The following is a 72,089-nucleotide window of genomic DNA, read 5'->3' as shown; positions in this document are numbered from 1 at the left end:
TATGTCATCTGATGTAGATTTTATCGCACTGATGTAAGTTAGGATGTTCGTTTTTTTAAAATAAGTTTGGTTTTAGATAGTTATGTGATGCTATAAAAATGAGTGTGACGTCATGATTGGCAACTGAGGCTCCAACAGACTTTTTCGGGATCTTCAGGAAGAGATTGGAGTTGTATTTACCTTATTTTTTTTTAACGCAAGCCTCTTTTATGAAAAAGCAGCAGACAAAAATTTGGACCAGTCAGGCTTATTTAAAAAAAAGGGTCAGGGGCATGTGTTTTTGATTGACTCTGGGGGAGTGTGCTCCACTTCGCTCTGTACATGCTCAGACTCTGGTCCGGAGTTTGCTACTGCGCAGACTCTGGTCCCGAATCAGCGCAATATGGCCACGCGCTATTGGGAGAATGGCGGCTTCACTTTTCTTCAATGGAATGAATGAAGGTGCGTCGTCCAAGGAGAGCAACGCGAAATACCGCTACACGGATGCAAACAAACATTGAACATGGGTAAGTATTTACAACAGGAAACAAAACCAAAAGAATACAAAGGACAACTTCAAAATGTGTGTGTGTGTGTGGTTATGTGCAGCGTGGATCATTGTTGAAGATGAAGTGGATATGTCTGCGTGTATGTGAAACCAGTATTAGACATGTGCAGGTATGGGGTCGGTAATGCGATATATCGCGATAATTGAACATGCACGAAATATTGTTATCTTGGGCACTTCAAAATATCGAGAAATAGTTATTTATTATAAATTATGCAGAATTTTGAATGCATTTTAAAAAAAAACGTTTCCCATCAACTGGTCACAATATGCACAACAACCACTATATGCTGAGGTCACAGATGCATGTGCAATCTGATGTAAACTAGCACAGATAAGAAGCTCCATGGCGGAGCGGAATGTGAGATGTGCTTGAATGAAAGCACAATTCACTCTGATAGCAGAAGGCCCTACTACAAAATGCCCTAGCTATTGTTTGAAAGTGTTTTGATTCTTTATTGTTTGTTCACACTTTACAATTAGGGCTTCATTAGTTAATTCATTAGTTAACCAATAAACTGCCAATGGGAGTGGAAAACAAAAAAAAAAAAAAAAAAACTTCTTAATATTCATTAATCTTGGGATAATTCCAATATTTTTAATAACCACACGTTAAAATCAAAAGTTGCAACTGTTATTTAATGAGTTAACATGATTGTTGTTTTTTTTTTTTTTTTTTTTTTTAACAAAGATTAATAAACTTCTGTAGCAAATATAGCTATTGTGAATGTTAATGCATATTAATTATCGTTAACTAATGATATCTTATTGTAAAGTAATACCTATTGGTACTTTATAATTCTTTTGCACTTTAATCTGTGTGTAAACTTTTTAACTATACATTTTTGTGTGTGTGTGGTGTGTGTGTATTGCTTTATTGTTTTTAAATGTTCAGGTATTTATATATATAAAGCATTAGCAAATTAATCGCAACATGAAAAATTTGATACTGGCATATCCCCTAACCAGTATGCTAATGGCCTGTCTGTGTGCACCCACATCACCTCAGCAGGGAATTATTACAGAGGAGGAGTGAGGTAAGATGGTGGTTGTGTATGTGCTGCGCTAACCGACAGGGACAGTTCATTTTGTCAGAGGTGGGCATTATTTTTTAAGAATTCAGTGGTCTGTCATCAGTTATTCCCTACACATTCAGTTGAGACTGCAAAATTCACAACTCTGCTGGTAAAATATAGATTTACTTTTGCCTTGGCACTGTAGCTTCCATAAATTGCCAGAGTTTAAAATGTCAGTAAAAAAATGGCTTAAAATCCTGAGATACTATCAAAATCCCATCATTGCTTTATGTCTGTCCCAGGATTTAAAAGTGTTTTGGAAAATTATAATATAATAGTTATAATCTTATTGCACTTTAATTTATTAGTTTTTTTTTTTAAATAAAATAATAAACTAAATAATAATGTGTGATAATATTAATAAAAATAAAAGGTAGGCCTGGTATTAAATACAAATACAATTATTTTATAAACAAACTTTAAAAAATAAAATGCTGATATTTACTACTACTTTCTTTGTTTGCCTCTTTTAAGAAAATACCCTAGCTTTATGTATTCCCAATTGTAAGCGCTTTAGATTATTAAAATTGGATAAATAAAATCAAACTCATCTAAAAAATAAAAAAATTAAAAAATTTCATCATTTTCAAAACTTCTGGCAGGTTGACGGCAAGTAAGTATACGCGCTTCCGGATTTAGCGCTGCTGCTGATTGATAAGCGTCATTGAATTAATGTTACAGTTTTTCATTGAGGCTTTGAAAAAATGGCATGGGATAAGCCTAGATTTATGACGTTCAGTTTGAATAAGAAATCTTAATATTAGTACAGTTTGTTGATTTAAATAGTACTTTTGTGTATAACAGCTTTCAAACACGTCGGTACGAACTAAAATGCGCTGTCAGGAAACTATTTATATATAGCACAATATTTTTTTAATTTGATCGCGCATGCTGACCTGCGGGGGACCACTTATTTTTTGTTTGCACCCATGATTATATATTTTGCCCTTTTGAGCTAACTGCTTTCATTGCGACGGAGTAGCTCAAGTAACAATGGGATCGCGGATGCCCTGCATACCAGTGCCGAAATTATTCAAAATGGTGGGCGCTGGATTTGTTTTTCACTGCCGCGGGGCCGCGGAGAGGAACAGAAAATAAAAATACAGATTTGAAGGATAGGAAGAGATGGAGGGATATATGTGAGCCGGGAGTGAATCCTTTATTTTGCAGGTGACACGTTCTTTGATGCAGCTCCTATGAGTGCAAAAATCAACATCCCTCCATGAAACTCGGGGAAAAGTAGGGCGAAAAAAATATGCAAATATGTCAGACACCATCCAGAAAAAACTTTTAACGCTGCGCCCTCGGGGGGGGAAGTGTGGGGGACGCACCAAAATCACAACACCCGAGGACCCTGAAAAAAAGACAAGTTCCCTGGAGGGGGAGTCAGAGGTTCAAAAAACAGAACCCAAGCGAGGGAAGATCAAATCCTATTCTACAGTCGGGAGCTATCTGATACAGTAATTAGCCAGGATTTTTCTAGGCCAATCTAACAGAGTCTTGGGGCTTGGAGATATTTCTCAACATATTAGAAGCAAATGCTGTTTATCCCATGGGATATGGTTTAGGCTGTTATTCTCTCTTTTCAATGAAAATGATTTCTCAGTTTGTCACAACTCATAGAGAACAGCAAAATGTGGACATTCCTCTCGACATGATTCAGGTTTCCAATTCTGTTACTTCAACTATGTAAGTTTGGTAACATAATATTGTAAATTTATTACATATAAAATACCACTTATTCAAACAACCTTTTCGTATCACTATGGCATACTTATTTCAGTGAATTAATGGGCTAATTATAATCATGATCTTACGTAAGTTTTATAAAATGTTGTAGAGGTCTTCTTTAGGACCCTATTTATAAGAAACAAAAAATGCATACAAGTAAAGTAGGTCTATACATGTGTTTAAGGATATAAAAATCTAGGACATATTGCTATAAAATTAAAAACATAAATTAATAATGTGATGATGGACCGTTTAATTATTTAAAAATAATGCACACCCGAGGTGACCTCTTCTGTCGTGGAAACAGTTACCTCCCCTTGGTTATCCACCCCATTTTATGTCTGGCTGACCTCCTTGACGTCTGTTGCGTGTGCATTATTTTTTAATAATTCAATGTGCCTTGGTCTCCCTGTGATCAATTATTCCTTACAAGTTTGCAAAGCTGAGACTGCAAATTTACAACTCTGCTGGTATGAAAATATAGTATTTTGCCTTGGAGGAATTGGGATTGTATTTCCCATAAATTGCTCAGAAAAATAAAAAGCTTTGAAATCCTGAGATACTATCAAATCCCATATTGCTTTTGGTCTGTCCCAGGATTTGAAATTATCTTGTGTAGGCACTGGGAAGGAAAAAATACTAAGACCCAACACTCCTGAGCTTCTACTTTCTGAATGGGGTAAAGTCAATGCAGAATAGGCAACAACCAGAGACAAAGGTCTGACATCCCTCTCTTTTTACACTCCTGCAATTTTTTTAATATGATGTAATATTAAATTGCAATTATGACATATGATAAAGAAAAGTGGTAGTGTCTCTGAGAGAGTAATCCCCACAAATGAACAAACAAATTTTGCCAAGAGTTTTTCTTAGTTTTTTAGAGGCTCTAATAAAATTCAGATTTAGAAGATGATCTTTAAAATATGCATTTCATGACCTCTTAGATCAAAGGGTTTCTTTGAGAGATGGTCCTTCATTGACCCTCTTGCTGGAGTTTAAAACCTTGGCCCAGTATCCCTATCCCTTCATTTGCATGCCAAATACTTAAACAAAACTTGAAGTAAAATGGGGGGTGACAGGGCAGTGGCGCGATCATATTCAAGTTGGTAGATTAAATGCAGAAAGGAAGCACCGATAGAGTACTTATGTACGCTGCTGACCTAGATTTTTAAAAAATTGATCTAGAACATTGAGAATGATGTGCAGCTTTGAAGCCTTGCATTTTTGCTGACTGGAGTTTGAAAGGTCCAGGGGGCCAAATAAGAAATAGCTGATCCATGACCTAAATTAAATTTACTGCAGGATGGCAAGCGTGGGTCCTGAATCAGTCCAAAATCTTTTGGATGGAGATGAACCCTTCAGGGGTTGGGCTGATTGGGGGGAGTCTTGAGTTTCTAGGGTGATCCTGACCTTGGTTTCAGATTGCAAGATGAGTTTTTTAATGTCTCCAAAAAGATGTGCTCACCATAGCTACAATTTATTCAATCAAAAATACAGTAAAATAGGAATATTGTAAAATATTTTATTGTATTTTTTTTTTTTTTAAAATAACTGTTTATTTTTTTTTTCATTTAATATATTTCAAGATATTAAATAGCTATTACTTCTATGATGACTAAGCTGACATTTTTTTTCTTAACAGCTGTTACTCCAGCCCCCCGTGTCACCCGTGTCCAGATCTTTCATAAATCACTTCTTATATGCTGATTTGGGGCTTAAATAGAATTTTCTTATTATTATCAGAGATGAAATGGCTTAATATGTGCTATTTTATATTTTTGTGGAAACTAGAAACTGTCATAATGTCTTCAGGATTCTTTGATAATTAAAAGTTCAAAAGAACACTGTCACTTTTCATCACTTTAATGCAGTCTTAATGAATAAAAGTATTAATTTATTAAAAATAAAAAAAAAAAAGAAATCTTACTGGAACCCAAAATTTTAACATATGCTACTTGCAGGTAAGAGGAGGTCTGTTATAATATCAGAGAGAAAGCATTCTTATACTATATTAATGGAAGTTGTTCTATACATGTGTTTTTTAAGGATAAAAATGTCTCAAAATAAAACACTAAATAGGCACAAAAAACTCCATCTTTGCTCACAGGTGCCATGTTTCCAGCCAATCATCCTGAACCTAAATGTCACGTGACAAATCACTCTGGAGCCGCACTAAAATTACATCAAGTCCATTCCGTGCCTTATTGGGGGAGGGGGGGGTGTTGTACTTTCCCCGGCAACCAATGAAATATAATGAACTATGTGCTATTTACACTTTTTTGTAAGGCATAACTTATCAAGCTGTAAAAATATCAGAGCCTAAATAAAATATTTTATGGCCTCAAAGCTAACACAAAAAAAACCTTCATTTCAAATTATTTAACATTTGTTCAGTTTAAAGCAGATATAAACAAGGTTACATGACATCCAATTGTTTCACAATCCCAACTGCTATGTACTTAAATCTATATTATTGTATAGTTCTAATCTGCTAAATGGTACTGTAAGGCATAAAGATTTAAGATATTAAAATATCATAAACACTGACATCAGGATTTTCTGTAAAGCTGCACTGAAAACAATGTGTACTGTGAAAAAGTGACACAAATAAAACTGACTTGTCATCACTGCACATCCAGACATTATAAAATCAATGCTATATATTTCTGACACTGATTTAAAGTTAATACTAAAAATTTAAAGTCTGGTATAAAACCAGTAATTGGAACGGACAAATAGATAAACTAGATATTTTCTGTAGACATCAAGTTCCTCATAGCTGGTTTATACAGAAAGACAGGACAGGAAATGAAGAATGCAGCAGTAATAAATGCCTCTTACCTTTAAAATCTCTCCTCGCTTGAAACTTAATTCATCATCTGCAGTAGCTTTGAAATCGTATTTAGCTATTGCCTCCAGGCATGGGCTTGTGGGGGATGTGAGGATTAAGCAATATAAAGCCCCAGGAACGGGGAAGTGCTTTCTATAGGCAGAATATAACAGCCCTGAGATGATCTGATTCAGTCTCCTAATATCTGTCCTTGTCACTGCTGAACGTGGAGAGAGTGACAGATCTTCCTTATCTGGGTGCTGACAACCTGCAGACATACATAAAGATTTGAAGCAAATGTAGTTTATCTATACGACGAAGCAGGCCCAGGGCTATATGATTTTTTCTTCTCCCTTTTAATCAGATCTGGTATGAAGCAGCTTTCCAATGTATGCAAATATAAAAGGGAAAAAAACAGAATAACTGGGTCGAGCTGACGTTTTCTTGCATCCCCCCCCCCCGACTATGAGCCAATAAGAGGAATCAGATGTAATGTGGGGTGTCTTGGGGTGATACTGGATGCTGGTGAAAGCTTGAGTCCATCTCCAGACCTGACACACTGGTTGAAATACTGAAGTCAAAACAAATGGCTTATACATGTTAACTAATTACAATTACAAACAAATTATTCGTTCCTGAGTGAGATGCGTCATTGCAGACATTTCATGTCAAGATCAGGTTGCTTTTCTACGCTAGTGGATGAGGTTTTGATTCATACCAGTGATTCGAATCAGTTGAATCGACTCACTAAGAAGATTCATTTAGATTCGCTCACTGATTCATCCAGAGGCCTTTTCAGTGCGAGTTTCCGATTCGTTAAAAACTCATCTACAAATCTACTAAGAAGCTCTAGTGAGAGAGTTTTACTCCTTAACTGAGAACAAAACAGATCATTCAACATTACTAACGACCGACATGCTCCTTCTCATTTAGTCGGCCAGATCCTTATTATCGAAAAAATGTCCAATTACTTCAAATCCAGATCGTTCGCGAATTGTAATCTACAAATCGATCGTTCAGTAATCCACGAGTCTCGTTCAGTAAAGGGAACGTATTCGTTCAAACGATCTAACCAGTGAAAACTGCCTCCCTCCATAACCCACACTCGAATGTTATTTGCTGCTGCTTATAATCCATCTGATGACAGAAAATAACACCAATGGAATTACGCGCTTATTTCGACGAACAAAATACGAATCAGTGCATGGGACTGAACGAGAACGATTATGGAAAGCCATTTTAACATTTAATCTACAAACCGTACTAGTATCTATTTTCATTCTACTAGTACTTATTTTTTTAATCTTTTTTATCTTTTCCATTAAGTGCTAGTACTTATACATTAGCTACTAGTTCTTATTAACTGTATTATTGTGTTTTTTCTTTATGTTATTGTTTATTTTTTAAAGTTACTTAGTTACTTAGTTCTTATTTGTTAGATACTAGTATTATTCCAATAGTGACTAGTATTTAATTATATCTTCTTGTTAAGAAAAAATAGAACTAGTACTTATTTTTTTATTTACTAGCAACATTTAGACCAAAGATATCATGAATTTTATAGATGCTAGTACCTTTTAAATTTGCATTTCTGCACAGTATGGTAATCATATGTTGAATATTAATGAGCCAGCAACATATAGGAGAGAGATTAGACAGGAAATGAAAACAAGGAGACGGATGTACTTTTTTTGAGGAAACCACGTAGAAGAAAAAAAAAACAAACAAAATTTGTACACATAATTTGCACATAGATAGTTTTTTTTTTTTTTTTTTTTTTTTTGTTAGTTTTTTTTTTTTTGTAGCCTAATGTGTTTGTTGGTCATTGTACGAGTGACCTCTGGTGGCAGGATGGAGATAAGACACCAATTTTATTATATATTATTTTCCTCATTTTCATCCAGTAGAAACAATATATATCATATCAGGGCTGTACGTTTTTTGCATATAGCACTGGTAATACAGACATACAAGGTTTTTACATTCATTTTCTGTACAGGGCACACAAAATCCAAACCTTTTGGTTTTCAGACAAACCTTTTGTTGAAAAAAAAGGCCAAAAATTATTAATAAAAAAAATAAAAAATAAAAGGTTTGCTGTACTTGTAGGGCTGCACGATTTTGCGTGGCATGTAAACACAATAATCCGCTTTCTGCTTATTGAAGTGCACATGTGTGATACGTGAAAGGAACGCATCATTAGTGCAGATTTAAGCGCATCTAGACCGAGCAAAAGTTTTGCAGTAAAGAAAGAAGGAAATATATCACAAAAGCAGACTCTTTCATGAATCAGAAAATGATAAAAGTGTTCTCATCTCATGCAGCAGAAGTAGAAGTGGTTCAGTCAAAACGCTGATATATAACTGCTTTTCAGACAGGACCACTTTGGCAAGTTACTTGAGCTTATTGAACACAATTTATCTTTGGTGGTATGGTTGTTTTTGGGGTTCTTGCTCCCAAAATTAACTCGAACATTCAAGAGCTTAAACATAATAAGGATAATCGCCTTAAGAACGTGCAATGGTAAAACACGCTCACTGATGATGACTGAAGACATTCAGCTTTTGCGGTATTGTAGATGTAGCCTAGTAGCGAATAACATGCAGATAACAAGACAATAAATAATGATCGCGACATATATGGGTTTTATCTTTGTTCTTCAAGCCATCTTGGGTATTTTTATAAGAATAAAAGTATGTTTAAAATGCAATGCTAATCGACATATCCTTTATCAATGTATAGAATAACATAAAGTGGCATGATTTCTGCCTCATTCTGTTTAATGAAACCATGTCAGATCACAAAAATAAGTTATTTCAAAGACTGACTGATGTTGTGTAGTGAATTTGGACTAAAACATATCATTATACTTTTGCTGGTTAAACAGGTTTGTAATATTTCCTTGTGTTTTCATGATAACCAATTAGTAAGATAGGCTAACCTACAAAGCCAGTTAACCCTACTTAACAATCAAATTAATTCAGCATATTAATGTGTTTGTATTACCATGTGGACGCTGATTGGACGGTGGAGAGGCACTCAATGTTTATGTAATGTAGGGGTGCTCTGATTAATCGGCTACTGATCACTATCGGCCGATAATCACATTGGGATGTTTTATCGACAGTCTCAAGAAAGGCAGATCTAAAAAAAAAAAAATCTCAAGCTGATGATGCGCCGCTCGTGAGAAGTTCGGCATGACATGCAGTGGCATCATCTCAGTCTCTGTCCGGCGTGGGTAAAATAATTATAATGCTGAAGGTGAGGTACAATTCATATTTCTTCATTAAATAACATATAAAGTAGTTTGAAAACCTTCTGTAAGATATAATTTCACAAACAACGTGAGTGAATCTCTGCTCGCTCTCTCTTTCTCTCTCAAAATGCGCAAATGGCATTAAAATCACATTGCGTCTGCACTATTAGCCAGCTGAACACTGTACAGTCGACACAGGAATTGTCACTTGCACAATCGAGGCAGTGTCGCATTGTCACTAAAGTTTATAAATTGCATTTATTTTAAATTCTTGCCAGTGTTTAACCATTGAGCACTCGCGCTCTACTGGATAACGTGTGCTCATGCACACTCGCTGCGCACACACATGGTTTACACATTGTTTTGCAGTGCCTATGTGGTGCATATTTTTTCCGTGCTCATCTTAACAGATTAAAATGTTCACACTGCACATAGTTGCGGTCCAGCAGTGCGTTCCAGGAGTAGTGCGTCTGGAGTGGTGCAGAGATTGTTTCTGCACCGAGTCTACTTTTGCTGCAATGCAAGCGCTGAATTAAAGTAACAGTGCATTGTTTGTGGTAAATATGAACATGGATTGACACGAAAATGCATATAATTAAACTCTACTGTGTTTCACAGTCAACACATAGGCTATGGCTTTTTGGCTTAGGTTTATGGAGGTAGGAGGTAGGAAAACATAGTTCTTTATGAACCGCAGGATTGCTTGTAATAAAGAAAAGTTAGTAGAGCTGACTGTTTCTGTCAGTGAAAAGTAGTTTAAATGTTTTGCCACTTGTTTGAGCAACTTAATATATAAATCTAGAAGTAAATGCAAAAGTAAAAAACATTGAATTATGTGTTTCTTATATTTATTGTGTTTTAACATATCTATGAAAGATTGTATTACTGTACTGTGTAAAAAAGAATCACAATGCTGAAAAAGCATTTTCAGTAACAATGTTTGGATTTGAAATTAAAATAATGGATTAATGTTGTTTGTAGTAAACAGCCACGGATCAGTTGCAGACTCCTGTGTGAAAGCACAGTCTGTGCTGCTTCTGCACCGCTTACGTACCACACATGGACTGCATACACACTGTAAACGGAATATGTGTGAACCTGGGGTAAAAGGCTGCCTCACATACAGCTCACGAAATCAGGCGTGTTCTGTGTGTAAGCTATTGTGCAACAATTGCACGATTGTCAAAACAAAAATGTTGTGCATGATCTAACATTTAGGTGAGATATATATTTTTGAAAAATGTCTAAAAAATGCCCCCCTCCACCCCTCAAATAAAAAAAAAACCTCTCCTAAGAGGGGAATTCATTTTACAAAATGAAATTCAGGCCTGAATAAATGTTAATAATTATTAAAATTATACATTATTAATAATATAGCTAATAATAATTATACATGATTAAAAATAAGGCTTTAAAAAGATCAGTATCAGTAATCATATTGGCAGATACTGCTTTTCTGTGATCTTTTGTAATTACTACTAGTAACAATTCTTATCTTACTAGTCAGATCTGCTTTTTTACTCATCTTATGTTATGACTAGTCCAAATGGCTACATTAGAGTTCAATTAAAAATGTATTAGTAAAATAAAAAAGTCTTACTAGTAAAATTTTGAATAAGTACTGGTATCTAATAATTATGTTCTAGTATGTATTGAATAAGTACTTGTATCTTTTTAATAGGTACTAGTTTCTAATGAATGAGTACTAGTTTCTAATAAATAAGCACTAGTATTTAATGAATAAGTATTAGTATCTAATGAATAAATACTAGCATCTAAAGAATAAGTACTAGTGTCTATTTAATAGGAACTAGTATCCAATGAATGAGTACTAGTATCTAAAAAATACGTACTAGTAACTAGTGGTTACATACTATCCAAAACCGAATAGTGGATATCTCAATAATGGATACCCATAGAAGTCAATGGCAAAAACATTTCATTTGTTACTAATAACAATATAATAATTACTAGTCATGATTGAAATAAGTACTAGTATCTAATAAATAAATACTAATATCTAATGAATAAGTACTACTATCTAATGAATAAATACTAGTATCTAATAAATAAGAATTATCTAATAAATAAGTACTAGTATTTAATCAATACATACTAGTATCTACTGATTAAGTATGTAAGGAATAATTGACGATGAGCCATTGAATTAATTAGAAAAAATAATGCACACCTGAGGTGGGTGATGCATGTGGTGGTGTTACACCTCGGGTGTGCATTATTTTTCTAACAAATTCAACGGCCCGGGGTCATATTTATTCCGCTTATACAACGGTTACCACACCTCAAGACATCTATCAGATGATATATTTAAAGGGATTCGTCCGGTTTTTGTACTTAAATCACTATTGTGAGTAGGATTAGTTCTTCCGCATCTCATCCAACACCTCTTTTGCTAGTTCCAAAATTTTAAAGCTGGTAATGGAGGCTTGAGCTGTTGGTAGCATTCTAATGCAGTTATTAATGAAGTTATTAGATAGAGAGCAAGAGAGACAGAGACACAGAGAAAGAGAAAGAAAGAGAGAGAGATAGCTTGTATGAATTAGGCTACCTCTGTGTGTCCCTCAACAGTGTCCTGCAGCAGCATCTCTAAACGCGCTATAAACACATCGCCATGTGTTTTCCAGAGAAAATAATTGCACACCTCAGAATGTTCGTCAGCCAGTCAGATTCAAGCATTCAATGGCCCCATAGTTTAATGGTACCTAATGAATAAGTATTAGTATCTAATGAATAAGCACTAGTAGGGCTACCTAATAAATAAGCACTAGTATCTAATGAAAACATACTAGTACCTAATGATTAAGTACTATCTAATAGGCCTAAGTACTACAAACAACACTAGTCCCTAAAGAATAAGCACTAGAAGTTCATGGATAAGTACTTAATGGAAAAGATACTAGTATCTAAAAAATAAGTACTAGTAACATTAAATTAGATACTAATGTGGTTTATAGATTAAATGTTAAAACAGCTTGCCATAGAACGATTCACCTAAAAGATTTGTTCGCTCCACTATTCGACTCAGCTAGTGATGCGACATTATAGCACTTTATCTTTATAATCATGCAGTCAGTACACTGTAAACATGCAACGAAGACTGACCTCCGGACGGCTCGCCCTGAACTAAATTTGCAGTGGGCCCTGGGCGTCAGTTACGTCATTTGTAGACAGCTTCGTTGATTGTGATAGGATCAATATAGTTTGTCACTTCGCGTCGTTCGTCTACAGTTGTTGTAGTAAAATCGGTTCCGTATGTAAATACTTGGGCTTAGAGGAACGGATTCGTTTAATGATCATATGCTGTGATGGTGAAGATGCGATCCTTTGTTTTGATACCAAACTTTTCAGCATTGTGAAACATATACAAAAACACCATTAGAATTCCCTTCGTATTTTTATTTTCCCTACATCTAATCTTTATTTCTTTATATCTTAATCTTTAAGATGTAAAGACATTCTTATATATTAATCAGTAATCTTTACATCTAATTTTTTTTTTACCAATCTGACTGAAACATTATTACAATCCAACTATCTGCTGATTAGATAAGGGAAAACACTTACCTAGCGCACAGAGGTGCAGTCTCCCTCTCCGATCCCTCTTACGCAGTGAAATAAAGAACTACATAGAAATACTATGATTTTAACAACAGTAAAATCATGTTCATAGGGCTTACGGTAGCAGTTAATTTTTCCGACTCCGGGAAAAGCAAACGGGCTGTTAATTTCCGCTTCCTTCTTGTTATAGTCCGCAAAGATGGAAAGGTCTACTTCCCACCCTGTATTAATAGTGAAACTACACAAATCAACGGTGCACCGTAGATCAGAGATTTGATTTAAACGCGCGTATCCTCTTATCTAAACCTTTTAATCTCGCGTTAAAGATTGCAGTACAGATTGGTACTGCAACAAAACAAGAGAATGGTTGTTCCAGTTCTCTATGAGTATAATGCAGCATGACACACAGATGAACGGAGCGACATCTAGTGGATAAATAGTGACATTGCCGGACCTCATAATTCAGATAAATTTCTGGCTGCATAAGCCAATTTACAGTAAATTTGAGTAAAAATAAATAAATACACAGCAACACTTGTTGGGTTGGTGCAGTGGTTAGGAAACACAAACAGACCCACACAAGCCTCGCATCAATATTTGAACAACTACAAACCTTTAAAAAAGAAGAAGAAATAGTGATGCCCTGATGGATCGAGATGCAGTTGCCATTTCATAACTGGAGGTGTCAGCTGGTGTCCAAGGACAGTGAGTGTTGACTAACTAACCCATCTCTGCAGAGACACTGAGACTTGTGGATGCTGCTGCTCTTCAACTCGTGCGTCTTCAAACAAGTTTTCCGCGTAAGAAATCTGATATTTGTAAATCCCATGTTTGCTTCGTTTTTATTAGTTTTTTATTCATCGCATGCATCGATAAGGTATGTAATGAGTACGGTGGAAGTTGTGTATAGAGTTATAATACTATAAGTATCAAATGTGAGGCGGTGACAAAGGTGTGACTTTTCCTGTGAGACTTAGCTATCTGCAGAGGTAGATGTAAATACGGCATTTCCTTCACAATTTTTCACATATTTCTGAAGCTTCTGAAAACTCATCCCTGCTTCTCTTTAACTCGTCGGCACATATACCAGGTAGGCATATTTCAGGGAAACCGTTTTATGGAAGTGAAGATGGAAATCCAGTTATGTAGCAAATCATCTGATATTATAAGCTACTTAACGAAACGTTTTACGGAAAAGTAACGTGTTATTATTATTATTATTATTATTATTATTATTATTATTATTATTATATAACAAATTATGTTATATGGTATGAATGCAGTCTTTCTTTCTTGCTTGCTTTCTTTCTTATGTGCATTAATAATATAAAGTATGTATTTTAGGCACTGTACATTCTTAAAAATAAAGGTACTTAAAAGGTTCTTCACAGTGATGCCATAAAAGAATATTTTTGGTTCCACAAAGAACCATTCAGTCAAAGGAACTTTAAAGAACCATCTCTTTCTTACCTTTTTATAATCTGAAGAAACTACTTTTGCCAGAAAGAACCTATTGTGAAACAGAAAGGTTCTTTAGATTTTAAAGGTTCTTTATGGAACCATTTAGACAAAAAGGTTATTCTATGGCATCGTGAAGCACCTTTAATTTTAAGAGTGTAGCTACCATTTCTTTCACTATAACTAGCATAAGAATTAACAAAAAGCTGTTTAATAAATGCTGTACAGCATATGTAAACTTTTTTGCTCTTTAAAGTTTGTTCGTTATATATATATTATGTATTATAAACACACACACACACACCACATATGGATCTCATTCTTATGTGTGATTTCATTGTGTGTTTAGTGACCATGGGGGACCAGAATGGAAATGCCATCTTGCCCAGTATTTTTGGGACCATATGTTTTTTGGGCATCATTGGAAATTCTATTGTCATCTACACCATCATTAAAAAGACCAAATGCCAGGCTAAACAAACAGTACCAGACATTTTCATATTTAGTCTCTCGATTGTGGATTTGCTTTTCCTCCTCGGCATGCCCTTTCTTATTCATCAGCTCTTGGGTAACGGATCTTGGTGTTTCGGAGCTGCTATGTGCAAAGTCATCTCTGCCCTAGATTCGAACAGCCAGACAGTGAGCACCTACATCCTCACAGTTATGACCTTGGACCGGTACGTGGCTACTGTCCACCCGTTCCGCTTTAACCACGTCCGGACAACCTGTGTTGCCAGTGGTGTGGTGGGGATGGTGTGGGTGCTTTCTCTCATCTCCATTACTCCTGTCTTAATGTACACTGGTTTGATGCCTCTCCACAACGGCCAGGTGGGATGTGCTCTCCTGCTTCCGAATCCATCCATCAACGTCTGCTGGTTCACTATCTATCAGTTTGTGCTGGCGTTCGCCCTTCCGCTCATGATTATCTGTGTGGTGTTCTTTAAAATCTTGAAGCACATGTCTACCTCAGTGGCACCTCTTCCCCCGAGGAACCAACAAGTGCGCACTAAAAGTGTAACTCGGATGGCTGTGGCCATCTGTTCGGCTTTTTTCATCTGTTGGGCTCCGTACTACATCCTTCAGCTTGTCCATCTGGGAATACAGAAACCCAGTGCCTCGTTTTATTATGTCTATCATGTTGCTATTAGCATGGGTTACGCTAACAGCTGCATTAACCCTTTTCTTTATATAATTCTGAGTAAGACCTTTAAACGGCAGTTAATAGTGGCTATCCAGCCTGCGCACAACCACTTCCGGGTCAACCCGAGCAGCACGGAGGCCACTGTGTCCCTCCGTCTGACCGCAGACTGCCAAAGACATATTCCTGCAAACACCTCAGAGTAATACACTAATGTTTTTTTTTTCTGCTTCTTCTTTTTTCATTAACACAACCTAATTTTAAGAATACTGTGGTTATTACAGATGATTGAAGGCTGAAGTTTAAGTATTTGAGTGAGTAATTCTTGGTCCAGTTGCAATATATTTAGGCTTATGACAAGCAAGGAAATACCAAGAACAATAGAATGACTGACAGTCAGATGGAACAATGAGGGTGAAGTGAAGAATCTTTGAGCTGATGTGCTCTTATATGCTGACAGATGACAGTCACCATCACTGGCAGCATGCAGCATGTCATTAAAACAACAGTCTGCTTCATTACTGTATATAACGTTGATTAAAGAAAATAAAGGAAAGATTAAAAAAGAAAGGAAAAAACAAAATTATGAAACAAGAGATCAATATTTTGTCATCTTTGTGTGCAATGCGTGTATGTGTATTTGCATTTGCATTATGCATTTGCATAGTTTTTATACATCATCCCATAAGGATGTTTACTGAAAAAAAATTTGAATGTAAATATGTGCGAAATTTTGTATCATGCTGTGTGATCCACTGAAATATTACTGTCAGTTATATAAGTTGTTTGTGTGTGTGTTTTTTTTTTTTTTTTGTAGTGAAACCGTAACACGTAAGTGTTGAGTATGTGCTTGAAAATTTATTGCAGTGAATGTTGTTTTGGCAGACACCCTTGGTATATAAGAGTCAAAAGCCAGTGTTTTCAAATCACAAACACACACACACACACACACACACACACAAAACTTAACATATGTTGTTAAGCATTGATAATTGATAAGATTTTTATTTATTTATTTATTTATTAATTTTTTTTGGGGGGGGGGCAATCAATATACTGCAAAACATTCAATTTAATTGTTTAATCCCAGATAAATAATTACACTACCCGTAAACCCTGAAGAGAAATCCACCAATCAGTGAAGTCGTTCTTACCATGGAAATTGAAGTTCCAGGCAAAAGAGCTCATCAGTGACGACCCTGTGGTTTATGTGAGCATAAAGCAAAATGCATTTGCAAATGATGAAATCAAATCAGTCTCTCTACACTCTTAAACAACTTTTATAATATAATTACGGATATTTAAATATTTCTTGTAGGGATGTCAAAAGTACTGGTACTTTGGTACATACTAAAATAAGTTTTTATTTTTGGATGGGTCAAAATTTTCAGTCTGTTCATACATGTAGCCTGTAGAGTTGACATTCTCTGTTATGCCATTAATAATTTTTTTCTGTTGTTTGTACTTTGATCTTTTATATTGTAGACTGTGCTCATCTTGAATCACTTGAGAATGTGTACTTAAAAAGTAATGCTAGTTTAATCAGAAAGTCTTAATGAATTCATGAATCATGAAATTTCACTCATATTGGTATTGACTACATATATTTTGCTGTTGTGACAACAAGAGATATATTGTTATTATGTCCTTCAGAATCATAATAGTACACGTACCACATTCCCTTATAAAAGACAAATATTCAAAAAAGAAGTGTATGTCTTTTTGAAGCTACAAATGGAATCTTGTAATGTTGTGATTCATCTTGAGGTTGTTGTAGGTTCTTGAAAATCCCATTGAGAAAATAATTGGGAAAAATGCTTTGACACAATGCTGCTTGAGAGGTGCATTGAAAGTTGTGTCTTGGTGTTTTGTGTAAATAGAAAAATCCTTGAGTCATAAAAAGAAGCTCAAAGACGCAAATGCTGCCTCAGAGCTGTCTTAATGTGTAAGATATGAATACATTTACATTTAGTCATTTATCAGACACTTTTATCTAAAGCAACTTACAAAGCAGAAGCAATCAGACCACAACAAAGTGCTGTGACAAGTCTCAGTTAGTCTAGCACAGTGCACATAGCAAGTTTTATATATATATATATATATATATATATATATAATATATATATATAAACCAAAATTAATAGAATAGAATAGAATAGAATAGAATAGTGCTAGTATTAAATGGTCAAGTGATGGTGAAAAAGATGTGTTTTTAGATGTTTTTTGAAAAAAAAAGTGAAAGTGACGTGACATTCAGCCAAGTGCAGTGACCCATACTCAGAATTGGTGCTCTGCTTTTAACCCATCCGAAGTGCACGTACACAGAGCAGTGAACACACACACACACTGTGAACACACACCCGGAGCAGTGGGCAGCCATTTTTTATGCTGCGGCGCCCGGGGAGCAGTTCGGGGTTCGATGCCTTGCTCAAGGGCACCTAAGTCATGGTATTGAAGGTGGAGAGAGAACTGTACATGCACTCCCCCCACCCACAATTCCTGCCAGCCCGAGACTCGAACTCACAACCCTTCGATTGGGAGTCCGATTCTCTAACCATTAGGCCACGACTTCCCTTGGCTAAAGACTCAGCTGCTCGGACTGAGATGGCAAGGTCGTTCCACCAGCTGGGGACAGTCCAGGAAAAGTTCAGTGAGTGATTTTGTGCCTCTTTGGGATGGCACCACGAGACATCGTTCACTTACAGAACGCAAGCTTCTAGAGGGCGCATAGGTCTGAACTAGTGAGTTTAGGTAAATTGGTGCAGCTCCAGTGGTTGCCTTGTAGGCAAGCATCAGTACCTTGAATTTGATCCGAGTGGCTATTGGTAGCCAGTGCAAGCTGATGAAAAGAGGTGTTGGGTGAGCTTTCTTGGGCTCATTGAAGACCACTCTGGCTGCTGCATTCTGGATCAGTTGCAGAGGCTTGATAGTACATGCAGGAAGGCCCTCCAAGAGAGCATTACAATAGTCCAGTCTGGAGAGAACAAGAGCATGGACAAGGAGTTGAGCAGTCTGCTCTGTTAGGAAGGGTCTAATCTTCCTAATGTTGATAGGGATGTGCCTGAATCTGGTATTCGGAAAGGTAAGGATGTGTACTATGGCACACCTAAAAGGAATGAACACGAGATATATGAGAAAAATATATTATTATAAATATTTATAAATATTTCAATGGTTTCTCTCACAATTATATCGTTGGGTAATTATCACATTACTGCATAAATTGCGGGCATCAGGGAGCCGTTACTAATATGCAGGACATTGAATCACTTGCGATACAATGTGCGATTGCTTTTTACTTTCACTTTCGAGATTGCGATCACATGTAGCCTACTACTACGGGCGGCACTTCTTGCCACACATTTCACAAGATTAGATGTTTGTCCGTGGTGCTCAGGATCTGCAAATCATTCACCATTGTCCTATCAGTCATTCTTACCTCTCTCTGTTTATGTGGTAAGTGAAATTTTATGCACTGTAATGTAAAAGGCAACTGCTAGCAAGGAGCTAACCATGTCCTTTAAGTGGATTCGCTATTCTTGCACATCCCCAAGTTGGGCCGTTGTAGCAATATGGTCTGTGAAGCTTCACAACTCCAAGGTTCCTGGCTGTCCTGGAAGGAGTTAAGGTTGATGAACCTAGCTGTATTGTAGCCCTGTATTTTAGAACCTATTGTAGCCCTGTATTGTAGAACCTAGCCCTGGTTGTGATGAAGTGCTGGGTTGGCTGAGACCACAGACAGTTCTGTCTTAGCAAGGTTGAGTTGAAGGTGATGATCCTTCATCCAGCCAGAAATGTCTGTCAGACAGGCTACAATGCGAACAGCTACTGTTGGATCATCTGGGGCCTAATTTATAACCATTGTGTACACACAAAACCAGTCCCGAAAGAGGCGTATGTCACTTCCTATGCAAAAGCTGGGATTTATAAAAACAAACTTGACTAGAAAATATGTGCACTTCCCCAGCAAACTCTGACCCATGTGTACAAACTTCTTTTCCTGGAGTGAGAAAATTAATGAAGTAAAAACAACGATTTTTAGCTCTGTTTTCATTTCGATTTACTTATTTACATTAAATATTCCACTCTTATTAATGGAGATAAGGACTGAAATTACATAAAGTACTTTACGCAGAAGTTAAACCAAAATTACATGAATTTAGACATATTTGTAGTGCATGCACTTGATCACTTTTCCTTTTTAATGACAGTGATGAGTGCTATAGGTGCACAATAATTCATCTTTAAACTAAACTGCAGATCTCGTAATGAATTTATTATTTTTTTTAATGAGAACAATGATCAATGATGTGCACTTACTTCAATATTATGGCGGACACTGCTAGATTCGGTGGTGGAACCATGGGCGGACTATAACCCCTGTAAAATGACTACTCAGCTCCCCTAAAATTTTGCGATTAGTTCCATAAACTGTACACAAATTCGTTATCGTCTCAGTCCCCTTTAAATTTCATATGAAATCGGCGGCAGACTTCGATCATCTCCTCCCTGTCGTTCAGGGAATTCTTTTTCGATCCTCAGACCGCATCTGCATCTGTGCAGTTCTTTGTCATAAATACACTTTACAAAATATCATGGGGGAGCAATCGGTTCCCCATCCACTGTAACCTAAGGTTTTCGCTGGGTTCACCCCTCATGTCAAGTCAAGTCAAGTCACCTTTATTTATATAGTGCTTAATACAAAACAGATTGTGTCAAAGCAACTGAACAACAATAATTAGGAAAACAGTGTGTCAATGATGCAAAATGACGGTTAAAGGCAGTTAAACATTGAATTAAGTGATGTTTAAATCAGTTTAAATAGTATCTGTGCAATCATTTGCAATCAAGTCAACAATATCGCTGTAAATGAAGTGTCCCCAACTAAGCAAGCCAGAGGCGACAGCGGCAAGAAACCAAAACTCCATCGGTGACAGAATGGAGAAAATACCTTGGGAGAAACCAGGCTCAGTTCTCCTCTCTCTCCTCTTCAATCTTCCCTTGACTGGGATTTATGAAGGTATTTTTTGCGCAGGTTCTGGCGTATGCATGGTTTTATAGCCTGGTTTCTCCCAAGGTTTTTTCTCCATTCTGTCACCGATGGAGTTTTGGTTCTTTGCCGCTGTTGCTTCTGGTTTGCTTAGTTGGGGACACTTCATTTGCAGTGATATCGTTTACTTGATTGCAAAGATACTATTTAAACTGAACTGAGCTGGATGATGACATCACTTAATTCAATGATGAACTGCCTTTAACTGAAAAATGAGTGTTTACTATTGTCATTTTGCATTATTGACACCTTATTATTTACATAATTAATGTTGTTCAGTTGCTTTGACACAATCTGTATTTCTAGCTTTTGAGCATACATACACTTTTAGGATGAAATCTACAGAGAGTTTAATAAATGAGATCCCTGGTTGGAATGAGAACTAGAGTTGAGTGTCATCAGCATAGCAATGATAGGAAAAGCCATGCTTCTGAATGACAGATCCTAAAGATGGCATGTGTATGGAGAAGAGAAGTGGTCCAAGCACTGAGCCTTGAGGAACCCCAGTAACAAGAAGTTGTGACTCACCTTTTCAAGACACCCTGAAGGACCTACCCTACTAGAGAGGTTAGACTTGAACCACTGGAGTGCGGTTCCTGAGATGCCCATCTTCATGTGGGTGGACAGGAGGATCTGGTGGTAAACTGTGTCAAAAGCAGCAGACAGATCCAGCAAGATGAGTACTGAAGATTTGGAAGCTGCTCTTGCCAGTCTCAAGGCTACAGTAACTGAGAGCAGTACAGTCTCAGTTGAGTGGCCACTTTTGAAGCCAGATTGGTTGCTGTCCATGAGGTTGTTCTGTGCAAGAAACATAGAGAGTTGGTTGAACACAACTCACTCAAGTGTCTTTGCAATGAACGGAAGAAGAGATACCAGTTTGTAGTTTTCTAAAATTGCTGGATTTAGAGAGTGGTTTTTAAGCAGTGGGGTTACTCGATCCTGCTTGAATGCTGTGGAAAATGTACCAGAGTGAAAAGAGAGATTGTTAATGTGAGTGAGCGCAGAATAACTCAAGAAGAAATTGCCTGAAGGAGGTGAGTGGGGATGGGATCAAGCGGACAGGTAGTAGGATGATTGGAAAGAATAAGTTTAGAAACTTCTGCCTCCCAGAGTGGAGAGAAGGAGGAGAGAGAATGAGTATTTGTGGTTATGAAGTTTTTGTCAGTTTGTGGTATGGAGAATTGGTCGCTGATTATTCTTGTTTTATTTATAAAGAATATTGCAAAGTCATCAGCAGTATGAGTTGATGAATACATAACATTTTGTTATAGCAACAGACAGTCTCATGGTAACAGAGGCAGCTATTTCACTCTTCATTGCCCCTTTATATGCCAGATGTCATTAAAATAATCTTAACCCCCAAAGTCCATAGAGGAACAGATAATATTCATCTGACAAGGTATAACCATGTACAACATGTTGTAAATACACACACACACACATATATATTTATATCCTTTGCAATTCCAGCCTTTTACTTCAAGATGCTGCTAAAAGGCTGTAGACACTTCAGCAATTCTAAAATGTCAATTGCTCATTAAAATCATTCCTGTGAAAGTCATTAATATGGCTTCTGAGTGGCCTTTTATCTTGAAAGCAAATGCATTCTTCTATAATCACACTTCACTGCATAAATCCTATAGTGCACACACAGGTGCACTCCACAATCAGTTGATAATCCATAACAGGAAACAAAAACAAAAAGTCAGTGAATATGTCAAATGTACTCTGTATATTCATTATTTTTATTATTAAAATTTATTTGAAAAGGGACCATGTACAATTTTAACATAAATGTTTCCATTTTACTGCATTGTACCGAATTTAGGCAATGGCTAGTTTTCATCCGTGGTCCCTTAGCAGGTAATCATAATCACAGATAAACATAAGAACAAAACAACAAACACATACAATACAGTAATACTTATACACATCCCATCAGAGCCAAAAAAGAACAGTAAAAATAACGTTCAGTTTAGCCATAACTGCATCAGTGTTTACAGATTTGAGTTAATTTTAAATGAGATTTTAGTTTTAATTTAAACGTCAATAGATGTGCACATCCTTATGTCTTCTGGTAGAGTGTTCCAGTGAATAATAGCTTTCACTGAGAAAGATGATAACCCAAAGGCAGAATGTCAAAAAGGAACAACACAATCACTAGTAGATGATGCTCTTGTAGACCTCACAGAGACTGTTGAGCGAAAATGCACAAAAACATGAAGTGTGGAAGGGGCCAAACCATTTAAAATTTTATATACTATACACAAATTTCAGAGAAGTCTAAAATTATCAAAGCTCAAAAAAATGTATTTCTCCAAAACCCTACAGTGGTGATAATGGTTAGGCTTTTTGTTTAGAGTTTTTAAGGTCTGTTTATAAAGAGATTTTAAAGGTTTAATAACAGTTTCTCCTGACAGATGAGAAAAGATTGTAGCATGCATAAAAGTCTTGGCTACACCAGTGGGTAGTTATATTTTATAGTCCTCATCGATTTCTTTACGTGTTTTTTTTTTAAACTAAGATTTGGATCCAGCGTTAAACCAAGATAATTAAACTCAGTAACAATTTCTATCTTTTAACCATTTATAAAAATATCTGCACTGGAAGAAAACATGTTCATTTTAGAAAAATACATCCCTTTTGTTTGTTCAAGGACACGATTGCTCTACCCATGTGTAATACTTTCCATAGCAACATTAACAATTAACTTTTCGGCTGCTAACTCTGCTGTTCTCGCATGTGTAAAAATAACAGTATCTTCAGCATACATTTGCACTTGTATCCCTTTGCAATACTGTAGAAGATTGTTAATGTATAAACTAAATAATAAAGGGCCTAGTATTGATCCTTGGGGTACACCCGTTGTACAGTTTAAGTTATTGGAGTGAACCCCTTTAATTTTTACACATTGCTGTCTATTTGATAAATATGAGGAGATCCATGCTAAAGCTCCAGTTGAAAATTGGAACTTAGATAATTTAGAGAGAAGAACGTTGTGATTAACCGTGTCGAAGGCTTTACACAAATCTAAAAATATGGCACCAACTGTTCCACCTTTGTCAAGTTTAGATTTTATTTGTTTTGTTAAATGTAAAGTAGCTGTTTCAGTAGAATGATTTACTCTGAAACCAAATTGCATAGTGTAATCCAACCTTAGCTGTATTAAGATAAGATGCCAGTTGTTCAAGAACTACCTTTTCTGCAACCTTTGAGATTACTGGTAATATGCTGATTGGTCTATAGTTGCTTACCTCAAAATGATCCCCAGATTTAAAAATAGGATTCATTCTATTCATGTTGCAAATGGTTTTTAAAAACATTCATAGCATTCACAATAAAGGTTTAAATTTAAGGACTTTGTGTCATGCGGTGTAACCATGAAGTAAAAGGTAATAGCACATTTTCCTCACATCTTGAATACATGATTGTGAACTGAATTGTTTATTTCTGTCACAGCTTTATCACCTGGGAGGTGTAGGTGCCACTCCAAACACCAAAGTACACAAGAAAAGAGTTTTTTAAATATTAATAGTATAAACACTGAAGCCACTTGGTTATGATGCTAAAATTTAGGCCTATATATTTCTCTATAATAAATAAAAATAAAACATATACCAACCTACTTTTCAAGGTTTTAATTTCCAAAATGTTATTCTTTCATCAGACTTTTTTTTTCTTCTTCATTGTGATTTCAGACAATTGTATTGACATTTCTGACCTATTTTGATAAGTATTAAAATAAATTATAATTCAGATATTAAAATCATATTCATCATAGTCTATTCAAGTCACACTGATATTTTTTAATTCATTAATAAATGCTGACAAAAGTGTTATGTCATTAACTGACAGGCTAAATTAAATAACAAAATCACAATCTGAATTTCTTGAGTTTTATACAGTATGTTGAGCCCATAGTTAGTTAACTAGGTAAAGACAGAAATAACACAGAAGGAGAAAACTGTTTATCCAGAACTTTTATATAACCATCAGTCTGTTAATGATTTGTTTACCTGTAACAGAAAAAAAATATTTAAAGAAGTCTAAGACCCCTCCACCTAGACTCGTCACCTTAATGATGTTTCTGACTATACTAAAGGAGACAGATACTCAAAATAACAACCTTTAAGCTCCCTATTGCTTTGGTTACATTGAGATGTGGTTAACAATAACATATGGCCTTTTCACTTCCATAGTATAAACTCTTGACCTTTTGGCAACCTTGTATTAAGCAGAACAATGGCACACTGATGTCATCTGTGTGGCACTTTATGAGATGCCATTTAAAGCTGAAAACATGAGATCTGACTCATCTGAGTATAAACAACATTTATCCTACAGAGTAAACTTTTTTTCTAGTATTTTTCTTTCAAAAGTTGTTAAAGTAAAATAATAAATCAAACATTCTATGTAAAGTTATGCATTTTGCGAACTGAATAATTGAATAATTATAAAATAACAATCTTAGTCAATAATGGATGCATCTGAATAACACCAGGCATAAATATATTTAAATGGATGTCATATTGATTCAGATTGAGTTTTATAAATGCATTCAATGCATGCAAAATTAGCCAGATTATTTTGATAATAATGAAGATACTAAATGTTCATTAAATAAAATAATTAGCTTTACACTTCAAAACACAAATATCCTACATAATATCACAATAAAGCAAGCAAACAAACAAGAAAGGAAGAATTTTAAATGTATAGAATGCAAAGCAAGCCACAAAGTTTTAACTGCTAATCCATGTTTGCATTATGAATTTACCTTTACTCCGGGGTGTTTTTGACCTATTGGTACACTCCATTCTGTAATTTGCCATTCACTCAGGATTCCATTTTCCATAATCCTTTGCCTGGACTCATCAACACTCATTACCAGTTCATAGCTGCCTCATATTAGTAGGACTATAAGAATAGCGCACACACACTCTGTCTTCGCTTTTCCGAGTTTCCTAGATTTTTGTTTTGTTTTGATCCTTGGACTGTTACCTTGTTTTGATTTATTTCTGCCTTCCCTGACCTTTGCCTGTCTTGTGGATTACTCTTTTGCCTGTGCCTCGAATGTTATTGCTTGTTGGTGTTTGACCCTGCCTGTTCTGACTATGCTCTATGAAATAAAGCCTTGCTTTTGGATCCCCAACTCCGTCGTCACGACTCCCTTCGTTACACCATGAACTTGATTTCTTTCAGAAAAGTTTATAAGTTTGACCCTCAAATCTCTGTTTCACCTTCTTTCATAGTAGTTTATCAGAACTTGTAGGAACTGATGGTTAAAGAAACAATTTCAGTCAATATTAAATAAAATGTTTAAATTAGCAATCTTTTGTATGTCTCATATTAACCTATAATTTGTCCTTTAAATGTAGCAATGGGTCAACATTAAATGTAGCAATGCTGCAAACAGAGACGGATGAAACATCAAAGATACATTTTTGATGAGAGTTTCATCTAATCACTCTCATGTTGTTTCTAACCTATAAAAGTTTTTTTTTCCCCATTAAATACAAAATGAAATGTCAAGGAGAATGACAGCCTCAAAGTGCAGTCACATTTACTGTTGCTATGGAAAATTTGTTGCGAATTGTTCCCCACATAGATTTCATTCATTGTACTGACCAACAGAAACCTTCTTGTTTTGAAAGTGGCTTCAGTGTTTCGCTGCTCCATGGATTGCTACACTATCGACACTATAGACAACTGTCTATTGACCATTTCTGCCCACACAATTGAGTTTCATTATGTGGAAAAGAGCTGCAATGAATGTGAATGGTGACTTAGATATCAGTCTCTAACATTCTGCCTACCCTGCTCTTTCGTCTTGCACAGAAGAAACTAAGATATAGATTTATAGATCATATAAGTTTGAAACATGAGGATGATGACAGAACTTTAATTTTGGGTAGAACTGTTGTCTTGTTTTAAAAACACCTGCAGAATGTTATACAGCAAAGGTGAGAGGAATTTGGCAGTTATCTAAGTTTGTATGTGTGGCTTTTTTTTCAGTGGGCCCAAACATAATTACAGATCTCTAGCGGGCAGACAAATCAAGCATAATTTTCTTGTCTTTGCACTCCTTGTAATATTACAACAATTATGGCAGAATTATATCATTCTGAAGTGCATAGTAAGTTTCTCAGATGCAATTTGCATTAAAAATGATGTAAATCAAGATTTTGTGAATAAATACAGAAAATATTCAGATACTGAAACACTGACACCAATGTCTTCAAACTGAGGATGAAGACTATAGTGTACTGCATGCTGATGGGGAATGGCTCAAGCTGCTCCTTGCTTGCTCTGTGAAGACTCCCTCAGGAACTGGAGCTATTGTAGCCAAAGCAAAAAGAGTTTTTTCACAAGGTGCTGCAAAGAGCAGTAACAGGTTTAGTGTCATTCAGTATGCAAACAGACACACACTTTTAGATGTGAATCAAGATAAATGCTGAAACTAGTATTTTTAAAAGAGTCTAAGAAACGTGGGGTGAATACCAATGTATTTTTAATTTCAGAAATTATACAAAAATATATCTGTTTATTGTTATTGTATAGACACAGGTCCACACAAACCTGTAAATAATCATATTGACAGCAGAACATGTACCCTCGTGAAATAATTCAATGATAATTTGAATTGTACATATAATCTATCCCTACATATACTGTTCCCAGATATATTATCCATTGATTTTTTGTATAACACACACACACACACACACACACACACACACACACACACACACACACACACACACACACACACACGCACGCACACACAGACATTACAAAATGTTTATAAAAAGTTGCATATAAAACATCTCAAAAGAAAAAAAAAAAAAGATTTCAGGGTAGGATTCCTTCATTCATTGTCTTGTCAGTACAATAATTATTTCAAGCATAGTGAAAAGCAGGATTATTTTGGAAGCATGGGAGTGGAAAAAAACAAAATGCCCTTGGGGAGCAGACCTTTGTGTCTACACAAATCATGTTACATGCTGTGTAATTGCTGCTTTTTGCATAACCCCTTTGACATACTCAAGAAAATAACAGGGATGATTAGATGTTGACAGAAGAAAACAAAAATTTACACACATTTCAACGAAGCTGAAAAGACTGAAAACTGAAACTGAAAACTTTATAACTGTGATTAGTCTCTTATCTGGTACGATGGTCTAACAAATTCTACAGCAGAGTAATGAACAAAATAAATGCAATATAAAAGTATACACTTTTGTTTTTCTTATGACAGTGATGTCCTTTGTTCTGAACATATAGGCAGAAAGTGTTTGAGCGCTGAAACAAGCAAACCTTCATTTCATATCTTTGCTTATTCAGATCAACAAAAACTAATACAAACTATGTGATATAGAAACAGCATATCTGTAAATTTATCAATTATTAAACCTTATTCTACAGTGCAATTCAAACTTTACTGCATACAGTACCCAGGTTCACTGGAAAAACGTGCCTGTGGCAACATTTCAGCCAGATTATATTATGTTGCTTCTTGCACTCAAGCATGCATGAAGCACTGCTAACATTTAATCCTCCTCCAAACAGGTAGATGTGAATCTTGCAGTGTTTCATTACACTGGTTGTTGTACAAATTGTCACAGTTTATAAATGAAACATTTGTGGCGCTAAATGTGAATGCTCTATCACATCTGACATCCAATACCACTCACAATAAAATGTTAAAATCATGAGATAAAGACATATTTGCCATTTCATTTAAGTCTTTGAGCTCTTTTGCTGTGACTTGTGTTTCAGCAGCACTCCTGCGGAAGTGCTCTGCATCACATTTGCAGTACTGTACCAGGTAAGTTTACTATATCAGATGGAGCATAACATATGGAGCTGGTCACATGATGCAAACACGACGTACATTATTACAAATTTAGATCAAATTAGTTTACAAATCTCGGTTCTGAGGTCATAACATAATATTGTGCAAGGTACTGCACAAAAAAATAAGTCTTTATTAAAAAATAATCTGCTATAATTTGCTCATAATTTGTGTAAAAAATAATAAAAGTTGTTAGTGTTTTACCTCCACTAGTGTTAATTTCAGCTGGAAACTGTTGTAAATATTATGTATAGGTACATTTTTGGAGTTTTGCAAAAATGCAGGTAGAGGCACGTTTTTTTTTTAATGAGCCTAGATTGCAAAGAGATAATCAACAGGACACTTTCTTTTTGGTCTATGACTTGTTAGATTAATTTAACACACAAATGTGGGATTTTGATTTAGTTTGATATTTGAGTTTTGATTCAATCCCAATCACACTGAGAGAAAAGAAGCTATTTTGATCCTTGATAATGCAAAAATGTTATTTTTTGCAAAAGAATGAGCTTTGCTGTGCATGTAGTATAGCAGTAGAGTTGAATGAGTTGCTTTCAGACTATTTAAATGCTTCTAGAGAGGGATACATAAGAATGACTGTTTGCCTTGTCTTATTCATCAGATTAATGGACATATGGACCCAATTAGTCCAAATAGGAAGGTGACAATATGACATATTCTGACTGTTGTTCCGAGCAATTAGAGCCAAACACAATCTGTGTCATGGATGTCTACTCTTTAAGGTCACTTTACTGGTTACATTGAGGCTTTTCTTTATTCTGCAGTCATTGGTATTTCTAGATCTCCACGTTATGTGAACGCATCAATCATTCTCAGATGAGCATGATTAAAGGATTTTTAATTTTAAATTTTTATTTTTTATGAACGTTTCAAATCTGTATGTTTTTCTCATTTTTTTAACATGTTAGCAGAATATTCACACTGCTCTTTTTCATACAATGAAAGTTAATGATGACTGGGGGTGTCAAACTACAAATATATCAAACAGCACATTAAAAGTATTTCATATTACAAGTCTGACAAATTTCAAGTGTTCTGAAGCCATATGGTAAATTTACGTGAGAAAAACAAAACATTTTAAAAATAATTTAAGACTATCATTATTAACTAATACTTGTGTGTGTGTGTGTGTGTGTGTGTGTGTGTGTGTGTGTGTGTGTGTGTGTGTAAACCTAACTTCAGTCCAGTATTGAAACATTAACACTATAAATGTACTTCTTAAATTTACTTTATAAGAATCCAGATTTCACAGCAAAAAGACAGATGGACAAAGAAAAGAAGGTGGACATTTTTTACAATTATACTAAAAGACCTTGTACTTGCTAAAAAGCACATACTATCAATCGGAGTGCAGAAGATTGTGTTGAACATGTAGAACAGGTTTGTTAGAGATGTTTTGATTATGTTGATAATTTAGAGGCCCTAGTTAAATGTATCAAATAGGCTTTAAAGGCTTAATGATATAATCATTTTGGAGCTTGATAGTTACTGGTTACCATTAACTTTCTTTGAATGGAAAAGAGCAGCATGAACATCCTGCTTAACATCTCTGTTTGTGGTCTATTAATGAAAAAAGTCAAACATGTTTGGAACAACATGAGGGTACAATAACAATGTACATTTTTTAGTGTAATATCCTTTAAGTTTAACAGGTTCTTGTTACTGCATTCAAACTAGGTTTAGGTGATGGATTAAACCACTGGCGAAAAGGTGAGGTTGTTGTGATTGTGCTTTTCAGAATGACAGTGTTTTACTAAGGTGTTCTGTCTAATACATTGTGTTGTCAACATGCCATCCTTGTACATATGTGATAGAGCATTAGAAATATATCTCATCCCTTTAGATTCTGTTTATTTCATACTTTTTAAAAATAATTTTATAATACAAATTTGTAAATGTCAATGCATAATGCACAACAAGCAAAAATTAATAAGCTTTATGTTTTGGTCTGAGAGCACGATTAAGTCAGACAGTGGTGCAATAAATTCACTGAAAGTGCAAGAACTGACATCTTTGATAAATGTCATGAAAACCCATGAGAGGTTAGCAGCCAGTCAGTACAATCTACAGAATCATAAAAGATGAAACTGAAAAGTTATATATATATATATATATATATATATATATATATATATATATATATATATATATATAGAGAGAGAGAGAGAGAGAGAGAGAGAGAGAGAGAGAGAGAGAGTGATTCCCTTCATGTAATACAGGTGATAAATCTATTTAGTGGCACATAAAAATCTGAGGCAAATCATTTTTCAATTCAAAATCATGGTGCAGAAGCCAGTGTGTAATGTACTTCCAGTGCCAAAACACAGTCTGACAAAAAAATCTAAAAAATAGCTCTGGTTCAGAGGCACTTCATATAAGCAGAGAAAAGTGAACAAAAATATCATCCACTTATTCCAAATGTATGTGCAACTTCATAGTGTGCTGCCATCATTTCAAACATTTCTTTCTTAACATAGTTCTTACGTGGGCTTTCAGATATTTGCTACGCTGTTGTGATATTTGGGTGTAGTGAAGTGAGTCTCAGAAGCTTGATTCAGGGACTGCCTTCTTTCTGCCCAGTGAGTTTGTGCTGTAGCGTGTACGTTGCAGGGTGTTCTGAGAGCCCCTGTCCAAAGGAACGTTCTGTGTCTGAGCTGCCGACGTCCCGTTCCTGTGCAGAGATGCCGTCCTTCTTAAGCTTAGATCGGCCTTGCTTTGAATATTGGAAGAACTTTGTGAGCGTTTAATGTCTGATGACCCACGACTCACCTTGCCATTTGCAAATTCATCTCCGAGTCTGCTACGAACTTGGTTAGTGCTATTAGCTTTACCTTCCGAAGTTCTTTTGTGTGTCCCATTGGAGAGAGAAACTCCAGATGGGTTCTTTACCTCTGCGTCACCTCTTTTCACAGATTCAACTTCTCGAGACCTCCGAAGCGAGTCTTTCTTCATGAAACCACCTTTCAGAAAAGCAAAGACACTGTCATGATGTTTTGTCTCCTGTCCCTTTCTCTGTCTCTCCTCCGGATGGTGTCGCTCCTCGCCTGGATCATCCCACCCACTTGGACCACTGGAACTGGATTGGATCCCAGTGCTGGAGCTGTTTCTGGACTGTGATTTGTCCTGTTTTTTTTGATTTTCTGCTGCTCCGTCTGGTCAAAGTTCCATCTTCTCTTGGTCTACTGCTGCTGCTGGGTTGTTGGCCCATTGCTTTCTCTGAGCTACTTCTTTCTTGACCTTTTGGTATTTTGAGAAACTCTGGAGGTCCAAGGCTGCTGTGGCTTGAAGATTTGGCTGTGGATTTTTTCGTATCTTCTTCTTTACTGCTTTCTTTATCGGAAGGTCGAGTCATTAGGGCAACAATGGGGTCTTTGGTGCATCTTGGCCTTCTTCCGGACTCTAAATACTCCACCAGCTCTGCAGGAGCCTGGCCAGGAGCTTGGGCAGGTTTGTGGCGGTCTTTATTTCCAAATGACCATCGCAGTGGGAGCATTTTGGTCTTGGTGGGACTTTTCATGCTTACACTACGCCCTTGGATTCCTCGCACAAAAGGTCTGCTTTCAAACCCACCTAGAGACATTGATATTTACACAATATTTACCACATGGTGGAAAACACAGAAGTGAAGAACTATGATGAATCTCTGTCAAGGAACATCCTTTTTGTATTTACTTTTCTTATTTACAATGACGAGAACAAACTGGATGGGTAGTCTCACCTCTCTCTTCCATTGAGGGTTCATTTTGAAAGACGGGAGACTCTGGGGAGTCTGGGATGGAAGAAGGGCATGTTGTGGAAGACCGTGATACCATGCTTCCTCTTCTTTTACTGTCACCATTCAAACGGATGAGCCAGTGATCTGACATAGAGGAGCTGATGGAACCTGCACAATGAGACAATAAAGACTGTTTAGTGGCTGGTCCATGTTTCTCCTAGACATGTGCTTAAGGCATGCTGCACTCTCTCACTGCCCCTTCATTTTTAATAACTAAAATTCATCATCTGCACATGTTCTGTATTATCGTTTCCATGACGAACAAATCATGCATAGGCAGTGGCATCTTAGCCACCAGTCAAAATAACCTTAAATAAACTCAAAAAACCCTTCATTCAGTTTTTACAGTTCATTCATTTATTTAAAGTATTTTCAAAATCTGGGGAGAGGTAAGTGGAAATTTTCATATTTTGCATACTGCAAATACTGTCAATGTAGCTGTCAAAATCTGGTCCTACACTTTTCTTGCAATGACTGTGGAATATTCACATTACAATATATATGAGGAAAAAAAAAACTACTTCAGCTGATTTCTGCCTAATGTTGATCCACTGTGAAAAAGGTCAGTCAGCCCCCATCTGTAGTGTGGCCACAAAGGTTAATGTACTCACCTCTGACCGAGCTGTTGGCGGACCAGGGTGGGATGACATTTCTTCTCTGGTAGAACAGGATATATGCCCCTCGTGTGCACAGTTCCTCCTCTGGCACAATCTCCACACTGCTGTCGTCATAACTGTACCAGTGGCCGTCCACGGAGTTCCTACAATAGGCTGTTTTACAAAGACATACACTGTAATCTGTGTGTGTGTTTGTGTGTATATATATATACACATACGCATACTGCCTTTATGCTGTTCAAAAGCAAAAGTACCAATCTTAAATTGTAATCCTTTCTAACAATTATTTCTGATAGAAAACTGAAATATTTTCTATTTAAGTAAGTCTTTACGATCACTTTTTGTATCAATTTAACACATCCTGACTGAATAAAAGTATTAATTAAAAAAGAAAGAAAATAAATGCACTGACCCGAAACATTGTATGACATTACAAAATGTTTATATTTTAAATAAATGCTGTTCATTTTACTTTATATTCATCAAAGAATCCTGAAAGATCTATCACATTTTACACACATACATACATATATATATATATATATATATATATATATATATATATATATATATATATATATATATATATATATATATATATATATATATATATATATATTAAGCAGCACAACTGTTTCCAACATTAATAATAAATCAGTGTATTAAAATATTTTCTGAAGGATCATGTGACACTGTAGACTAGAGTAATGGCTGATGACAATTCAGCTTTGCATCACAGGAATAAATTATATTTTAAAGTATATTAAAATAGAAAACAGTTATATCATTTTCTGTATTTTTTCTCAAATAAATGCAGTCTTGATGAGCGTAAAAACTTATTTAAAAACATTAAAATTCTTACTGATCTCAGCTGATATACACTTAGCTATGAATTCACAAAAGGAATTGACATTATTGCAATCAGCTAGACAATTCCTCAAAGCTCGAAGGCCATTATTATAATGCAGCATGTTGCTATATAGATTAGTTATGTCAAACGTAAATAAAAAAACAAGTATCCTCTAAATCGTATACAGTATATAAATAATTTAATTGAGAAAATCCTAATAAATGTTGGTAATGGATAGAAAAAAAGATTCACATTTTGTTACAAAGAAGACAAAAGAGAATTGGTCTGAACCACGGCCAGACGACCAGGGGATCTGCAAATCTTTTTGCTTATATGTTTTTCCCAATGGTTATCCACATTTGTGGATCCTGTTAGTAACGAGACCTTACTCAGTCCTATTCCTAATGGGAATTACAAATTACAAATAAATAATTGGGCACAACTTAATAATAATAATAATGCAACTAAGCAACTAAGCATTCATCTATTTTTGTTAAATCTTCTTTTCTTTTCTTTATTCCTATATACCTGCTTATATGATTCACTAGGATTTGTGGTGACATTTCATTCATATCCCCCCAACCACCATTTCATTATTAAAGAATTTTCATATATAAGAATTTGCCTATAATGCTTGCATTTAATTATAACAAATAAACTAGTGAAAGTGTAATTAGTTCATTAGTTTTATGTCACTGAATGAAACTCAAAATCACCTATAGTGTACGAAGCATAAAAAAGGCATGTATAACAATTAAAAAATGTAAAAAATAAAAAATAAAAAGCATTTTAAATGGACAAATAACCCCTTGCTTCTTACTATCAGAGATCCCAGCACACTCACCTGTGTAATGGCCTCCATGCATGCCTCCGTGGTGGTTACAGACTGCATACAGGTCATAAAGGAAGTCAGTATCTCCATGTTTCCAAGTTGCAGGCCACGGGGCCAGATTCTTCATGCTCTGACTGCGTTTCACCACATGGGGAGTCATATCCAGACCGCTTATCGGAAAGCGAATGAGGGTAGAGAGCTTGTTTCGCCGTTTGCCCACCTGCCGAAAACGCTTGAGGTGCAGGATGAGGATGTCAGGCAGGGTCCATAAGCTCATCTTCACCATCCCCTGCTGCATCTGCTTACAGTGGGGGCACTTCCACGCTTCATCTGGCGCCAGCTGCAAGGGGAATAAAAACATTTGCTATAAACAGTCCAGAACTCATTTGTGATGTATGTCACAGACAACAAATTAATGTAGTTAGTCAGATGCCCCCCCACCCCGCCATGTGAGATTCAAAATCACAGGCAAATAAATAACATTTTCTTTCTTGAGTTTGTTAAATGCAGGTTACTCCATGGTCAACTAAACCAAGTCATTATCTGAACCTGTTTTGTCTCAGTGTGGTGCAGTAAAACATTTATGTCTCTGGAATACACCGCTGCGACAAACTGGATTGCAGCGAACATGCAGAGAGGAAAGGACAACAGCATCTGAATATTTGCAGGACCTCTGCAGACTATCAGTAAATAGTTATTTATATCTTCAAAATATGTACAGACAATTGCATGATTTAATTGCTGCTGGAAGCCATATGCCACATGCACTGCACACTATGTTAAAAGCATTTTTCCCATAACTGAAGATGTGTTGCCTCAGTAATGACATGACACTGTTAGAGGATCAATAATAATTTGTGGAGCCAATCATGATGAGGTAACCCTTAGGGGTTCATGGGTAAGATTTATCAAGTGGTACTTGTCAAGAACAGGCAGTATATAGAGAAGAATGAATTCAGAGTGACCTTTCAAAGAGAGTGAGAGGATGCGGGACGTGAGAGACAAAAATGGTAGGCGGGAGACCAGCTCTATTTGCTCCTCAATAGGGTTTTTAAATCAACTTGAATAATCTTGAATATGGAATAGCAATCGGTCCTGCTAATCGAAATGTCTAACGCCTTGACTTGCATGCGTAGATTCCACAGAGAACATTGTGACTGCATTAGTTCCCACTTGTGTCAAAAAGGAACAGTTTTTACCCACCAGAGTTTATTTTTGACCTATAAGAGTGCATATAAAAAACACAGCATTGTGTTCATTTTGGTGAAATACTTAACTGCTACATAAAATTTAATCAAACCAAACGCTCCTGACATCCTAACATAATTGATTTAGATACTGAAAATCCGAACAACATAAATGCTCTGCTAGAATACAGATTTATATAATTGGTCGGCTCTTATGTTAGATTGTAGAGCTCTCTACATCGTAAGAGATTTCAGTGTAATCACTGTTTCAAGTATTTTTTTGGTTTCTTAATGTTCAGTCCATGTTTTAGGGCTGATTTTAGTTTTTTGCGTTTCATCAAAAACCCACTTCGTACTTAAACATTCGCCTCTGAGACAACAAACACAGATGACAGCAACAGGCCACTTCAGTGTCTGCAGAGGCACTAAACTCATAACCAGACAGACCTAGAATAGAACATTATGAAATATATCAAATGTTAGGTAACAAATAAATAAGAGGAACTCATTTTCTGGCATTTTTCAGCTCTGGTTGACAATTCAGACATTAAGTTACCCTCATGTCTTTCTAACTTCTGCTATTGATGTGGAACCCAAACATTATTTTTGAAGAAATGTTACACAAATCGAATGGAATCAACAGTGCAATTACAGTTACATTTACTTTATGTTTTCATTTTAATCATTTAGCAGACACTTTTAACCCAAAGAGACCAAGAAATGAGGACAAAAGAAGCAATCAAAAACAACAAAAGAGCAATAATATGTCTCGGTTAGCCCAACACAGTACATGTAGCAAGGTATTTTTTAATATTTATAATTAATAAAAAGAAATCTAGTAGAAAAGGGACCTCTAGTATTAGAGGGTATTTTTTTTATAATAAATAAAAAAACAATTAGATTAAATAGAAAAAGAAGAAGAAGAAATCTAGTGTTAGAGGCTCTCTCTCTCTCTCTCTTTTAAAGAAAACAGGTAGTTAGAAATCGATAGAGAGTGCAAGTGTTAAAGGGTCAAGTTTTTTTTTTTGAATAGAGAGTGCAAGTGTCAGAGGGTCAAGTTTTGTTTGGTTGGGTTTTTTTTAATAAAAAGGAAAACATAGATAAAATAGAATTAAAATAGAGAGTGCTAGAGTTAACAAATCAAATGCTGTTCTTTTGAATTTTGTTCATCAAAGAATCCTGAAAAAATCAGTTTTTAACATATTTGATAATTCGTATTTTCACCAACAAAAATGGTTTTAAGTCAGTTATTTTTTGCAGTATATATTTTGCTGTAGTGTGTCAGACATGAAGAACCAGAAAAAACTGAGACAGACTAAATCCAGAAGAAAAACGTGCCAATGCCCTCCAAGATGCTTGAAGAAGCCTTCCTGAAAAGCGGCAATACTGTGAAAGGTTTTAAGCACTAATAATGCAAATGTAAAAGTGTAAAAATGCTGTAAAGTGAGGATGCATTCTAAAATAATGCCATAAATAGATTTTATTTATCAATTAACTTCTATTAACTAAATCAAATCAACATCTGGTGTAACCTCCCTTAGCATTTAAAACAGCTTTTGTCCTTATGCATAGTTTTTCATCTTGATATATCTATAGCCAGTTACTTTATCTTTCAAAATTGCAAGTCTAAAATTAGCTTTTTACACATTCACATTCATATTTATCCAATCTTAAAATGAAACAAGTAAGAAAACAGTATAAAAGAGAGAAAGTGTGACTGGAGGAGAGAGTACCTGCTCCTCTTTGGTGTAGAGCTGAAAACACTCATCCAGCGTGCAGCTGTGCTGCTGTACATGTCTCTGCTGCTGCATTCTCACACTCTCTGCATCCTCAATAACTTCCTCTTGAATGTTACCAAAGAGACTGAAACAGACATGAATTACACATAAAAATTAAATTTTAAACCATATTACTGAGAAGATTCTTACTAATACTGGGAACTTGACTCTTGTGGAGGTTTTAAATTAAATGAATGGTCTGCCTTTAAATAAAAAACATTTTATGAAGCTGCATGTATCTTACCATTCTTTGATTCTGTTCTCCCATTCAATCACAAGCTTCACATGCAGAGGTCCACCAGGACCGCATAATTTCAGGGCCCTGTGAGAGAAAGACATGATTCAGATTGTGAGTGCGGTATTCAGACACTAGGGGGCAGACTATAATCAGTTTTGTGAAGTTCATAGTCAATTCCGTCTAAGTCAGTACTGTACTTAATTTGGTACACTGACTCTATCATGCTGTTCTATTTTGCCATTTTTTAAATATAAACACACACACACACATATAAGAACTGAATTTACACTACTGTTCAAATGTCTGGGGTCAGTAAGGATTTTTTTTAAGGATGTAATAATTTTATTTAGCACATTAAACTGATGAGACCTTTGTTATAAAAGATTTTTATTTCAAACAATTGCTGTTCTTTTGAACTTTCTATCAATTAAGATACCTGAAAAAAAGTTTCATGACTTCCACACTAATATTAAAGGGATACTCCACCCCAAAATGAAAAATTTGTCATTAATCACTTACCCCCATGTCGTTTCAAACCCATAAAAGCTCAGTTCATCTTTGGAACACAATTTAAGATATTTTGGATGAAAACCTGGAGGCTTAAGACTGTCCCATAGACTGCCAAATAAATAACAGTGTCAAGGTCCAGAAAAAGTATGAAAGTCGTCGTCAGGAATACTCCATCTGTCATCAGACGTGCAATCTGGGGTTATATGAAGCGACGGGAACACTTTTTGTGAGCGAAGAAAACAAAAGTAAAGACTTTATTCAATAATTCCTTTGTCAACGGTCTCCTCTGTGTCTCTTCATATCACCATATGCTGTTTATTCTCTTCTGTGTCATCTGCGCCACAAGGATGCGCTGTTTGTACATGTATTTAGCTTTGATTTGAAATAAAACAGTGCATCCTTGTGGCGCGGAGGACACAGAAGAGCATATTTTTGTTTTCTTTGCTTACAAAAAGTGTTCCTGTCGCTTCATATAACCCAGATTGCACGTCTGATGACAGATGGAGTATTCCGACAACAACTTTTATACCTTTTATGGACCTTGACACTGTTATTTATTTGGCAGTCTATAAGACAGTCTCAAGCCTCCAGGTTTTCATCCAAAATATCTTAAATTGTTTTCTGAAGACGAACTGAGCTTTTACGGGTTTGGAACGACATGGGGGTAAGTGATTAATGACAAAAATTTTCATTTTGGGGTGGAGTAACCCTTTAAGCAACATATTTTTTATTCTAATTTAATTCAAGGTTTTTTTTTGGCCATTGATTGTGCAGTAAAGGAGGGAGGGTAAGCAAACAACTGAGACAGGAGGTATGACATGCAACTGGGTCATGACTAGACTCAACTATCACAAACGTCACACCATTACGATACGGCTCTAATGTAATATAATTTTCTAGAACATGTACTTTCATTCGTTTCATCATTACAAAAGACAAAAGTATGAGGAAAAAATAGAGGGATAGAGAAAAGGCTAAAAAAGGGTCAGAACTATGGCCAGTTACTTTATCTTTCAAAATTGCAAGTTTAAAATTAGCTTTTTATTACTCATGCTAATTACCACTTGGATTCATCTGCAGGTCTCACTATCATTACAGGTTCTCAGACTGAGAAAATAAATCAATCAAATATGGCCTATGGACACAAATGACAATAATCACCAGGCTAAACCACAACAAAGAGGAAAAAACACACAGCGTTCAAGCCCTCACTGTTCACCCTGTGCAATTCTGCAAACAATCGATCAAATATGACTGAGGGAAAAGCTGCGGCAAAAAGGAGTGCAGGGTAATTTGAAGATGTGACTGGAGCATGGCTGAGTTTTTCTGAGAGCTAGGCTAAATCCAGATTAATTCTGACACGCAGTCCGTCTGCGTTAATTGCGATTGTTTCTGAGAGGATTTAAATGCAGGGAACAATAATTCAGAGGCGTGAGGGGAATTCACTTGAATTCATCAGCTCTGGTCTATTGAGAAGAAAGCTCTGACACACACACGCAAGGGTTTTCTTATCTTGCACCGAACAACTTATCTTGTCTTTTACTGAACAATTTACCTTATCTCAACCTCAACTTTGGGGAGCCAAAACACACACACACACACACACACACACACACACACACACACACACACACACACACACACACACACACACACAACTTTGTTTCAGGAGTTTACACTAACTAACTTTGCATGCTTTTTTCTCCATTCTCTAAACTTGTGTTCAAACGAACAATCTATCTGATGATAAATGTTTGTGGCAACCATATGCTTCCTGTCATTACTTGGAAAATGTGGTCTTCTTAACTGAATCTTGCTTGTGAAACCTCTAGATGGATGAATACATCTTCAGCAATTGCTGACAAACTTAATTACTTGCACAGTTAAACACTGTTGGCTTTCAGAACACAAAGAGCAGCGGCTTGCGTCAGAGAACAGCAGGTAACCACATGAGAAATGGAATGTCTCTGCTATCATCTGAACATCATAATTACAAATAAACAACCTATTTATACAGTGACAGACTTGGATGAGAGTGCAAAAATTAAACATTGGTAAGAAGAGGTGATCAGACACCTCGGCAACATTCATTTTTCTCAAATCTGCACAAAAAAAAAAAAAAAAAACACTGCTAGTATCCTGGTATAGTGATGCTATCAGATGGTAATACCATGGTACTGTATATATGAATCATTAGTTAATGTTTACAAATGTTATTAAACTTTCAATTCATACGATCATGCACATTTTAAAAATCTACAAATGATTTTGCAGAAATTATTTTTTAATGTACTTTTGAATGCTAACAAATGTCATTAAACTTCAGTTCACATAAAATTAGCTTAATTAGTAATTTTAAGCACCTCACAAACTATTCATGTTAACATATTATTCATTAACTCATAACTCATTATGAGCAGTCGTCTGAATGGCAAAATGTGTCCAAAATGACCTGAATTCACCCTATTTACATATCTTTACAAATCATTTATTAATTATTTGTTAATGTTTTTTGCAGTACTCAATCTGAAGTGGAAACTATTCATCATCTGTAAATTTTTATACATGTTTACTAATCATTTAGTGGTCTTTATTTGACCTTTAGCTGCTGTAATGACCATTGTGTAAAGGGTAGTTTAGTGCTAAAGACAAAACACTAATTTAATTTGCATGCAAAACACGTTTTATTGCCTTAACACTTATATTATTACTACATCAACAGGAAAAAGAAAATCAGTTTTCCAAGAAAACAAATGTTCATTTATCAAAACAATATAATATAAACATTTTGAATGTATTCCTGTCAGACTGTTCCGTGTCTGTTGTATCTCCTTCCCCCATGTGCTCCATGTTTGCTCCTTATTTGGTCGTCCTGTTCCTGTCCTGATTGTGTTATCATTTGTTCCAGGTGTTCCCTGTTCTGTTCCATTGTTCCCAGGTGTTCCTGCATGACAGAATACCAGACCTAGACAGTAAGCTGCGCCCCTATTCCCTGTGTTTGTTTTTTGGTTTTGATAGTGTTTTGTTTTCCTGTTTTTCCCCATGGCATGGAAACCTCTGCACGCTCCTAAACTGTCTGATCCGCCGTGGCCTCCTGAACTGTCTGCACCGCCGTGACCTCCTGAAGTGCTTTCTCCGCCGAGGCCTCCTGAACTGTCTGCTCCGTCGTGGCCTCCTGAACTGTCTGCACCGCCGTGACCTCATGAACTGTCTGCACCGGCGTGGCCTCCTTAACTGTCTGCTCCGCCGTGGCCTCCTGAACTGCCTGCTCCGCTGTGGCCTCCTGAACTGCCTGCTCCGCTGTGGCCTCCTGAACTGCCTGCTCCGCTGTGGCCTCCTGAACTGTCTGCTCCACCGCGGCCTCCAGAACTGCCTGCTCCACTGTGGCCTCCTGAACTGTCTGCTCCACCCCGCGGCCTCCAGAACTGCCTGCTCCACCGTGGCCTCCAGAACTGCCTGCTCCGCCGTGGCCTCCTGAACTGCCTGCTCCGCCGTGGCCTCCTGAACTGCCTGCTCCGCTGTGGCCTCCTGAAACTGCCTGCTCCGCTGTGGCCCTCCTGAACTGCCTGCTCCGCTGTGGCCTCCTGAACTGTCTGCTCCACCGCGGCCTCCAGAACTGCCTGCTCCACTGTGGCCTCCTGAACTGTCTGCTCCACCGCGGCCTCCAGAACTGCCTGCTCCACCGTGGCCTCCAGAACTGCCTGCTCCGCCGTGACCTCATGAACTGTCTGCACCGGCGTGGCCTCCTTAACTGTCTGCTCCGCCGTGGCCTCCTGAACTGCCTGCTCCGCCATGGCCTCCTGAACTGCCTGCTCCGCCATGGCCTCCTGAACTATCTGCTCCGCCGTGGCCTCCTGAACTGTCTGCTCCACCGCGGCCTCCAGAACTGCCTGCTCCACTGTGGCCTCCTGAACTGTCTGCTCCACCGTGGCCTCCAGAACTGCCTGCTCCGCCGTGGCCTCCTGAACTGCCTGCTCCGCCGTGGCCTCCTGAACTGCCTGCTCCGCTGTGGCCTCCAGAACTGCCTGCTCCACTGTGGCCTCCTGAACTGTCTGTTCCGCCGTGGCCTCCTGAACTGCCTGCTCCACCAGTTTGTTAAGTGGTTGCTTCATTGTGTGCTTGTTAAACCATGGCTGCTCCGCCATGGCCTCCTGAACTGCCTGCTCCGCCATGGCCTCCTGAACTATCTGCTCCGCCGTGGCCTCCTGAACTGCCTGCTCCACCATGGCCTCCTGAACTGCCTGCTCCGCTAGTTTCAGTGTATTTACGTTTCCTGTCCAGTATTGTTCGTATAACCCCAGTGCTATGTGTGCTTTCCTGGTGTTCAGTTCCATGTAAATTGGAATCTCCTACATCTCCTCGTCCAACCTGTCCTCCAACTAATACGCTCGTATAGGTCGTTTGTCCAAATCCCTGAAATACGACCCATCAGAGCGTATACTACAATTGCGCCCGTATCGGCAAAAGGTCGTTTTCATATTAATGTTTTGTACTCTTTTATTTGCACTGTGATTTGCGTTTCGTGTAGCTCAGTTGGTAGATTATTGCGTTATACCCTTGATATGCAATCATGCTATCATGGCTTCGATCCCAGAGAACGGACGTGCACGTAAAATGTATATGATCAATAAATCATAATTTAGCATGATTTCTGTGAGGGTTAGGTTTAGGGGGGTGGGGTTAGGTGTGGTCATTCGAACGAATAAGCCACCTGGTAAAATATATACAAATTACTGTGAGATCGGTGTAAAAAGTCCACACATTGCATTTAAATAAACGTGCGTTTTGATTGGTAATGACGTTATACTGTACGTCATTTCATGACGACAGACGCAATGCGATACTGTCATTATTTTTACGGCCCACTAGAGGCCGCTTAACTTTAAAACGTAAATATAGGTCGTAATAAGGTGCTTTTTGTTGGCGGACAGGCCCCCTCGTCTCTTCACTCCAGCACAGTAGGCATGCATGACAGTTCCCTTTTATTAATCAAATTGACCCCTGTATACTGTTGGCCCCTTAACCAACCTGTTGACCTACCCATACCACCAAACCTGTCCCTAATGCAAAAGTTGTGCATTAACAAAAGCTTTTAATTACTGTATAACACATGTTAACACATGCATTATCATATGAACTGAAAGTGTAATGACATTTGTAAGCATATTCATTTTACATGAAATAATGATCTATTAATAATTAGGTAATGTTTAATAAGTTTCTAAGTAAACATTAACAAGCACATTATCTGATATTTATAGCTATTTTAATATATATTAACTAATGATCCATTTAGCATTATATAATGTTTGTTAATCAAGTCAAGTCACCTTTTTTTATATAGCGCTTTAAACAAAACAGATTGTGGCAAAGCAACTGAACAACATTAATTAGGAAAACAGTGTGTCAATGATGCAAGAAACAGACTAATATTATCGTAGATGCCATTCTTCTAAAGATGTAGCAAGTACATCGGGTGTTATGCAGTTGACTTTGATATTATCAAGTTGCCAGAGTTTTGAGAACGCAGCGGACGTGGAGGACTATAATGTAACAAGAGCTCGTTCAAATACTGAGGTGCTAAACCATTCAGGGCTTTATAAGTAATAAGCAAGATTTTAAAATCTATACGATGTTTGATAGGGAGCCAGTGCAGTGTTGACAGAACCGGGCTAATATGGTCATTCTTCCTGGCTCTATTAAGAACTCTAGCTGCTGCATTTTGGATCATCTGGAGTTTGTTTATTAAGCGTGCAGAACAACGACACAATAAAGCATTACAATAATCTAACCTTGAGGTCATAAATGCATGGATTAACATTTCTGCATTTGACATTGAGAGCATAGGTCGTAATTTTGATATGTTTTTGAGTTGGAAAAATGCAGTTTTACAAATGCTAGAAATGTGGCTTTCTAAGGAAAGATTGCTATCAAATAGCACACCTAGGTTCCTAACTGATGACGAAGAATTGACAGAGCAGCCATCAAGTCTTAGACAGCATTCTAGGTTATTACATGCAGATGATTAATTATTTATTAATGAAAGTTATTAAAGTGTTACCCAACTGAATATACGTGTTGGTTGCACCATGACTTTCATGGTCACACCACACGAGTTTCATTTAACAGAGAAAAAAAAAATCATATTAATATTTATTTTTAATATGAACACACACACACACACACACACACACACACACACACACACACACACAAACCTGTTTCCACAAACCTAAACCTACCCCTCACAGGAAACTTTCTGCATTTTAGATTTTCAAAAAACTTCATTCTGTATGATTTATAAGCTTGTTTCCTCATGGGGACTTAAAAAATTTCCTTGTGGGGACATTTGGTCCTCATAACGTGATAAATACTAGGTACACACACACACACAACCTTCAAACTCCTTAGTTTGTGATTTCATAAATAATCTGCTCCAAGGATCCATTCCATTTTACTGAACTCTAATTTAAAAAACATGAAACTTTAAAGTAGAACACATTCACAAATAAAAACATCATAATTCTGTTATATTCACTTCCGAGGGAGGAAAACAGCCCAGAATAGCAGGCAGAGAAGCGAATGAGGTTGCCGTCACGACTGTGGAACTGAGTTTTAAGCTCTTTAAACTGAGAAATGGATCATTGGCTTTTGAGACTGTGTGTTCCACCTACAGCACTGAGAGGATGAGCTCTTCATGCTTTGGCTTGTTGGGTTTGTCTCTCTAGAGCCTCACAAACATGATGCAGAGGAGAGGATACAATTAGTGCAAACTAGGTTAAAATACTGTGATGTGGGTGTTTGGAGACCAATTAAAAAGTTTAAAGCAGCTGGAGATATTAACTTTAGCGCCACTGAAGAGCATTTAGGCTGTACAGAAAACATTCTGTATCAAGGAATTTCTAGACATACACTACAGTTCAGAAGTTTGGGGTCAGTATTTTTTATTTTATTTTTTTTAAAGAAATTGAGACTTCATTTAGCAAGGATTGAAAATTAAATAAATGCTGCTCTTTTAAACTTTCTATATATCAAAGAATCCTGAAATTAAAGTTTTGACAAAAATAATAAGCACCACAAATGTTTCGAACTTTGATAATAATACAAAATGTTACTTGAGCACCAAACCAGCATATAAGAATGATTTCTGAAGGATCATGTGACACTGAAGACTGGAGTAATGGCTTCTAAAAAAAATCAGCTTTGTCATCACAGGAATACATTACATTTTGAAATATATTCAAATACAAAACATTTATTCTAAATTTTAATATTTTACAATATTCCTGTTTTACTGTGTTGTTGATCAAGTAAGAGCACCCGTAGAGAGAATATTTAGGGTTAGTTCACCCAAAAATGAAAATAAGCCTATGTTTTACTCCATCCTTGCCATCCTATGTGTATATGACTTTCTTCTTTCAGACGAATCCAATCGGAGTTATATTAAAAATTGTTCTGGCTCTTCTTAGCTCTATCATTGTAGTGGGCGGGTGTTTCTGTATACCCGTCCAAAACACGTTAAATAAAGTACACACATCCATAATAAAACATGCCTCTCATGGCTCCGGGGCATAAATAAAGGCCTCCTTAAAATGTAATAAACACTTTGCATCATGCGTGTGCCTCTGAGATATGCTAGTCTCACAAGTTTATTTAAGGAAGCAAAGTTTCCTTACTTTAGCAAAGGAAAACCAGTCTCCTCTTGGCTTATATCGAAATCCTCCGACATTTTTCTTTACAAATACTCATTTTGTGCTTCTAATTCATGACCGGTGTTTTGTTTTGTTCTCTCTCTGCGTTCGTCACTAATCACGCAACGCTGACGTCCTATGTCATCCGTATGACAGTAAGCAGAAGTGATAGAATAGTGTTTATTACGTTTGAAATATGGATATTTTTCTGAAAAAAAGCAAAAACAGGAGGCCTTCATTCCCCACCGTAGCCATGTGAGGCACATTTTATTTTGGATTTGCGTGCTTTATTTAGTGTGTTTCGGAATGTTAAACAGAAACACCCGCCCACTACAATGATAGAGCTTGGAAGAAGCCAGACAATTTTTAATGTAACTCCGACTGGCGTTCTTCTTTTAGATTTGTCTGAAAGAAGAAAGTCATATACACCTAGGCTTGAGGGTGAGTAAAACGCAGGCTAATTTTAATTTTTGGGTGAACTAACCCTTTAAATAATTGTACCACTTCCAAACCTTCGAACAGTAGTGTATATTTAGTGTTTTTTTTTTTCAGCTGGGTTATGTGGGCTCACCTGTCCACAGTTGGGTGGCACAGAGGTCTGCTGTCGTGGGGAGTCAGGTAACTGCAGGAAGCCGACCCACCCACCACACGAATCCTAAACAGTTCAGTAGTCTGTAGAGGGCAAAATAAAACTATTAATACAAAATGTAACACCAAATTATTAATTCACCTCACGTGTAGCTTCATTTAACTAAAAGTCCTTATATGAATAAGAACAGCATGAAGATTCTTCCAAAACAGTATTCAGGTTTGAAATGACATAACGGTGTGAACAGTGGTTCTAGAAAGTTTGTGAACCCTTAAAATCTGCTTTTCTGGATAAATTTGACCAACATTACTGTTCAAAGGTTTAGGATCAATAATTTTTTTTTTCTTTAATGTAATACCTTTATTCAGCAAGAATGCATTAAAGGGATAGTTCACCCAAAAATGAAAATTTGATGTTTATCTGCTTACCCCCAGGGCATCCAAGATGTAGGTGACTTTGTTTCTTCAGTAGAACACAAACAGAGGATTTTTTTTTTTTAACTCAAACCATTGCAGTCTGTCAGTCATATAATGGAAGTGAATGGGAATCACATCAAATGGACCATTGACACTCCTTATTGAGATTGTAGATAGGGTGTCAATGGTCCATTTGAGAGATAGGTGGCAGTAATGCCTTTATAAGTCTGCGATCTGGCATAAAGCAAGAAGACGACGATGCGTCACATGCCTGCTGTTGAGAACGCGTTCAGGACAGTTTGGACATATGATGAATTAGAGGTAAAAAACAATATAAATACTGTTAAATACTGTACAAAAATTTGGTTTCGTTTGTGTGTTTTTTTTTTTTTTGTCAGTGTATGTTTTTTTTTAATTTCAATTACATTATGTTTTTGATAGACTGCAACGGTTTGAGTTAAAAATCTTTGTTTGTGTTCTACTGAAGAAACAAAGTCACCTACATCTTGGATGCCCTGGGGGTAAGCAGATAAACATCAAATTTTCATTTTTGGGTGACCTAAGGATCATGAACAGACATATTAAGCAGTACAACTGTTTTCAAGATTGACAATAATTTTACTTGAGCACTAAATCAGCATTTTAGAAAGATTTCTGAATGATCATGTGACCCCGAAGCAATGGCTACTGAAAATTCAGCTTTGTCATCACATAAGAACATTAAAATATAAAACATTTGTTTTTTAAATAATATATTGCAATATTACGGTTTTACTGTATTTTTGATCAAATAATTGCAGTCTTTGTGCAATTATTTCTTTTTTTTTTTGAAAAACAAACAAACAAAAAATCTTAATAACCCAAACTTTTGAACAGTAGTTTGTATAGATCAGATCTTCTGATAATGTTGATTTAAGAGTGAACCTTTGCCTTCAGAACCTGGTTTGACAAACTTGGGAGACAATAATGGCAATCAAAAGTTTTCTGTGACTGTAGATCAGACCTATTTGTGTGTTAAGGTCGTTGTTTTTTTGCAGGACCCACTTTCTGTTGAGCTTCAGTACAAAGACTGAAATACCCTGTAGAAAAACATGGGGACATCGTTCCATCAATGATTGCCAAGCCTAGTACAGAGGCAGCAAATCAGCTCCAAACAATAATAATGCCACCACCATGCTTTACATTTGGGATGAGGCTCATATTATTGAATGCACTGTTTTGGTTTCCCCCAAATGTAATGCTTCTCATTTAAACCAAAGGCTATTTTTAGGCCTCATCTGTCCACAAGACATTCTTCCAATAGTCTTCTGGCTCACCCACGTGGTCCTTGGCAAACTTTAGATGAGTAGCAATATTCTTCTTGGAGAGCAGTGGATTCCTCATTGCCAGAGCAGGGTAGATTAACCATTGAACCTTTTCCAGCCTGGGGTGCATCAACAATCATTTTCTGGAAGTTCTCAGAAATGTCTATGACCAAGAAATGTTTACATGTGTTGATCAGTGTTCATATGTGAATAAAAAGAAGACTAACCCGTACGGAAAGAAAATATATTTTATTATATATGAACGGTCAATATATTAAAGAATTTTCAGTATATTGGTAATTATAGAGAATAATACATTGTGGTAATATATTACAATATACTAAATAATACATAAGGAATTGTCGCTTTCCATAAATTGGGGAATATATGTCAACATATATGGTGCTCATATAGTCACATTTATATGGGAACATATATTAGCAATATATGAACACAATTCAAGGTAAATATTTATTTTAATATATTTTCATATATTGGATTATATATTTGTAAATTTATAAATATTGAATACACATATAATTTAACATATATGCAGTATAATGTCACACATATATGTGAACATGTATGCAATTTGTATATGTAATATGTATGTGTGTGTGTGTGTGTCACACTACATTGGGGTGTGCCATACCGTCCATGATAATGCCGGTATACATTTTTACATTATAAAAAATGTGTCATATCGCGATTTCAATGATATAAGGTTAGCGACTTGATGACGGATGCACCGATTGTTCTGCAGCCGAAATAAGCAAAAAGACCAAACAAATTCACGCAGAAATTGCATTCAGACAGCGCTGCAGGTGTCTCGTTAGCCAGGGTTTAGAGTTCTAACCGCGAGGGAAATCTGCGCTGAAACAGTGTTACTCGTCAGTTGCTCAACACTTTTATGTATTTTTACAAGGCATGTGACAATGTGATACGTGCATCTTCCCAAATTAGTAATGAGAATAATTTATTAATCTGCTGCTGTCAAAAAAAAAGGGGCACTGAGGACTTCCTTCATTTAACATTTAATATTGGAGGCATCCAAATTATTTGACATATTTGAACATATTTTTTTTTTGTTTTTGTTTTGTTTTAAATAACGCCAATTACTTTCCCTGGTTACTTTTATAATGATGTAACTCAGTTACTATTTGTGAGAACTAGTAACTATAACTAATTACTTTTTTTAAGTAACTTGCCCAACACTGGTCACTACTATTGCACTATAATGCTGCTTCTGCCACCTTTTGACAATAGGTTTACACTTCTAATTAGGTAGTCTGTCATTAATGACAGTAGCTCATTGGAAAAGAATGGAAAATGCCCTTCATCGTGTTTGCACTAATAAATGCTGCTGCCTGCCAGCTGCAATCACCAATAAAACGTTGTAACATTTATATAAATATATATACAGTAGAGTATATATCATACAGTAAATATTAATATTGCAAAATATTCTTGAAATATCGTGATATAATTTTGAGGCTATATCGCACACTCCTACTTTACACACGTGGTCAGAATTGTTGGTACCCTTTGTAAATATGATCAAAGAAGGCTGTGAAAATAAATTGCTGTGAAAATAAATGTGCATTGTTAATCCTTTGATATTTTATTTTAAAAAAATCACAAAAATATAACCTTTTTTATTGGAGAATAAGAATTTAAAATGGGGGGGGGGGTATCTCAAATACATGTTTGAAAAAATCTCAAATCCATGTTTGACACAATTACTGGTACCCCTAGAAATTCTTAAGAGTAAAATATATCTAAAATACAATCCCATTCATATTCACAATTTTGAGCACACCAGCGTGATTATGAACATGAAATTATCCAGCCATTGCTTCTTGTTTCACAGAAATATAAATAGGAGGGAAAACAAAACAAAGACCAAATCCCAAATTAATCACTCATCACAATGAGGAAAAACCAAAGAATATATTTCTGATGTGCAGCAAAAAAGATAACTGAGCTTCACAAATTAGAAAGTGGCTTTAAGAAAAGAACTAGAGCAATGAAAATTCCCATTTCCACCATCAGGGCAATAATTTAGAAGTTCCAAACAACAGAAAATGTTATGAATCTGCCTGGAAGAGGAAGTATGTCTATATCGTCCTAATGCACGGTGAGAAGGAGAGTTTGAGTGGCCTAAGACTCTCCAAGGATCACAGCTGGAGAATTGCAGAAAAAGGTGAGTTTCGGGGTCAGAAAACCTTAAACAATGATCAAACAGCACCTACATCAACACATGTTTGTTTGGGAGGGCTTCAAAAAAAGAAAATTCTAGAAAAGGAAATGCTTTCACCAAAAACTATCTCCAGCATATTCAGTTGTCAGACACGACTAGAACTTCAAATGGGACTGGCTTCTATGGTCAGATGTAACTAAAAATGAGCTTTTAAGCAGCAAACACTCAAGATGGGTTTGGTCAACACTGGGATAAAAAGTACTGCATGTGTTCAATGAAATACAGTATACTGCTGTATTTTTAATGTTGTGGGTCTGTATTTCTGCTGGAGGTCCTGGATATCTTGTTTAGACACATGTCATTTTGATTCTATCAAATACCAACAGATAAAAAAATATCAAAAAAAAGTGACTGACTCTGTTAGAAATCTTATAATGGACCATGTTTGGATCTTCCATCCGGACAATAATCTAAAAACAAACCTCAAAAACAACACAGAAATGGGTCACTGAGCACAAAACCAAGCTTTTGCTATTGGCCATTTCAGTCCCCTGACCTGAACCCTATAGAAAATGAGTGTGGTGAACTGAAGAGAAGCACCACCAACATGGAGCTGGGCTCTGATCTCTTGTCAGGGGCTCTCTGACCTCATCAAGCATTATAGGAGGGAAAACTCCTATACTATTTTGGTAAAGGAGGTTTCAAAATAAAAGGGTACTGTTAATTGGTCCAATGTGTATTAGAGAAAAACATTTATTTCATAATGATATTTCCCCCCATTTTGAATTCTTATCCTCCAATGAAAGGTTAGATTTTAGTGATTTTTTAAAATAATAGATCAAAAGGATTAACAATGCAGATTTATTTTTACACAGCCTTCTTTGATCATATTTACCAAGGATACCAAACAATTCTGACCACGTGTGTATATTAACATTTATATCGGAACTGTATATGTAATCCAAATCTGACAAATATAATTTTGTTAATATATATCCAAATATGTATGTATATATCCTGTAATGTAATTATATAGTAAATATAATATTGTTAATATCTACAAAATATATGTGATATATAAACAGTATATAAACTTGCTACATGTACTGCGTTAGGCTTACACAGCACTTACATATTATTGCTCTTTTGTTGGTTTGATTGCTATTGTTTCTCATTTAAGTCACTTTGATAAAAGTGTCTTCTGAATGATTAAATGTGGACATTAATTTGCCTGAATCTGTATAAGAATTGCGGAGCTTTGTAGGCATATTGGAAATGTATTTTTGAGACATTTAATTTTGTATGTAAACCCATGTGTTAATAAAAAGGAATGAGTGTTTCAATAAAGCTACGTAGTAGGCTACTGTATTGTTTCTGTCTTATTGCTAATTATATATTTTATATGTATCAATATATGCCTATACATGGTTCATGCATATATTGCAGAATATTGAAAAAATATAAGAACTAAAGTCCCATATATCAAAATATATTTCATATATCACATTATATTTTCCAATATATTCACATATATTTTTGTTTCGTAAGGGAATTGAACAGCTTGATTCATATGTATCACTTTTATGATCTCTTAATCAACCTTTGGTGGAATGCACTTTCAATGGAGGGACAGAAACCTCTCAGGTTTCATTAAAAGTAACTTCATTTGTGTTTCAAAGATGAACTAAAGTCTTATGGATTTGGAGCAACATGAGAATAACTAACTGACAGAATTATGATTTTTGGGTGAACTAACCCTTTAACATCCAGGTTTATGTTTAAATAGACCACGGCCTGCTAAACACAATTTTTACACCACTATTTTTAATTATGTGTCAATAAACATGTATACTTCCTGGACAATTTTGTCAATACATGAGTGACAACATTTCAAAATCTTGATTCATAAACATTCTCGCACCACTGAAAATAATGATAACAGTTTCCTGATAATATCATATTCTTTGAATTAACAAAGTTTTTGCCTTAAGAGTTTTGAAAATACATTTGTTTAATTCTTTCTCTGGGAATGACAGCAGCATGAGTTATAGTGGGACTGAGGAAGAGAGGAACATCAGGCTCTAAAGATGCAATTTAAAGCAGAAATAGAGCAAAATGGAGCTGTACTCAAGCGTACAGATGAGAAATTAAAGATTTAATGGGAACCAATGAACATCTATGAAAACAGCAGAAGTCTTTTTGTTTGAGAAGGTGAGTTTATATTGGTACTTTAATTTATTACAGTGTGAAGACATTGCAATAATACAACTCTGCTCTCTGCAGTACTGGCCAATCTGTTGTACCTGAAACCAATTAGGAGACATTGTAAAGATCTCTTGTGTCTTTCTCTTTCATTAATTTTCTGAAATATGTTCTAACACATTTAGTTTGCTGTGCAGCGCAAGGCTGCCTATACAATCTATCAGGTTCAATATTGGAATTTAAAATAAAGTTGTGAAAATTAGCATCTAAAAAAACAGAGTCAGTGAACAGGACCAGTGTTACATCACATTGACATCCAGTTTTAAAGACTTACTGTTCAAAGTTGCATTTAATGCATTAGTTAATTTGATATATGTAAGCTGTTAGTCAGTTAAACATATTTCTAATAAAGTGATTAAAATAAATTTTAGATTTTAACTCTATGATTCCCTGGTTTTGCAAACTTTAAAGTGTAAAACTAATCTCTCTTTTTGGGAAAATGGATACATTTACACTGTATAATGACATTCCTGTATATTTGAACTTACAATAATCAGGTTCTACAGCATGTATCTAAAAAGAAAATGACCTGATATAAGCACATTTGTTCATATCAAAGTATCAGTAACGATCACAGGTGTGTAATTTAATTAGCAGTGAAAAAAGAATCTAACTGACCTTGACCGTCTCTCTTTCTCTTCATCTCCCCATAACCTGTTCACTCATTAATCTCTATGATTATCCTTCTCACATTGTGCATATTTAAGCTTGCAGGGAGAGAGGTGTCACAATTACCGAGGGGCTTCCGTCATAATATAGAGATTTCGGTATCCTATAATTACTTTAACTCTGAACCACAGCATATGTGGCTAACACCAAAACCCGAGAGTAGTAATTTATGTTCAGCTCACACTCACCTTTATGATAGTATTTTTCTGAAATAAGTAAAGCTTATTGCAGACACTCTGTTGTAGATGATCCCAAGACTGAGTCCTTTCTACTCTCATCAGGATTGGAGGGCCCAAACCTGGAGAGAAAAAGAAAAAGTCAAAATGATGACAGCATAATTTAATCAATCAATCAATCAATCAATCAATCAATCAAACAAGTCAGTCAGTCAGTCAGTCAGTCAGTCAATCCATCCATCCATCCATCCATCCATCCATCCATCCATCCATCCATCCAGTCTAAGATTATCTGACCGTCTGATGCATATTTGAATATATGTTTGTGCAAATATATACACTTTCTCAATCTGGGCAAGCTCTAATCTGATTTATCGACTTTACGGTTTAAGGGAACACAGTTCGTGTCGATACAATAATAACTTCTGTAGATGAAATAAACACTGAATTTACTAGTCTTTGTTGTTTTATATTTATTGGTTTGTTTATTTAAATTTATTTAGTGATTTTTTTGTTTAGTAGGTTTTTTGTGTGTTGTGGGGGGGGAGTTATTATGACAAAGTATTTTAATATTTTTCATGATTTTTTTCAATGTTTTCTGTACAAACATTGGTACGGGAAGACTGCTGTGGCAATTTGACTGATTGATTGATTGATTTTCACATCAGTCTATTATTGTGGTATTATAAATTTCAGATAAAATTAATTAATGAATAGTGACCAGCTGGTCATCATTTATCAACTATTTAAAAATATATAACATTTTATAAAAATACCACATCAAAGGATCATGAACAGACATATTAAGCAGTACATACATGCGAGGACTACTGCACCACCATAAAATAAATAAGATTTCCCAAGCACTCTGCAAAATAGTTTCCCAGAAATCAGATATTAAAGGTAGACCGTGCCTGACACATTTTTAACATGGGCTGAATTAGAAGTAGACACATCAGACTGCTTAAGCAAACAGAGCAATGTTTGAAGTGCCATAGAACCAATACACTCACATTCTTTTGGGAATTGAACTAGGGAATGGATTTTCACTGCACATCAAGTTGGGACAGAATCAAATTAACATTGCAAAAAATTACACAATTCTTCTCCTTAAAACCACCCTCTCAGACTGAAAATTGAAACCTGGTACAGCTCTTTTAACTTTTGTTGCAAATGTTGAATCCCTGAGACAACTTCCCATATCAAATGACCGGGGCCAGAGGCCTGCAGGCATCTGCCATTAAGGTGCAGTACACAAACACTTTCTTTCTCTTTCTTTCCCTTTTCTTTAGGCCCTAAAATGTCATCTTGACATTTGTAAGTGTTTCAGGGGAATACCCGTCATCTGTTTCCACGGGTCAGGGAGTGAGACTGTGTGCAGCTCTGATTGACAGCTGGAGGGTTAGTGATGAAGACTGAGCCAGATGCAGCACTCCCCAGAGTCCAAGCGATCAGTGTGAGCTGAAGGTGGAGCATGCTAAAGATGATCCCTGTTCTGCAGTTTACTTACTTGGATTATTGATTCTTGACAGAGCTGACTGATCTGACTTGTATGAATTAAATGTCTTTGTGAGCATCTTGAAATGGTCTCTTGTAACTATAGCAAAGGACTAGTAATAGCAATGCACGAAAAAAAGGACACACATCTGATTTTTTTTGTGTGTGTGTGCAAATACTTAATATATTTATTACATATATTTTTAAATGGGTAAAACAAACCATTCAAAATCTAAATTTATCCCTACACATATAACATATATTACATCATCAGCTGAATCATCTTTTATTAAAATCTTTTACTGCCATTCCAAGTTTGGGGTTCAAAGCAAAATTTTAGTCATGTTTTTGAATCTAGTCCTTATGCTCACCAAGGCTGCCTTTATTTGATGTAAAATAGTAAACAGTTGTTAAATATTATTAGAATTTTCAATAAATTTGTTATTTTCTACTCCAGCCGTCAGTGTCACATTATCCATTAGACTCATCATATGCTGATTTGGCTAACACTTTAGAAACATTTCCTGCTATGTTACAATCGTAACCAGTTGTGCTGCATACCAGTAAGTCTTTAAGCCAGTCCAAATTCAATTTTTTGTGAGAATCAAGGCAAGTCAAGTCCAAGTCCATGCTTTATGTCAAGCAGTTCAAGTCAAGTCGTACTTGGGTCTAGCGGCAGTCACTGTCCAGTCATACAAATGTTTGATTTAGTTAACTGGATTTATATTTTAAACTATGTGAAATGGGAGTTTTTATTATGCAAACAAAAAATTAGCAATATTGCATTTGTGTCCCACATACAACTGAGTTAACCTAAAACATAAAAAAAAAAAAAAATAAAACAAAAAGTAAACTATATAGCCTACAATGTTAAATTTTATCTTAAATTAGGCCAACATAAAAGCATTGAAACGTATTTAGGTAACAACTGTTTGCCTCAAAACTTGCAGAAAACCCATAGCAAATGTTCACCAACAAGTAAATGTAAATATAATAAGTATTTAATGGTTTCCATGCCACCAAATGTCATTCAAACAGACATCGCCTTTATGGGACATGAAAACATCCTTAAGTGAGAGCCTTTCTGTTTAACAAAATCAATAACAACAACAAGAATAATTAGTAATAATTGAAATCACACAATATCTGCACCGTTTTATCAGGTGGATTTGAATATTTTAACATTATGTAAATCTTTGTTGTGTATGAGAGAACAGAGAGAGTGCATTGTGACGAGGAGAGAGACAGAGATAGAGAGGGGTGATTTGAGTGAGTTTGATATTATATAATATTTGATTGAGTGAAGTGTGTGTGCATGTATATGAGTCAACAGTATATTGTTTGTTTGGCAGTTGCAGGTTGGTGCTTGCAAGGTTTGATCTTGTGTTGTGGTGGGGTCGGGGGTCACAGTCGTGGGTATGATTGTTACACTTGGGTGTGAAGTGTTGGGTGGGGTCGTTCGTATACAAGGGTCTTATTTATGTGGCCGGCCCCCATAAACTATCCATAGCCTTGTCACAACAAAGTCCTCAACACTGAAGACCAATATTAGACACTGTACAACATGAAACTACCTAAGAGCTATTTGTAGGAGGAAACAAAAGAGCTTACATTTCCTGATATAACGGTGAATAACCATTTGACAATAGCAATAAGGTTATATAATAATAATATTAATAATTAGAATAAGAATAATAAATAATTGTATAGTGGCTCACGAGGAACTGTGGGTATTTTATCGCAAGCCAAATGTCTCATCACAGCTTTTTTCAACTGGTATCACTTTTTTTGGTGTTCTGTTGTAAGAACAATGTGGAATCGACACTAATAAACTATAGGTGACAAAGAAAGCAGCCCCTTATACACCATGAACCCACTCTCCCTTATGTTAACTCGCACAAAAATCGCCTGTATTAAATAATCATGAGGTGGTTGTCTAATCAAATCAAATACACATAAGCTAGAAAGGGAAAATGGCTGTGCTCTGATTTCAGCTATATTTCAGCATGCAAATAGAGTTTTAAAGTCGACTAAAGGGGTCTGAAAAGTCACTAACTCTAGCGACAAAGTTTGCTAATTAGCAACACTGTAAGCTCTCTCTGCTTGCCTGCTGTGTCACTTGGTTAGGGTGTGTTGCTTCCAAAATGAACAGATATTTATTAAACAAAAGACAAGTTAGTTAGAGTCATTTAACTAAGGTCTGAGTCCGAAGATCAAGATTCCAAGTCAATTCACGTCGTTTATGAATCATTTGTCAAGCAACTCTCACGACGACAGACAATCTATGCGACTTAAGGTCTGACTCGTAGTCCCCTCCCCTCCTTCTGCATACTCATTTTTGTAACCCTTGACTAAAAGAAGAAAAAAAAAAAAAAAAAAAAAAGAAAACACTGTTTGATATATATTGATCTTTTTTTTAACATAAGAGTATTAATTTTAACTTGCATTGCTTGAATACATTTCAGATGGTCCCATCTTTAATCACTTGCATGCATCATTTCCTAGATAAAAGTATTAATTTTGTTACAAAAGTCTGTTTCTTTACGCTTAAGTCAAGAAGTTAAATTTCAGCGACACCTCCTTCCTTAAAAATACGGTGGAACTATAAAGTCACAAGTATAATGAAGTGTTTTTATTCAACTAGTGTAACACTAATAGTTTTACATGCCTTATACAGTAATTAGTGTCCTGCCCATGAAGTTGCGACACTATCTTAAATCATAACTGAATTTGAGCGTTTGCAGCAAAAGTTTTCAATCTTAGAGGGTGTTTTTAAAAGGAGAATTGTATCATTTTATTTTGCACATGTACAGCATCGTTAAAAAACTTTACATTGTCCTTTACAATATTGTAGGCCAGGCGTAAAAAAGTACCACTAGAATTTATAACACAACATGTAACTAATTCCACTGCTCTCTGCTCACTGTCCCATCCAAGGGTCCCACTGAATTAGTTTAGAACAGTTCTCGATATATCTGGTAAACCCGGTCTGGTCTGTCTGTCAATTGGCGAAAGGTTATAGGGAACACCTGACATAGCCTGAACATTGGTTTAAAATGTAGTGCTTTGGTTTTTACCTTGTAGCTTGTTGGCCAGACCCAGCAACATTGCAGATTAACAGGAGGATCTTTGAAGAACACCCTGATTCAAGAATTCTGACGATAACGTCCCTGAGGGTGGTAACCTGTGACCTTCAGGCTCTGCAATGTATGGCGAGGAAGGGAGGGAGTGATGGAACCCTACAATGGATAAAAAGAAATAAGCATGTTATTAAATACTCTTAGGGTGTATTCACACCTGTCTTGTTTGGTTCTACTGAATCAAACTCAAGTTTGTTTCCCCACTTTGTTGCGGATCTTTGGGCAGGTGTGAATACAGCAATCACCTCTGGTGCAGACCAAACAACCGTACTGAGACACAGCTGAAGAGGTTGTCTCTGTCCGCTTCAAATGAACTATGGTTGAATGGATGAACCAGTGAATGGGTGACCTTAACCACACATGGTTTTGTTTTACAATTTCTGGTTCACTTGCAAAAAGGGCAGTGTGAAAGCGAACAAACAAACAAACCAAAAAAATTATGACTTATAGTACACAACGTCTCTCTGACTTCCAGAAGATCAAATCATGTATACGTTTTTCTATAGGAGTTGTATCTAGTGGTATCAGGTATTTTCAAACATGTAGACCTATCATTTCCATTTTCCTTGTGCATTATTCTGCAACTTCCCTTTTGTTCCTTGGTGACTGCTGGCATGCTATGATCTTTCAGTTCAATCAGAAGTGGACGTTTTTGATACCACATAGTGTGATTAAAAACCAACAATGCAGGACGTCATACACAAGCCTAGCATCGAACAACTTTTGAACTTCAAAAAACTCTAACTGATGTCACTTCTCTCTTATGCTACTTTTGACCGCATTCATGGACAATTTAAAATGACAGTCTTACTTTTAATTTTAATGTTTTTAAGTGTGTAATGTTTATATATAATATAGATATATATATATATATATATATAATATATATATATATCTATATATTATACACATTACATACACATACATATATTATACGTGTATATATATATATATATATATATATATATATATACAATATATATAAATATATATATATAATACATCCATACATACATACATACATACATACATACATATATATAGATATATCATACTATCTCATATATATTTTATATATATATATAATATACTCTCTATATAATATATATATATATATAATATATATATATATCTCTATAATATATATATATATATATAGATCTAATAAATGTCGTCTGATAATCTTTTAAAATCGGAGGAATCAATGTAAGTTTATGGCAAACTTTTGGTGTAAATTCAATTTTATGAAAAATTTATAAATATAAATCCTATATCCCTATTCGGATGATAGCTATTTCTCATGGAGACATTTTTTTTATTGCCGTCCAAATCAGAATGCCTGTTTTTTGACCCACCACCCACCCATGTAATTTTTTATTATTTTTTTTATTATTCCAACTAAGCACATGACAATTTGTTTACAGCAGACAATCATGCGACTGACCACCCGAGCAGTGTGTTCCAGGTTCATAGGATCACAGTACTAGCTCCTCCATCCAAATGCATGAGTTTTTATCCCTGTGGTGCCACAGATTATTTAATTTTTTTTTTTACAGATTTCAACATTAGAAACAATTACCATTCAAATAGGACGTATGACTGACATGATACATATGGACGTCAAAATAGGTTGCTATTTATACATTTAATAACAAATAATTTGGTAACACTTTGAATAGGGGACTTCACTATATACACTTCACTTATTAATTACGACTTTACCCTCAATAAATTCTTATTTGCTAATTATTAAATAGTTAGTAAAGGTAGTTGTTAAGTTTTAGGTATTGGGTTAGATTAGGGATGTAGAATATAGGTAATGTAGAATAAGGCATTTATATGTGCTTACTTACTACTAATAAATGGCTAATATGCTAGTAATATGCATGCTAATAAGCAACTGGTTAAGAGACCCTAAAATAAAGTGGTTACCAAAATGTTTACAAAATGTTAGTTTCACAATAAAAATAATATTCCTGTCTATATGTTTTATAAAGGTTGAGTTTTTTTTTGTGTTCACAGAGGCTGCATTTTATTTGTTTTAAAGAGACAGTAGTATTGAAATATTATTAAAATCTCACCTGTAAAAAATACTGTTTTCTAATGTAATTTTATTCCTGTGATAGCCAGCCTCTATTTTCAACAGCCATTACTAAATCTTTAGTGTCACATGATCTTTCAGAATATAATTCTAATATGCTTTGTATTTTCTTATTATACCAATGTTAAAAAACAGTTGTGTGCCTAATATTTTTGCACAGACTGAAAGCACAAAAGAACAGCATTTATTAAAAAAACATTTTTTGAAAGTATGGTCATGTCTTTTACTTTCAGTTTTTATTAATTAAAAAAATATATTTATAATAAAAATCTGTTCCCAAACCTTTGCTCCTGTAGTGTATATTTAGAGCTTTCGTTAAAAAACCTCTATGCTTCCATACTGTCCTTAGATTAGATTATACATACAGTATGAATACTGTTACATATCCTGAGGATTACTGTATGACAGACACCATCAAAATAAAGTATTTCTAGATAAATAATGGGTTCTCTTTAGCAATCCAATGAAATATCATGTTTCAAGTGCTTCTGTATCTTCCTTTCATGGCAGGATGGAAGTGGTTTCTCTCTCACTCTCTGATTCACTCTCTATCACACACTCACAGCAGGCCCTCAGTCGTCAGAGTCTCATTTGAGGGCCAGCTGGAGCAGATTGAAGAGGGGAAACTGTGAGCTTGTGAGAGCCTTAATTAAACTTGGCCCTCACTGACACACACACACACACCACACACCACACACACCACACACAACACACACACACCACACAACACACACACATTTCACACTTTTACAGACACAACACTAAGACCAGCCCACAGCTTAAATGCCTTTTGTGGAACAATGCAGTTCTTTTGATATGAACAGAATTCTTATGTTCTGTTTTATTTTAAAGTTAAAGAAAGAAAAGTAGCGAGTGCCATGACAGACCTTTTTTTTTCTTGTGTTGTACAATCCAAGTCCACTTGGTGGGGACTTGATTCTAATGGAGGTAGATGAACACGAGGTTTGCAGAGGTGTGTGTGTTTTAAGCATTCTAAATTATTGTCAAAGTCCTGCATACAGAGAGAAGGCCACCAGAAGGTTCAGGTTTCAGTGATATTTTTGATGATATATTATGAGGTATGTAAATGAATGAATTAATGAATGCAATTTTATAGAGTTGGGGTACTCAAACTCGTACTTGAGTGCAATTATGAATGAACTCGGACTTGTCACGCACTCGGGTGAATTTGCACTCGGACTTGTCACGGATTGGGTTAGTTTTTGTTAGGAATTGTGGTGGATTTTTGCTTGGTGTTGTCTTGGCTTCATACCAGCAGGCAGCAGTAACGTTAGGTTTATAGGGAAAACATAAATCCCAGAATTTAGCATCACACATCTGCACTGTATGGCAAAGACCATGTCATCGAAGTCAGCAATAATTTGTTTTGCTTATGAAAATCACAAGGAATTTATTTGCAAGACATCCAGTAAAAAGAAGATACCCAATTCCAAAAAAGTTGGGACACTGTACAAACTGTGAATAAAAACAGAATGCAATGATGTGGAAGTTTCAAATTTCAAATTGGTGATCCTCTGCCCATCTTGACTTCTGAGAGACACTGCCACACTGAGAGGCTCGTGTTTTATACCCAAATCCTGTTGCCAATTGACCTAATAAGTTGCAAATTGGTCCTCCAGCTGTTTCCTTATATTGCACATTTAACATTTTCCGGCCTAATTATTGCTAGCTGTCCCAACTTTTTTGGAATGTGTAGCTCTCATAAAATCCCAAAATGCAGCCTGTCTCTGTGTGAATGAGAGGAAACTCTCGTGGACGAGCTCAAAAAAAAAAATGAGAACAACAGCACTTACACACACACAACTCACATAAGAAACATACTGCTAAAAAAAATTTAGGTTTTAGTTATATATTTTGTTTATATTATATTGACAAAATAACATGATCCAAATCAGCACGATTGCAAATTTGATATTGATTTTATACAAGATTTCAATAAAAGGAATAGTTAATATTAAGTGACTTACAATTTTAGAGACACCATATTTTGACTGTTTTACTATTTTGATTCATTTACAAAAATTGTGCCAGAAAAGATAAAAAAAGAACAGTAACTTATCTCTGAGCAAACCACACAACGTTTAGTTAAATGATTCAGCGGTTTTGAACAAATCGGGTCAAACGATCAATCATAAAGACACTTTCTTTATTCTTGAATGAATCATGCATCTGAATCAATAAATCGGATGAATGATTGGCTCAATGACTGGCTCATTAAGATCTCATTTGCTGCCACCTACCGGCAGGTTACTTTTATATTCTGAAGTATCATTACCATCAGTTTTTCAAACCTTTAAAATTTCTATTTTGAAAATGGTACAAATTTGAAAACTTGTCATGATCATTATAAAATATGATTTTGCTCATTATCGCCCGTCTTTAAATGTGGACATGGACAGAAACTACAGTGATTATGAACTATATTCCTTTTAAATGTAAAAAATGGTGATGTGTTCTAAGTAATTATTATCATTCACTGTGCTCTGAATGGCTGGGAATAGTTGGTGGTTATACAAAATGTGTTAAAAGGTTTTAGGCAAATACCTTTGGTTTCCAATTTTACCCTTTCCTTTTTGTCACCAGGATAAGAGTACAAAGACACAGCAGCAACCAGATGCTGTACAGCCTAGCATACGAATCAACAAGACCAGATTCTGCAAAAATAAAAAATAAATAAAAACCTGTCCAACTTTATGCTTGCAAAATTCTCCCAGACAGCAAGAAAATTTCTTGACGCCATCATTAAAGATTGCTCATTGGCTGCACTTTTACCTCTGTCAACTGTGTCGAAAATCAGCATTTCAGACATTTCCTGGAAAGTAATAGACAACAAATACACTCACATTGGAAGGAAGACAATCACAGAGAAACACATTCCTCTGTTGGTTAATCAGGTTAAGGACTCAATTAAAAGAAAGCTTCAGGCCCAATCATCCTGTGTCCATAACATGCTGACATATGGTCTGACGGAACCTATGCAGTCTTTCTTCGGTTCTTGTCACACAGCCCATGGATTAAACCAAAAGAAACTCAGCTGGAACACTTTCTCTTTAGACTGTAGGCGCTTCTGTGGCAAACACAGTGGAGAGAATATAGCCATGGCATTTGTTGAGATTGTTGATGAATATAACATAAGAAGTAAAGTAGAGTACATCACTGATAATGAAGCAAATATGAAATGTGCATTCACAAAGTCAAGATACCACAGGACGAGCCAGCACAGTTGATGAAAGTGATGTGGAACATGGAGACTTGGATGATGAGAGTCTTTGGCGAGGATGTGGCCTGGGAAGACGAGACTGTCTTGGCAAGAAGGCAAAGGCCGTCATTGTTTTGCACTTTCTCTGCAATGTTGGTTGTGCATGATGGTATAAAAGAAGCTATAAGGCCTTTTCTTCGGCACTTGCCCAAAATGTCAAAATTCAACTTCAGTATTTCACACAAATACTTAAGTGCGAAGTAGAGCGATTTGAGGTTGTATTTGGGACACTCCATTCCTGCAGCTACATCCACACGTTGGAATTGCACATTCAGGCAACTACAAGCCCGCACTTCACCATAGGGCTCTCACTCAAATTTGCAGTACAGACTTTAACGTGTTTTTTTTTTTTTTTTCAGTTCGAGAATCGGAATCAGCTTCCCTTTTTGAAGGGATTTAGGTGCTGTTTCTGTCTACTTTTGCGGAAGCAACCGACCTTACAGAGGGTGATCCGGTGGAAGATCTCTTATAGGTAATCTATTTTAGTTGCTTAACATTATAATGATTTGTCTGCAACCTTTTTTGTCTACCATATAATTTGTATTTAGTAGAGCATAAAATTCACTGTAGGCATACAACAATGGATCTTCGTTACCTAAATCCAGATAATACATTTTAATGTGTATGATTTTTTCATGTTTCTTTATTTTTCAGATACTTTGACTGCACAGGAAAAGTTGAGAAGTTGAGGCCACTGTAGGTGGAGACATGCTGAATTCTGAAGTTGGCAGTAATGTAACCACAGACTCTCCTCCTGGCAAAATGTCCAGACTTCTAGCCCGCTATCGAACCCACAAGCACCAGAGCTACTCAGCTAAGGGTTTCAAACATTTCAACTCAGATACAGAAGTACTTGCCTGATGCAAGTAACTTGATGCCATTCAAGAAACAGACACAAAACGTTGCACTTGAATTTTTGGGCTACAAACAGGGAGAAATTCCCACTGCTCCATTCTATGGCAATGAAAGTGTTGTTCTATACCAGTATCCTCTGCACCAGTAGAGCATGTCTTTTGTAAAGGTGGCATCATCATGAGACCACATTGTGCACGCTTGACCACAAAATGGTCACAGCACTTGTGAAAAAACAATATGGCCCTGATTTACTTGCCCTGTCTGTCTGATACAGTACATTGTATTTTCAGTGTTCATTGCAACTTATGTTAAAAAGTTACCAGAACAGAGCTCTGTTAAGAAACAAAGTTTCTTGTCATTGATAGACAGACTAAATAAAAATAATGGACTAATTAGGTCACTTTCTTGTTTCTGCATCCTCAGTAAATGTGGGACAGGGGCATCAAATAATTAAAGTGTCAGTTGTTGAACTGGAAGACACAACAGTGATACAATAACGAAAGGTTAATTAGTATTTTCGTAAAATTTTAATTTAATAAAAGCACTACATAAACATCTATATGACATTTTTGCTTTAAAACAACAGGAAACTAGTTAGGGTGACGATGACATGAAATCTAAATTTTGTAAATGGCAAAATGTAGTAGTTTTTTGTTAAATTTATTTTGCCATTGGTTTTTTAAAAGTAAAAATATTAATTTAATGGCTCAGTTTTGAGTTTAAATTAAATTTTTAAAAAGTCAGTTGCATTTTCATTTATTTTCTTCCAATATAATTTACTTTCTGGACTCGACACAGATTCGAACATTAAGGACTCAGATTTGAGTCCAACTCGGCTCCTTTTGGACTCAGACTCTATAGGTTATGTACTTGGTCTCGACTCGGACTCGACAAAGGTGGACTCGAACCCAACACTAGCATTTCTAACACTAATTTCTTTAAAAACCTGACTAAGTCAAGTAAAATGTATTTTTGTAACTCTTTTTACAACACGCATTGTTTCAAAGCAGCTTAACATATATCTTAATATCTTAATATCTGTCACCTCACCACCCTTCTTGCAGACTGGATGGTGAAGAAGCTATGCGGAGAATGATTGCAGCAGTGGGCTGCAATGGGTTATATACCAGGGAGGTTGGACTCCTTGATCGCTGCAGCGACTGGTCTGTCAGTCTGACAGACGTGGTGTAATTGGTACTTCCACAGTCGGTCACGCTTGAGGCATTCCCATAGTGAGATACCTCACTTCTGTATCAGAGAACCGGCGTTTACGCAAGTAACCTAACGTTCTCTTTCTAACCATCAGTTCAGTATCTAACTATTGGGATATTGACCACTCTCGTATTGCAGATATGCTGTATGAACAGACGCAACACACAGAGGAAGGTGACAAATAAGTGATCATGGCATTTAATACTCAAACAAAATTCATGCACTTAATAATACAATACCAGTGAACATGATCACAAAGGTGTTTACTGAATTTTAAACAAATGTGTGAATGACCTGTATGAAGTATATTACAAATCAGGCCCTGCTCCCACTTCAAGCACTGAATGAGCCAGAGATGACTCGGTCACATCTAATTTACAATATCTAACAAATGTGTGCAGTGATGCCCAAATGTCTTAAATAGAAACTCCCTTGAACAGTGCCCAGGAAGTGGCCATTCCTGGGCGCAAAGTCCAGGTGGAGGTAGTAAATTAGCATCTTTGTAACACATTACAATCGCATCTACCACCCAGTGAGAAAGCCACTGACATGAAATAGGTCTACCCCTGTAATTGTCAGCCCAAGAGATGAAGAGCTGATTAGTCTTCGTAAACAGTCTTGTCTTCTGCACATAAACATTTATAGACCGCACCAGGCATAAACAGTGTAACCGCTCTTCCTCTGATGTAGAAAAAGGCGGTGGAAAGGACGTTAACAACTCCACCAATCTGTTTGCTCCTGTTGTGTACATGACCTTAGGAACAAACGCTAGATTAACTCTTAGAGTAACTTTCGACAGGATGCACTGACAGGATGCGCGTAATTCACTTACCCACTTTGCTGTAGTAAGAGCGAGCAACAATAACGTCTTTAAAGAAAGAAATATTCAGAATCAATTCAGAATTGTTGAAGAGAGAATCTCGATGCATCGGAGAATCGATTTTTTTCTCCCACCCCTACCATTGTGTTGTCTGATCTAACCAACATATAAAATCCCTGAAGGAAATGAACAAAGTGGTTTAAGGCTAGGAACAATATTAGTAGTTCCAGGTAATTTATGTGGTTTTTCCTTTAAGATAGAGATCACACACCCCGCACCGTTCTGCTTTCGAATACTGCCCCCCAGCCCTTGAGTGACGCATCCGTCGTCACCACCTTTCTAAAAGTGATCGGACGTACCGCGGTCCCTTCCTTGAGGAAAATGGTGGTTCTTCAGTGATGTAGAGCCCTCACACACTCCTCTGTGATAATCACTCTGTGGTTGAGCCAGCATCCGAGGCGTGAGCTCAGAGTAGCTGTCCAGCACTGAAATTCCCTCATTCTCAGCAGCCCAAGGGTAGTGCTGTTTTTGGTGGCCTGTTTTAATTTTAATTTTAGTCTAGTCTTTGTGTGAAGCTGTCATTTTAGTTTTTATTAGTTTTAGTCACGTTCATAACTCTTTTTAGTCTAGTCTAGTTTTAGTCGACGAAACTGATGACATTTTAGTCTAGTTTTTAGTCTACGAAAAACTGATGACCTTTTTAGTAATGCCATTCTATTTAACCCAGTCAATATAATAAAAGTACCTAGTAGTATAGACGAAACCAACATTTTCTTTTACCCAAACCCATTTCAAACAAGGTTATCTGATTATATTATTGTTACCTTATAGACTCAAGAATACATCCATTGACATGGAAGACACTCTGATTTGAATTTACAACATTTATTTTACCAACCAAACATGTTAGAAGTACACACACATAAATTTTAATAAAATAAATAAAAACAATAATTTAAATAAAGTAAAATCTGCTAATTTTTCTCCCAAAGACGAACCCCAGCTGGCCGGCCATCGGTCCCTTTCTCTGTGTCAAGGCTGATTTATACTCGACGCGTCTGCAAGTTCGCTTGGGTGAGCGCAGAAAATATGACGTCATCGCGGTGTTGCCGGAAGTTCGCTTTGAGTGCACCCAAACAAATTTCTTGTGGCGGAGTGCATGGCATTTTTTGTAACTTTCTGCAAAGCTCCACATCCGAACATGCACAAGTTCAGGGCGATTCTAGCCACATGCACGAGTTCAGGGCGATTCTATCTGAACATGCACGAGTTCAGGGCGATTCTATCTGAACATGCACGTCTGTGTTGCTGTTTGTGTGAACAGAAGCAGTTTAATATGAAGTTCAAAATCAATAAGGTGAAGGGGAATTTTTTTTGCATAGTTTGTCCAAGGCTTCTTATTTGAAGTACGTTTTATTTTTATAGTATAAAATAGAATTAGAATTAATTTAGATATTAATTATACACTATTTGCCTAAAGTTGTCTTGTGTTTGATGCGAAATACAGCCAATAGTTTAATATTGTTTTAAGTTTGTACATAAAGAAATGATTAATTCATCAACTCATTCATCACAAGACTTGTACTGGCCATACCGGCAAATGACTTCTCACCGGTGATTCCCGACGGTTTTAAAGGACAATTACTCCTCGTCGCTCCCCTGTTGTTTCAAAGAATAGTACAATGGCGAATGCAACAAGTATAAAAACCTCGTCCATTTGGGAAGGTGCGCTCGCAGTCAGCGGAGCCAGGCGAAAGTATAAATCCTGCTTAACTTTGTTTGTTGTCGTCATCTCAACAATGCCGCGAGGAAGTGACGTCGGTCACGTCTGCGCAGTGTGACCTGATGCAGCCCTGATGTGAGACGCAGGACCAGAAATACTGCAAAATAATAAGAACGCGACTAAACGAGACGAAATAACGTTATAACATTTCGTTTGTCTCGTTTTCGTCAACGAAAAATGAAAGAGACATTTTGTAAACCACATATAGTCTCGTTTTTATTCGTCAACAATATTACATTATACATTTAATTATAGTCATCGTCACATGACCAGCATTTACGTTGCGTCTCGTCTCATTTTTGTCACGTGATAAAGGTTCGTTGACGATGATATTTAGTCATAATTTTCGTTGACGAAAGCAACACTACCCAAGGGGAATAATGGCCACTGTAGAGGCTATCAGCCCCAGTAAATTCAGACACATTCTGAGAGGAACCAATCTCCCTTTCTGAAAAAACAGAGATGCAGCTGTGGAATTGACTTGATGTGTTTCTCTGACAAGAATGCTCGATATTGCACAGAATTCTTTCTGAGACCCAGATAACCAGATAGTAAACAGCTCTTCTCATGATTCACTTAGAACCCCAGGCTCGTCAATTGTGAAACTAGAGTCATTGTATCCCTCTCTGCCTGCTGCTGTGAGATCAGCTAGATAAGCTGATACTCTGACTCCCGCTTCAACACAGTGGCGTCAGAGCAGCCTCTACACATTTGCTGAATGTTCTCAGTGCAAGAGACAGACCAAACGGAGTTCTTAAATACTCGTAGTCTCTGTCCTGATAAGCAAACCTGAGAAAATTTCCTGTGTGCAGGAAATATGTCTACAGTATATGGAAATAAGCGTCCTTGAGATCTACTGTGGTAAACCAATCTCCTTGACACACTGTTTGTGATAAAGTTTGTAAGTTGAGCATTTTGAATTGTACTTTCTGAGGTGGTTTGTTCAGGGCCCGCAAATCTAAAATAGAGCGGAAGCCCCTCACCTTTTTGGGAATCACAAAGTAACGGGAGTAAAAAACCCTAGCTGGATCTCCTCTCGTGGCACCATTCTGAACTGGCCCTCAAAACTTCTGAACTGGGGCCATTCACAATGAACAACTTTCTTCGTTTCCCTGGGAGAGGAAAAAAAAGTGTTGAACTCTGTGGGGGGTGGAGCAGAAAACCCCAGGTGCTGCTCTCTGTCCCCCTGTGGTAAACAGTCCTGATCCTAGGTAGCTGGTCTTTTTTTACTCCTTTAAGGGTTTGAAGGACGATGCTTTTCAGTGGCCGCAGCGTAAGACTGTTTTCCCTTTGCCTGAACCGACCTGGGCTGTGATGACACATTATCCGGATGCTGAGGTGGTGGAGGGCGATTACTATGATAATCTGTGTAGCCCCCTTTAGACTGTGACATGGAGTTCACCTGAGCAGGCTGGTATGGTCTAGCTGCTGATTTCCTTGGCAGGCAGGTTTTGAACGCCTCTTCCTCTTTCTTTCTCAAGTCACACTGCTGGTGCATGGTTGTGACAGTCGAGCCAAACAGTGTCTTGGGATCTACGGGGGCGTCCAAAAAATCCACATTTCCTTTTCAGAAAGGCCTGAGAGACTGAGCCATAACACTCTTTCTCCCACCACAGCAAGCCCCATACTCCTGCCACAGCTCTGAACTGCTCCACGTGATGTGCAGAGGTTTAGATCAGCTATCACACAGATCTGCTCCTAAAGGGATGGGTTCGGAGAGCCTGCATCCAGCTGATGGCCCATCTCTTCCAACAGCTCTCCCGCAGACAAAAATGTTGCCCTATGTCCTGGATGCAGGTGGTTAGCCACCGGGGGTGAGGTGGTGGTGGTTTGTTCAGCTAATTCCAGCTCCCCCATATCCTGAATGTCCAGACGTGCAAAACCCTTGTCCCAGTGTCTCTTCATCTCCTCCATACATACAGAGACAGCTGGAATAAACTGTCTAACTGGCGCAAGATGTGGTGGCAATCTCGTAGAGATCCCTCTCTGCCCCTTGACCCACCTGCTAAGAGGGCCAGTCGATGGACAGTTTGTTAAGTTTAACTCCACAGCAGGGGAAGAGTGGAGGTCCCCACTCGGTTACTTGGTGGACGCGAGGGGCATCACCAAAGAGGGAGGCAGATCAGGAGCCTGCACATCCATAATATCACCCCAGGTACTAGGCTCTTGTGTCTGCTTAGCTGTCTCCCCCTCTGGGTTGAGACTGAGAGGAGAAGCATGGGTCCTGTTTCCTGCTATTGCCACCCTGAGTCTCCTTTCACAAGTTTTTATAGGAAAACCAGAAAAGATAGAGCAGCCATCTGGGTTAGATATGGCAGCTTGGGCATGCTTAACCCCTAAACAAGGTGTACAAAGAGGATGTGAATCCTTAGCCGAAATCCAAAGGCTGCACGAGCACATGTGAGGGGGTGCATCTTTTGTCCACAGTGATCTCTGCCATTCTAGCCGCAGCCATAACTCTCTTCACCCTCTTCATTAGGTAAACTCTCACCGTGACGTTTTAGGGTTCTCCAAAATAAACTCCTCTTTTCCTGTATCCAATACGAAATTAAATCGTATTTGATTGGAAAACAGGCTATTTATTCCCGGAAATAGAAAAACTTGCCTTGATGCGGACGTTTTCCCACTCGCCATAAAAAAAATACCCAGCTCACAGCGATATAAAATTTACCGCGTTTGCATTGTCACCAGCAGACTTCGTCTGTAAGCTGTTGAACAGAAAGCCAAAAATGCGCCAGTTGAGTACAGCTTCCACAATCTTCACAGGGAAGAAAGCGAGATGACGCAGCAGTGGGGCTGAGTAGGTTATATACCAGGGAGGAGGGACTCCCTGATCACTGCAGCGATTGGTCTGTCAGTTTGACAGACGTGGTGTAATTGGTGCTTCCACAGTCGGTCAACGTCTGAGGCGTTCCCATAGTGAGATACCGAATGGATGTTAGAAAGAGAACTTCAAAGAGAGAAGATTTAACATTACTTTGTATGAGAGTAATGTGTTCCACTGTGGCTTTAAAGGAACATTTCTTGCTCATTATTAGTCAAGTAAATCATACAGCACTTGTGACATAATGCTGATTCATTTTGGCTTGCTTACAAGCTTAACTTGTATTTAACCTGGACTATTACTTTAATTCCACCACACTGAGTAGATACAGCGATGACAGAAAAACTCTGAGGAAGATGACGACTGTAATAGTCAAACATTAGATACTAGTAATTTATTAAAGTGGCAGTAAAAAAAAGCAGCCCATGCAGAATAAATTCTTCACTGGTCTGGGCTAGAGAATCCAGAAAATACCAGGGAAATATAAAAGAGCATTACATACCATCAGAGAATTGGAGTGTGTTTTTGCTCAGTTACACATGACCTCACCAAACCTCTTTCAACTTAAGTTTCAGAGAGATCCAGATGTAAGCTGATCTACTGTAAGAATTGTTGAGACAGATGACCCTCTAACCTCATCTGTCAATCACATCTTCTCAAGGGAGGGCACTTTGTATATGTGCTGGAAAAGAGGGCAAAGATATTGTACAATACCTGCTACCCAGACTGGGGCCTCTAATTAATTTATACTCCAGCTACTATAGACTATTAAAATGCTAGTATTAGTTTTGTCTGTTAACTGCTTAATTTTAATATACACTGAAAACTTGTAGATGGATTATAACCACATTATATGTATTTTATTATTATTATTATTATTATTATTATTATTATTATTATTATTTATGCATTGCATTGAATTTCATTAAAACTAACAACTGGCCT

General features: G+C 36.6%; 1 protein-coding gene and 2 pseudogenes across 1 annotated transcript; 1 reads left to right on the top strand and 2 right to left on the bottom strand.

Moving 5' to 3' along the window:
* LOC109094968 overlaps positions 1 to 6,276 on the bottom strand; it is a 27,890-nt pseudogene extending 21,614 nt beyond the window's left edge.
* An 8,554-nt stretch (positions 6,277 to 14,830) lies between these two features.
* Positions 14,831 to 16,090, top strand: LOC122144286 (melanin-concentrating hormone receptor 1-like). Its single transcript, XM_042755063.1, has one exon. The coding sequence runs from the start codon at positions 14,832 to 14,834 to the stop codon at positions 15,819 to 15,821; it is 990 nt and encodes a 329-aa protein (XP_042610997.1). The 5' UTR covers position 14,831; the 3' UTR covers positions 15,822 to 16,090.
* Positions 16,091 to 27,159: 11,069 nt separating this feature from the next.
* Positions 27,160 to 58,237, bottom strand: LOC109109604 (annotated as a pseudogene).
* Between the last annotated feature and the right edge of the window lie 13,852 nt (positions 58,238 to 72,089).

The sequence above is a fragment of the Cyprinus carpio genome, unplaced genomic scaffold (assembly GCF_018340385.1).
Source record: "Cyprinus carpio isolate SPL01 unplaced genomic scaffold, ASM1834038v1 S000006629, whole genome shotgun sequence".
Lineage (NCBI taxonomy): Eukaryota > Metazoa > Chordata > Actinopteri > Cypriniformes > Cyprinidae > Cyprinus > Cyprinus carpio.
Note: the sequence above shows the minus strand (reverse complement) of the source record. Positions and strands in the feature narration are given on the sequence as shown.

Bases quoted from the DNA above. Each gene is read 5' to 3' on its own strand.
- LOC122144286 (XM_042755063.1), top strand. From the start codon at position 14,832: ATGGGGGACCAGAATGGAAATGCCATCTTGCCCAGTATTTTTGGGACC.